Below are 72,089 nucleotides of genomic sequence, written 5' to 3' on the forward strand. Positions count from 1 at the left end.
GTGGCATCAATATGGTACCAGTTGCACTAGTTATCAGTGTATTTCTGGGCCCAATTCAAAGTACTGGTTTGACTGTTAAAGCCCTAAATGGTTTAGGACCATTTCAGACCAGATTATTTAAGGACCAGCTATACCCATAGCAACCTCTCCATGTGTTAAGTTTATCCACGGAGACTCCCAGGTAAGTGCGTATAGGATTGCAGCCTAATTTGCTTTTTTAGCAATCCCTTTTTAATCTTAAATCGTAGGGATCTCTAGTTTATGTTGAATAAAGTCAGCGCTTCAAAGTGCAATCGTATGCATGTCTACTCAGAAATAAGTGTCACTGAGTGCAATTGAACTTACTCAGATGCATAGCTATAACTATAGCTATGCACTATAACATAACGATAGGTATGTATAGGACTGCAGTCTTAAGTTACCATTATGCTTATCATTGTTGGAAATGTGCTACGCATCACTTACAGGCATGAGTTTTAATGTTGTGGGTCTTTTCAAGTTCTAAAAGGCAGTCAAAAAGAGATTATGTTTCTACACAGACCCAAACCTAAGGATAAGTAAGCTAAGACATCAATAGAAGGAAAGCTAAAGTAGAAGATCTGAAGGTAATATATTTCTATGGCCATGAGACATCATTTATGTTGTAGTCTATAGGGATTTTTTAAACTCAATTTTGGAGTCACTTTGACCTGATATCATAGTAGGGCTTAGCAGTTATTTAGATACACACCAGTTTTGGTAGAAGGAAATGGGAATTAATCTCTACACTGCTATATTTTGTGCTTCCACTTTCATGTACATTAAATACATTTCATGCCTTTTTGCTTGTGATTATCCCTGGAAGCACACTGGAAAGAACAAGAAATGATTACTAGTTTTGCGCTACAGTAATGGAGTGATAGGAGATCTTCTACAAGCACATTAAATGTCCTGACACCCATATAATCATTCTTATTTTCTTAACTTGCCTGAAATGTAAATGAAAGAATGTATATCATAAAACTTTTGCTATATTTCTCTTTTGTCTTCTTCTTCTGGTGATGCGTAAGTGGTGATCCTTTACAACATGGGTCCTTTCCACCACACTACTATTGTAAGGAGCGCTGAACTAATGTTGGAGGACCCTGTTGACGTGGCTTCTTCCTACAACAGCATAATCTCTGTAGTAAACTAGGACAGCACTGGCATGAGAAGGAACTACATCATTGACATGAGTTTGGTGTAAATTTGCCAACTTATCAGATCAAACAAACATTACCATTTTCTTTAAATCTGTCCACTGGGCTCTTCCTTGTCAAGCAAGAATGCTGAGCTTTGCTTCCTACCTCTGCTATGGGACCTGCTCCAGGCCCCACTCAGATAGCAGAATATTTTATTTCAAGAGTTGAAATGGCAGAAGTTTTTAAATTCAATTTTGGAGACACTTTGACTTGATATCATAGTAAGGCTAAGCAGTTATTTAGATACACACCCATTTGAATTGAAGGCTTGGGGCCAGGTTATCTGAAGGATCGCCTCCTCCCATAGGTGCCTGCCCAGACCCTAAGATCATCCTCAGCAGTCCTTCTCCTTGAGCCCCTGCCAAAGGAAGTGAGGCAGGTGGCTACCAGGAAGAGGGCCTTTTCTGCTATGGCACCCAGGCTGTGGAATGAGTTCCCTAGAGAGGTTCGCCTGGCATCTATGTTCTTTTTCTAGTGCCAGGTGAAGACCTTCTTATTCTCCCAGTATTTTAGCTTCCCAGTCTTTTTATTGGTGTTTTAAATCTGTATTTTAAATCTCTGCATTGCTGCTAGGTTTTATTCTGGTTGTACTGTTATATTGTGGTTTTTAAGCTTTCATATTTTATATCGTTTTATGCTGTGCTTTGTGGTTTTAATTTTTGTGAACCGCCCAGAGAGCTGTGGCTATTTGGGTGGTAGAGAAATGGAAAGAATGAATGAATGAATGAATGAATAAATAAATAAGAAGTCTAAAGTAGGGTTGTCAACAGTGGAAAGAGGAATAACAACAATTAAAATGGCCATATTTGTTTGATCTGATTAGTCCCATAGTAGAGGCAGGAAGTAATTCTCAGCATGGCATGGGAAGGACACATGATGCATTGACTCCCAACTTTCTAACGTAACAACAGAAGGGGCATATTTTTTTTTAAAATGCAAAACTGCATATGCTCAGAGTATTGTTTTAAAATCAGGATTGGCAAGCAGTTATTGTTCCAACACAGGGGTATCGAACCTCTTTCAGCCCCATCACCAAATACCATTTCATAGAAGCTCCTGGGATCCTTATTCCAGAGGTGGGTTGGGTTGAAGGAAAAATAGGCAGTCTGATGGCAAAAGGGGCATGCCCAAAACAACTCAAATAATGACATATTTTATCTCAAAGCTCTTACTGCCACTAAAACTTAGGAGAGGGATTTCAACTGTTTTGAATGGGGGGGGGGACTGCATAAAGTCAGGAAATCACCAAACAATTGGTGGGAAGGGAAAGGGGGTGAGACCAGGAGAAATGTGTGTGGACATCTGGGGAACCCTGGAAGCCTGGATTGGGACCCCAGGAGGCAGGCCTATAGTCAGGGGGGCTGGGGGGCTGCCCCCTAAAATTTCTCTGTGCCCCCTCAATATTTTTTGCAAACAAATAATTAAAAAAAAAAACAGTTTACAGTTTTGTCTTTAAAAGGCCTGCAAACCAGATGAACTACCCCCTACTTTTTTGGTAGCCCCTCCAGAACTTTTAGGCTGGCTACAGGCTTGCTAGGAGGGCTGTATTTGGTCTCTGGCCAGAGGTTTTAACGTAATGGGAATGCAGAAGCAGTTTTAAAGCATGGAAAGGTAGTTGAGGGGGGTGGGGAAGGCAGGGAAATGGAAGTGATATGCTGCCTTCACAACTGAAGTAAAGGTGTCCCCATAAGACCATTAAGTCCAGTGTCTAAAACTATCTAGCTGTACCACTGATACCACTATGTTAAATGGGAGTTGCTCTCCTGATCTGTAGGCAACAGTTTGTAGCCTCAGCCTCACACAAGTGCCATGTGCTAGCTCAGATAAGTTCTTGAAGTTGTTTTTTTAAAAATGTTTTAACAGCTGGCCCTTATGCCCTATCCCAAATAGGTTTTGAACTCTCCTCAATCTCCAAAGCAGTGTGCCATTTGGAGGTTGGTGGGTATGCGGATGTAGGGATGGCGGAGAAATCCTCCATAGACCCCAATGAGGCCAGATTCAATAGAATCCCCGAAGTCCATGGAGGATCGGATCTCTTACCTCCGCCTTCCCGCGAAGTCCTCACCGACTGGATCCTGCCTGCCGCCGGCTCCGAAGCCCCAGCGATACGGCCACCATTGCCATATCGCTGGACTGATGGACTGCGGATGCAAACGGCATCCGCTATGCCATTTGCGTCCCTGCTCTTTGACGTGATAGGCTATGTAAATCTTTACATAGCCTATTGCATGAAAAAACAGGGATGCAAATGGCATATTGTTCCTTCGCGCGATAGGCTACGTAAAGATTTATGTAGCCTGGCATGGGCTGGTCCATGAAGTCACGAAGAGCCGGAAGTGACTGAATGAATAAACAACAACAACAATCACATCAAAGAGCATGGACGTGAATGGAGTCTGCTATGCCAGACACCATTTGCGTCCACAGTACGTCAGTCCAGCCAGTGATACAGCAATGGCGGCTGTATCGCTGGGGCTTCGGAGCCGGCTGGCGGCTCCGCAGAATTGCCATGGAGTGGAGCCAGCCAGTGAGGATTCTGGGGGGAGGGATGAATTGCCTCCCCCCCACGGCCCCCCCCAGAACGGTAGGTAAGTAATTCATACATCCCTATGTGTATGTCAGTTGTAGGGTCAGCAGATACATTTCCACATACATGTATCAGGTAAGACATACTTTTTCTGAGAAAGGAAGAAAATAAATGAATAGGCCTAACATAATATTTGATTCCATACCATTGGAAACAAGCCAATAGCAACTTCTGCATCTAACAGGAGCTGCACTGGAGCACTTCTGCACATCTCTAATTTGTGTTAATTGTAGGGATGTACGAAAGTCACTTACCTTTTCGCAGCTTGGCTTTGCGGTGGGGGGAGGTGCTTCGCTTTTCCCCCTGAAGTTCAGGCGAAGCGGGGGAGGCTTCCCGCCTCGCCCGGCCAAAATTCAGGCTGGGGGGGAGGCTTCCCGCCTCGCCCGGCTGAAATTCAGGCCGGGGAGAAGCGCCCCGTCTCCCCGGCCGTGAAACAAAAAGTAAAAAAAAAGAAAAAAGACCCCATAATAGGCTACATGATGATTTACGTAGCTTATCATGGCTAGATTTCCAAAGTCAGCCGTGATAGGCTACGTAAATCGTCACGTAGCCTATCACGGGTGACTTTGAAAGAAAAAAAAAAGCGCGTACGCAAATGGCGGCTCCCATGGGGACTGCCATTTTCGTTCCTTATTTTGGCACGTCTAGTCTACATAAAGATTTATGTAGACTACGGCGAAAATAAGGGCAACGCAAATGGCGGCGCCCGTGGGCCGCCGCCATTTGCGTACGCGCTTTTTTTTTTCCAAAGTCACCCGTGATAGGCTACGTGACGATTTACGTAGCCTATCATGGCTGACTTTGGAAATCTAGCCGTGATAGGCTATGTAAATCGTTACGTAGCCTATGCACAGGTGTGGTGTGTTTTTTTTTTTACTTTAGGTTTTTTTTTTTGCAATGATGGCGGCGGCAGCCGGTCGGGAGACCGGCCGCCGCCCCCGCCCGCGACAAACCGCCGCTGAACCGCCTCTGGGACCCGCCGCCAGGACGGACATTCGCCAAAGGTAAGTCCCATCCCGGGGGGAGGCGGGGGGGGCGGAGAATTTCACCGCCGATTTTGGGGGGCCGAATGCGTTGGCGCTTGGCCCCCTGAAGATTCGGGGAGAAATTCTCCGCCATCCCTAGTTAATTGTATTTATTGTGATCTCTCACGTAGTTTTCTCGCCCCCCCTCCCTTGCACGTGCACATGCGCACACACACACACATACTCTTTCTCCTTCTATTTCTATTTTAGGTCGATCCTACTTAACTGTGTAGCATGGTCCAAAATGGCTGTGTGTGTGTGTGTGTGTATACATACATTCATATAAAAATTATTTCATTTCTATACTGTCCAATAGCTGAAGCTCTCTATATATCTTGATTCTGAAATTTGCTATTCATAGGGGTGTTGGAGAATTCCGCCATGGACTCCAGTGAGGCCAGATTCTTTAGAATCCAACCCCCCGGAGTCTGTGGCGGAACGGGGCAATCCCCCCGCCACCCCATGGAATCCCCTCGGGAAGGAGCCTACCTGGCGGCGGATGCAGCAGATGCGGTGGTGGTGGATGCGGCAGCAGCAGATGCAGTGGCTCTTCTTCCAGGTGTTGCCGGGCTGCTGTGGCCAAAAATGGTGGCCATTTTAGCGGATGCCATTTGTGTCCCTGCCTTTTGCCGTGATAGGCTATGTAAATACTTATGTAGCCTATCACGGCTTGGCAGGGACAAAAATGGCGGCCGGTGTAGTGGCCGCCATTTTCGGCCGCAGCAACCCAGCAGCGGCCAGAATCCGGCTGCGGCTGGAGGCTCTGCAGAGTCACCACAGAGCGGAGCTGGCTGGGGAGGATTCCGGGGGGAGGGATGGAGCGTCTACCCCCCACTGTGGATGCCCCTGAACGGAGCCAGGCAAGGAATCGTACATCCCTAGCTATTCATCCGCTACATAGCTATGAATCACTTTTTATGAAAGTACATCTCTAGATCATTAGAGTATATTCTAGCTCTTCTTATTGGCTGTTTTCCAGTTTTTTTCCAGTGTCTCCAGCTATAATGGGACAATCTATGAGACAATGTTTCATTCAATGTTGTTATCATTTTAAAAAATGAGATTAATGGTCTTTCTATTTGTTATCAGTGAGGAAATGAGATATTTTACTTAGAACAGAGGAAAAAGAGAGTATTAATTATTTAAAAGGAAGTCCAATAAATATTATGGGACACTCCACGGCATATAACACAGAGCACAAGCACGATATTCTTTGACTCATACCAATTACATCACCATTTACTTTAAAACTTTCCAGTTGTGTCACATTCTGATTGAAGCCAGACCTCTTACAATCTGATTATAGTTAGTTCCTGGCCTGTTATCTTTTTTAAAGTATTAAAAGTTTAACTTTAAGTCCTTCCAACAGTTTTGTTAATATTTTTTCTGTTAAGAACAGAATGAGTAGACTCCAATGGCGGTTGTAGGATGGCCTTTGATCTAGCCTCTGCTAAAGGAAGAGAAGTAGGCAATTTGCATCAGCTCTCCATCCCAAACAATGTTTCAGGACTGCAACCAAGATGTGATAATGTAGGCATTTAAAGCCTCTGGATATGCCAGCTCCCACAGACCAAGCCTTTTCAACATATATGAGCCATTAGTCAACCAAAAAAGTCAACTGAGGTAAGCTTATTACATGAAACCTGTTATATGGATATCTCGTATTTAAAAAATGATGGCATGTCCAGAAAAGAATTCTCAATTCTAGGGGAAACAAAATCCTTGGTAGACACAGGCCCAACCTACACTCACAGTTCGTCACGCTTCCAAAGAGTTTCCACCCCCCTCTATGCACATGACGTTCATGATGTATCATTTCTGAGCTAAAAATATTCTTTGACCACCTGTTATTGTATTCATTTCCCTGAAATACTGTAATATACAAGTAGATTTCCATTCAGGCAGTAAAATGTTTCACTTTGGGTACTGGATATAGGCGTGGTGTGCTCCTAACCCTGTCCTTATAAGGTTGATCTCATATTTCCCTACTAGCCAATCACAGCTCTCAACATTCTTCGGGCAGCTTCTAGCATTGGTAGCTCACTTCCCTGTGTGGTAGGGATGTCAGAGAATTCCGCCACGGACTCCAGTGAGGCCGGATTCTTTAGAATCCGTGGTGGAACGGCCTCCCCCACCCCGCCACCCTGCAGAATCCCCCTGGGACATAAAGTACCTGGCGGAGGATCCTGTGACTCTGGCAGCAGCAGAGGCTCCGGCTGGTCTCCCAGCCACTGTCAGGCTGCTGCAGCCACAAATGGCGGCTGCTACGACAGCTGCCATTTGCGGCCACAGCAGCCCAGCAGCAGCCGGAACTCCAGCTGCAGCTGGCCCCAGCCGGTGGCTCCGCAGAGGTGCTGTGGAGTGGAACCGGCCGGGGAGGATTCTGGGGGGAGGGACGGAGTGCCTCCCTCCCACTGCAGATTGACTGGCACGGAGCTAGGTAGGGATTTTGTACATCCCTACTGTGTGGTCACCCATAGTTCTCTACGAGCTAATTTTTTTAAATATAGTACTTTATTCTCTGTGGATCTTCAAAGAATCAGAGAGTGTCTAGGGACAACCTAACTTCATTCCAGGCAGGCAGCATGGGATCCCAGTTGCACAGACACACGCACACACAGAGAAACACACGCGCACACACAGAGAAACACACGCGCGCACACACACACACACACACACATGAAAAGGGAAGGCAACAGCTTAAAATGCAGCCATGTACAGATTCTAATCTTCATATCATGCCAAAAATACAGCACATGGAAGGAGCAATCTCTCTGAAGCTTCAAAGTTTCAGAGAGTCAAGCTGACAGGAAAAAAAAGGTTGCTTGGAAAAGGTCTTGGGATCTCGATCCATATTTCCTTGCTCCGTTGTCATCCAAATGCTACTACTACACTGCTAAAACATGGAGTGGATCTACAGATGTGTTTAAATCCATTCCGTCTCTGTTTTGTGGCTTGTTAGGCATCTTTAATCTGGTCCATGTTTTGCAAATGCTGCTTGCAAACTCCAGGAGGCGCATTTGCCTGTGCCTGCTCTTTTCAAGGAGGGAGGGAAATCCCATTGAAAGCAAATTCCCTTCAAGGATTCTTTCTGATTTGGAGGTGACAGAGACTGCCTTTCCCACCTGAAAAAGGAAACCCCCTGCCCCCATTTAAGCACATAACTAGGGGTGTACAAAACCCCACTTACCTGGCTCTGCTGGGGTCCACAGGTGGGGGGAGGTGATCCGTTCCTCCCCCCCAGAATCCTGCCCGGCCGGCTCTGCTCTGTGGCCAGTCCACAGAGTCGCCGGCTGGGCTGATCCGCAGTGGGGCCACCACCCACTGCTGGGCTGCCGCGGATGCAAATGGCGTAGGGGACACCATTTGCATCCCTGCTTTAGCTGTGATAGGCTACGTAAATATCTACATAGCCTATCACGGGCAAGCTTAGGGACACAAATGGCGGCCTCAGCAGCTCAGCAGTGGCTGGAGCCACCGCCGCTGCATCCGCCACCAGGTAGGCCCATCCTGGGGGGATTCCATGGGGTGGCAGGGGGGGAGGCTGTTCCGCCATGGACTCTGGACTCACTGGAGTCCGTGGTGGAATTCTCTGACATCACTACACAGACAGAACTCATCTTTGTCCAAGTATGCACACTAAGATTCCCAGATCTGCTGCTTCACCTCAAATGGGGTTTAAAATCAAGAGGAACCTTGCCCTGGATACCTGCTTTTGCACCATGGCTGTGCCCATGAGTGGCACATAGGGATGTCAGAGAATTCTGCCACGGATCTCGGGAAGGCCGAATGCCAGCGCATTCGGCCCCCCGAAAACGGTGGCGGAACGGTTTGCCCCCCCGCCCCCCCGGGACAGGACTTACCTTGGGCAGATCTTCCTGGTGGCATCAGCTCCGGCGGTGGCTCCAGCAGCGGTTCAGCGGCAGTGGCTGCGGCTGCGGCGGCCAGTCTTCCGACCGGCTGCCGCCGCCGCCATTTCCAGTTAAAAAACAAAACAAAACATGATAGGCTACATAAAGATTTACGTAGCCCATCACAGCTAGATTTTTAAAAAACACCGTGATAGGCTACATAAATGTTTACATAGCCTATCATGGCTGATTTAAAAGGAAAAAAAAATGCGCGTACGCAAATGGTGGCGCCCATGGGCGCCACCATTTGCATTCCTTATTTTGGCACATCTTAGTCTACGTAAACATTTACGTAGACTAAGACGGTGAAAATAAGGGGAATGCAAATAGCGTAGCGTGTTTTTAGCGTGTTTTTTTTTAAAATCAGCCGTGATAGGCTACGTAAACATTTACGTAGCCTATCACGGCTGACTGCAGGGACGCAAACGGCAGCGGCTACGGCCACCGCCATTTGCATCCCTGCTAGCCAGCGGCTGGATGTCCGGCCGCTGGTGGAGCCGGCCAGCGGCTCCGCAAAATCCCTGCGGAGCGGAGCTGGCCGGCCAGGATTCTGGGGGAGGAGGAACAGAGCGCCTCCTCCCCCGGCGAGGATTCCGGGGGGAGGGATGGAGCACCTCCCCCCCAACCATTAGTATAATCCCCGAAAGGTAAGTGATTTTCGTACATCCCTAGTGGCACATCTGTGATTTTCCTGGTTCAGTCCATGGAGGCAGATGTGCTCTGTGATATGATGGTGTTTGGGGGTATGTGTCTTGTAAAAATAATGAGGATCCCTGCCTCAGATCCCTGCTTTGGGGCTGCGGCTGCACACATGGTGATTTGGGGGCTCTCCCCTTTAAAAATGATATGAAATAATGAGGATCCCTTTTTGATTTCATGGATCCCTGTTTTACTTTCTTCCCAATGTGTTTACTCAGTGTGCTTACAGCCAATGTGTCAACTCAGAACTAAGCATTGCTGTGTTCAGTGGGATCTCTGAGAAACCTTGTGGAATTCACCACTTAAGCCTGTGCATGTCTACTCAAAAGTAAGTCCTATCGATTTCAATGAGAGTTACTCTCAGGTAAGTGTGTATTAGATTGAAGGCAAGAATGCTATCAATGGGTCTTTTTCCTCTCTGCAGGCAACCTCCCAGCAAACAACCTTTCTGGAATGCCCATGAAAGGATATGGAATTCCAGGAACTGCACCTTCTCAGCCACCTTGGCCAGAGTAACCCAAAGCAGAAGCAATATGGTCCAGTTTCATTCCAGAGAGGCTTCACTGGGTTCCACGTACAGAGGCTCATGCGCATATGCACACACACGCGCACACACACAGAAAATAAGGAAGACTGACAGCTAAAAATACAGCCAGCCATATACAGATTCTGATCTTCGTATCATGCAAAAAAATAATAATACAGCACACGAAAGGAGCAGTCTCTCCGAAGCACTGAAGTTTCGGAGAGTTAAGCTGGCAGGAAAAAAATTCAATGGGCTAGGTGCCGAAACAGTTAATGCTGAGGTCCTTAGAACAAGTAGGGAGGGAGAGAGGGCGGGGAATTGGGAGAACCAGTAAAAAGAGACTGTTCCCCTTCTGTGATCCTTCCACTTCTACGGCATTGAAGACTCTCCTATTGAACAGTATGAATCAAGGTTACAATTTCAAGGAAGTACTGAAACAGGGAAAAGGACTGAGTGTGAATTATCACATTTTAATACAATTAGATTAACAGCGGTATTCTACTGGCTTCGTTGGGATTAAGTGCTAAGTCTAGATTGCCCCACAGTAATAATTGTTTACCCAGAGATCCACAAATTGTGTCCAGCCTTGGAATCCAACCATTATTTCTACTAGCTAGTAGAAATATATTCCTCCCATCAAGCAATTGCATTCTCACCTCACACACAAAGCGTTAAAGAGAAGAGTTTATAGGACAGGTGATGTGGCTTCCCTCCTCAGCAGGCCTGAGTTTCTGCACTGTACACAGTTAAAGGGCACAGTCTGCCTCACCAAGAAAATCCAGCCCTGGTTTGTCCAGCACTTCTTCTTCATAAAGATGCTTAGGGATGGGGGAGAATTCCGCCACAGACCCCAATGAGGCCAGATCCCAAAAATCCGGCCCCATTGGGGCCCGTGGTGGAACGGAGCACTCACTTCTGCCTGCCCCCGGAATCTGTGCGGGTCAGCTCCCTTGTAGTGTTGATCCTGAGGAGCCAGCCGCCGGCTCCACTTTGCTGGCAATACGGCCAGCCACCATTGCCGTGCAGTATAGCTAGGGTAGGATAAGTGAGTCTCTGGATGTAAATGGCATAGTGGGCGCCATTTGCAGCCTTAAAGCTGGTATATTAGTTTAAATGCAGCCATTTACGGCTGCATTTAGGCTAATCTATGAGCTTTACAGACGTAAATGGCGCCCACTACGTCATTTGCATCCCTGTTTTCCCCCACGATAGGCTACGCAAATATTTGCAAAGCCTATCGCATGAACAGGGATGCACGCAAATGGCATAGTGGACAGCATTTGCATCCCTATTCATGGGATAGGCTACACAAATATCTGCGTAGCCTATCGTGTCAAAAAACAAGGAAGCAAATGGCGTAGTGGATCGCCTCCCCCCCTTCAGACTACCCGCCGGACCCAGAGGTGAGGGATTCATACATCCTTAAAGATGCTGCAACTCTCCCATGCCTGAGGCACCCACCAGCACGTGTGCCAGACAGACGCATCTCTTCATTTTCAGTTGCATGTGTGCTTTGTTGCATTTGGGGTTGTTTGAATCAGCAAAACTCCAGCTCACCAACATTCTCTGAATTCCATCTTATTTAGGGATGTCAGAGAATTCCGCCACTGACTCCAGTGAGGCCGGATTCCTTAGAATTCCGCCCACCACCCCACAGAATCCCCCGGGACAGAGCTCATCTGGCGGCGGATGCGGCGGCAGCGGGGGCGGCAGATGCAGCGGCGGATGTGGCAGTGGATGTGGCAGCGGAGGCTCCGGCTGGTCTCCCGGCCGCCGCCGGGTTGCTGTGGCCACAAATGGTGGCCGTCGTAGCGGCCGCCATTTGCGTGGCTCCTTTCTCCATGATAGGCTACGTAAATACTAGGGATGGCAGAGAATTCTGCCACGGATCTTGGTGAGGCTGAATACCAGTGCATTCAGCCCCCCAAACTCCATGGCGGAACGGCCTGCTATCCCCCCACCCCCTCGTGGATCCCCCCCGGGATGAGACTCACCTGGGGCTGCCGCCGCCGCCGCCATTTCCACTCTTGTAAAAAAAAAAAAAGATGTGATAGGCTACGTAAAGATTTACGTAGCCTATCATGACTAGGTTTAAAGAAAAAAACACAACGTGATAGGCTACGTAAATCTTTATGTAGCCTATCATGGCTGGGTGGGTTAAAAAAAAAAAAGCATACACAAACGGCGGCGGCTACGGCCGCCGCCATTTGCATTCCTTATTTTTGGCCATCTTAGTCTACGTAAATATTTATGTAGACTATGATGGCGAGAATAAAGGGGAACGCAAATAGCATAGCAGGCGCTATTTCCGTACCTTTTAAATTCCCCATTTTAGCCTATGTAAATATTTACGTAGGCTGAAACGGGGAATCAAAAAGGGATGCAAATAGCGCCCGCTACGCTATTTGCATTCCCCTTTATTTTCGCCGTCATAGTCTATGTAAATATTTCTGTAGATTAAGAGGGCAAAAATAAGGAACACAAATGGCGGCAGCCGTAGCCGCCGCCATTTGCGTATGCGGTTTTTGGTTTTTTGGTTTTACCCAGAGCCCTCCGCAGCCGGAAATCCGGCTACGGACTGCTCTGGCCTGGCTGGGCCTGGCCAGCTGCTCTGTGGAACTGCCACAGAGCACAGCCGGCCACGGAGGATTCCAGGGGGGAGGAATGGAGCACCTCCCCCCCATTGAGGATTCCGGGGGGAGGGACGGAACGCCTCCCCCCCACCATCAACATAATCCATGAAAGGTAAGTGACTTTCGTACATCCCTAGTAAAATACTTACGTAGCCTATCATGGCAAAAACAGCCACGCAAATGGCATAGCGACTGCCGTTTACAGCCACAGCAGCCCGGTCACAGCCAGAATTCCGGCTGCGGCTGGCCCTGGCTGGGGGCTCCGCAGAGTTGCCATGGAGCGGACCCAGCCAGGGAGGAATCTCCCCCTGCCCGATGCCCCAGAACGGATGGATGAGTACATTTCATACATCCCTAATCTTGTTCTGATTCGAGTTTGCCTCAGATTGTGAGTTGTTTTTTTTTTTTACTTTTTGCATGAAAACCCATGTATATTTCTGTGCATATTTTTCCAAATGTACACATCGATCATGTGCATTTCTGAAATGTATGAATTTTTGAAATGTATGCATTTTGAAATGTACACATTTTTGAAATGTATGCATTCTTTTCCAGTGATTTAGGGCACAATCCTAGGGGATATGTAGCCGCCTCCAAATAGGGATGTACAAATCCCCTTACTTTGAGTGTCTGCAGGGGGGGGGGTCTGCAGGGAGGAGGCAATCCGTTCCTCCCCCCTGGAATCCTTGCTGGCTGGCTCCGCTCCGCAGATAGTCCGTGGAACCGCTGGCCGGCTCTGTTCAGCAAGCAATACAGCCACTAGGGGGAAGGTCAGTTATCCAGGAACTGACTTCCGAGTGCAGGATCTGAGGTCAGTTCCTGGAAACTGACATATCCTATGGCCATCTAGCTGCTGCTGACTAGTGGCCATAGGACTGCTCCCTCAAGAATATTCATGCACTTTTTAAAATGTATGTATTCTGAATAGGGATGTACGAAAGTCACTTATCTTTTCGCGGATTCTGTTCATGGTGTGGGGGGGAGGCGTTCTGTCCCTCCCACCGGAATCCTCAATGGGGGAGGAGGTAATCCGATCCTTCCCCCCGGAATCCTCGATGGCCGGCTGTGCTCTGCGGCGGCTCCGCGGAGCAGCTGGCCAGGCCCAGGCCAGGGCCATCCACAGCCAGATTTCCAGCCATGGAGGGCTCTGGGTAAAAACAAAACAAAAACGTGTACGCAAATGGCGGCGGCTACGGCCACTGCCATTTGCATTCCTTATTTTTCGCCGTCTTAGTCTACGTCAATATTTACGTAGACTAAGACGAAGAAAAGAAAGGGGAACGCAAATAGCGTACTGGGCGCTATTTGCGTTCCCCTTTCTTGTCTTCGTCTTAGTCTACGTAAATATTTATGTAGACTAAGACGGCAAAAAATAAGGAACGCAAATGACAGCGGCCGTAGCCACCGCCATTTGCGTATGCATTTTTTTTTTACCCAGACATGATAGGCTTCGTAAGTCTTTATGTAGCCTATCACGATTATGGGGGGGGGGGGGGAGAAAAAAACACAGACTGCAAATGGCAGCAGCGGCAGTCGGTCGGAAGACCAGCTGCCGCCGCCACCACGGCCACCACCGTTGAAGCTGCTGCTGGAGCCGCCACTGGAGCCGCCGCCGTCCAAAACATCCGCCCCAGGTAAGTCTCGTCCTGGGGGGAACCGCGGGGGGTGGGGGGGTGACAGGCCGTTCTGCGATGGATTTCGGGGGGCCGAAAGCACTGGCATTCGGCCTTACCGAGATCTGTCGCGGAATTATCTGACATCCCTAATTCTGAAATGTGCGTGTGCTGAGGAATGCATTTTTTGTTTTGGTCTACGAATCACGTTGCCAGCTCGGAAATGTACGGACTTTGACCACAGATTGCATCAAGTCTGTGTTCAGTCTGGAAGGTGTGAACTGGGTAAAATCCTGGTCAAAAACAAACTGAAATAGATTTCTCATACATCCCTGGTTGTAGAGGACAAGTCTGAGGAAACAAATGGAGGCTGAGGAAGGGAGAAGGACTCTGCTGAAATGGAGAGGCAAGGGAGAGCAGCAGGAAGGGAGATGCATGGAAGGAAGTGATTAAAAGGGGGTTCAAAGTGGCACAGCCAGCTCCACTCGGTCAATCAATTGGAGGACCACAGGATTGATGGCACAGTGGCAGAGGCTGATCTACGCAAATAATTAGGTCCCCTTAACCAAGAGACTTCACAGCTTGGCAAAACAAACAACACTTAATTAACTGATTGACCTTCCAGTTTTACCGAACCCTCCCTCCTAGTCTGGTCTCCTTCTCTACCAAGGCCCTCTCTTCTTCAGACCTCGGAACCAGCTGAGTTTACCAGCTCAAGAAGAAAAATGGCATCAGTTCTATTGTTTGTCTGTTTGTTTTGGAAGGCAATATACCAAAGCTCCTTCTTCTTGGACACTGTTCTCCAATTGTGATCAGCAGAATTACATTCATGGACACTGTGGTGACTGTTGCCACCATATTTGAGGACTGCTGTTTTCCCCCCAAACAAGCTTAGTCCACAAAATGTGTGGATTATTTCACTTATGAAAACTGCAGAGCCAGCATTTAGTCCACCCACAAATTGTAGATCTTTTTTCAGTCTCCACAGAGCACAGTAACAATGTGTCAAGGTCTTATGTTGATTCCCGGTGTTGTTAACCCGGAGGGCTATCTCCATGGCAGCTTTCTCCACATGCCTTAATATTTCAGTCCACTGTATTAACCTTCCTTTTGTGTATTCGCTTGTCTTCCCAGATATTATACATAATTCTGTAAAGTAATTATTTTTTAAGTTGGCATATGTACGTGTGTGTGTTTTTTAAACTTAAATAAAAAGGTGTGTAGGGTAAAGGAAAAAGGAGGATTAGAATGTAGGTTGACTGGGGAAATGTGAATATGTATTCAAGAGGACAGAGGATGAAAAGGAAGGCCACTGAAAGTTCAATTAAAATGTCAACCCAGTGTGCGGCTGCTGTAAAAAAGGCAAATTTCATGTTGGGCATAATTATAAAAGGAGTTGAAAATAAAACTAATTGCCAATATCTTGCTGCCCTTATACAAATCTATGATGGGACCACACTTGGAATACTGTCTACAGTTCTCATCACTGCACCTGAAAAAGGATATTGTAGAGTTGGAAAAGGTGCAGAAATGATCAAGGGCTGGAACAACACCCCTGTGCGAAAAGGTTACAACATCTGCAATTGTTTAGCTTAGAAAAACGGCAAATACAGAGAAATATGATAGAGGTGTACAAAATTATGCATGATGTGGAGAAACTGAATAGGGATACATTTTTTCCCTCTCTCATAATACTAGAATGAGGGGTCCTCCCATGAAGGTGGTTGGTGGGGGATTCAAGACAGATAAAATGAAATACTTCTTCACATCACACATAGTTAAAATATGAAATTCGCTACAACAAGCGAATGATGGCCACCAACTTGGATGGTTTTAAAAAAGAGACAAGACACATTCACAGAGGAGAAGGCTGTCAATGCTACTAGTCCTGATGGCTATATATCACCTTGGAGGAAATATGCCTCTGTATACCAGTTGTTGGGATTCATGAGCAGGAGGGTGCTATATATGCTATTGCACTCATGTCCTCCTACCTGAGGCTTCCCACAGGCACCTAGTTGGCCACTGCGTGAACAGAATCCTGAACTAGATAGACCTTTGGCCTGATCCAGCAACGCTCTTCTTATGTTCTTACTGAGGGCTACAAGGAAAGGAAAGCGGAGTGGCTAGTGAATACTATAATTTATAAATTTCATCATCTGCCTAGTTTGGAGCAACAGCTAATTTCATTCTGATAGTTCAGAATCCTAAATAATAATCTAGGATATGTACGTGTGTGTGTGTGTATATATATATATATATATATATGTCAAAGTGCATTTTTGGAGGAAAACATATTGCCTGAATTTCAACTCAGAAGAAAAGCATGCAATAAACAATAGGCAGTGAAGGTGGATGAGAGATCACCCAGGTATGCCACAAGGCAATGTCGGTATGAAGGTTTATCCATTGTATTCTGGAGCAAAGAACAGGCCTGGGTTTGGTAGAATGTGATAAACTCCAAGCGATTCAGCAGAGTGCTGAACAGCAGTAAAAAAGCAAACCAAATTACAGGAAGCATACAGCAGTGACAAGCATTAATAGTGCCATTATCTCAAGATAATGCTGCACTGATAAAATATTTTACCATAGCCAGGGTCATTATTTCCTGGGGAGAGATGGGGCTCGATATGCAACAGTCTATCACAAAATCTCAAGGGAAGCTACACAAGATTTCTTGATGTATGAAATGCATGAGCTCTGCCACTATAACTGAAGGGAATATAATTTAGAGGGCATTATTCCACTGCAGTGAAAAAAGGCGAGGCAGGTTGCTCACTTCAGGATTGCAGCAGTCTCGATCACTTCTGTTTTATCTGATGATATATTACAGATACATCTATTATGGAAGAAGCAGGCAGGCAAAGACACATCTACACAGCTACTGGGGAAAATGTAAATATGTATATGAGAGGACAGAGGATGAAAAGGAAAGTTACCACTGCTGAGGTTATGTAAGAGTTGTTTTGTATGAAAGAGCCAGGAGAGGGAGGCTGTCAAAATTGCACCTGTTCCTGGATCAGCTGAGAATTGCCTCTTCTTCTGCCTCCTCTCCATGTTCAAAGGAACAAAGCATTCCCTGTGTGTGGGAGGGTTTTTCTTTCCCCGAGTTCAATAATTTAGCATTCATTCTTTCTGCTCTGTTGCCGTGGGACTTTTTATGTGGTCCATTTTTATAAGGAATCCTTGAACGGACATGGATCCCTCCATACAATTAAATTGCCCTTAGGATGTGATGGGATATACTACATCCAAATTAATTAGAGCTGTTTGCAAATGGCCTCTCAGAATTTTCCACCCTATATGGGGGCAGAGAAATTGGGAGAACAAATTAACTCCCTTTCTCCAGAGGGAGGAGAAATTCTGTAACGGTTTCTCATGGGTAGGGCTCCCCATTGGCAGGGGTGTAACACAACTTTTTTCTTTTTTCCTAAAGGTTTTTGTTTTTTGTGCTACCACTGCAAGTGGCAACAGCATCAACTGTACTGGCAACCTAGCCACCATTTTCCATCCCCCACAATGCAGGTAGCATCAGTGTTGTATCCAGTTCCAGGGAAAAGTGAAGTTAGTGCTGTGCCAAAATCTGTCCTCCATTTCCTGAAAGTTTTCTTTTCTTCTTCCTTTCTTAAAGAGGTTTCCATTTATTTATTTATTTATTGCATAATTCTCAGGGCATTTTATAGCTTATTTTGAATTCATTTTGGTGGTGTTTTTGAGCTTAATCACTGTGAGGTGGCCGAGGGTGCTGCATGTGCCTTTTCTTTCTGTTACACATTTCTCCATTGCTCTGCAGTCTCCCAGGCTGCCAGTGCTTCCTGATTTGGAAAAGCCCTATGGGATGAATGACCGGATGTCTTCCATTGGGCTTTAATTGAAGTGTGGGAAGCCAAGGAAGCTACAGGCTGCTGGAGAGATGATTGCACGATGAAAGAAAGGGCACTTGCGCACACTCCTTGACTACCTCATAACAAGTAAGGTAAGCATAAGAACCCCAAACCCAACCCATGACAATTTCTCCAAATTTTTCTTCTCCTCTGAATTTCTTTTCAAAAACAACTTCTTTGCTATCGAATTGAATGAGAATGGTCGAAAAAGTGTGGGAGAATATTTTGGCAAAACACTAAAATTCATACATACGTATTAGGGATGTGGACGAGTTCATAATTATCTGGTTTGGAATATCCACTTAATAACACTTGGTCCTTCTCTCCCCCAACTATCCCCAGGCAGTAATAATTCCATCAGGCTGAAGAGGGAGAGGTGGGAAACAAGACCAGTCCTTCAGCTCTGATGAGATTAGGGATGGCGGAGAATTCTGCCACGGATTTCAGTGAGGCCGAATACACTGGCATTTGGCCCCCCAAAATCCATGGCAGAACGGCCTCCCACCCCTCTGCCACCCAGCGGAATCTCCCCCGGGACAAAGCTTACCAGGGGCGGATGTTCCGGAGGTGGTGGCTCCAGCGGTGGCTCCGGCAGTGGCAGCAGAAGCTGGTCTCTTGGCTGGCTGCTGCGGCTGCCATAGTGGCCGCCATTTGCGTCCTGCCAGGCTGCCATGATAGGCTATGTAAGTATTTATGTAGCCTATCATGGCAAAGAGCAGGGGTGCAAATGGCTGCCGCTACGCCATTTGCGCCGCTGCTCTTTCTGTGATAGGCTATGTAAGTATTTAGGTAGCCTATCACGGTAAAGGCAGCCACGCAAATGGCAGCCACTATGCCATTTGCGTAGCTGCCTTTACCGTGATAGGCTACGTAAATACTTACGTAGCCTATCACGGCAGCCTGGCAGGATGCAAATGGCGGCCACTACGGCGGCTGCCATTTGCGGCTGCAGCAGACGGCCGTGGCCGGAACTCTGGCAGTGGATGGCCCTGGCCGGCGGCTCTGTGGAGATGCCGCGGAGCAGAGCCGGCCCAGGGAGGATTCCGGGGAGAGGGACGGAGCGCCTCCCCCCCACCGCGAATCAAAGCTGCAAAAAGGTAAGCGACTTTCGTACATCCCTAGCTGAGAGACCAGCTACATTCAGTTTTTGTCTGAATGGAGCCAATTCCAAACTGAGTAAAGGAGTGTAAATTGATCATGAATACAGACTTACAGATGTATGTGAAATGGGATGGTGCAGAAGTCTGAGGAGGGGGTAGAGTCTGATGGACTGCCCCCTGTCCAGACACACAGACGCCTCTCTCCAGGCTGTGGGGGGTGGGCTTGCTTGCCCATTTGGCAACTGGTGGGAAGTGCTGTGAAGCTGCCCATCCCTTTACAGAGCTGCGATTGTGCACACAATTGTGTGGCTCAGTGACTTCTGCATATGTAAAGCTGCATTTATGAGTGCCTTAAAGGGGCAATGACTTGAGAAGAGCCCCTTATGCCTGTAATCTTGAGTCATTGCCCCTTTAAGGCTGCCATAGACTCAACTTTACAAACTTTTGCAGAAGTAACCCAAACTCTGATTTCTGCACACAACTGTATCTCGGTAAGATGGCCGATTGATGCCCTTGCAGTGCTTCTCAGGCGATCACTGAGCTGTCCTACAGCTCCCACAGTGCAGCTTGTGCAGGTGGGCAGTGAGGACGGCTCATCGACCGCCAGAAGGGAGCAGACAAGGGTGAGTCCATGCATCCCTATATGTGATACAGAAGATCTATATATGGTACACAAAATGGAAAAGACTCTTTGCTAGTTCTTCTCAAAGATTGCAATTACTCCAAAGTATCTGAATTAGGTCATATTAGAATTCATTTAGCAGCACAGCTGCAGGTTTTTCCTGCCCTACAAAACTTTGAGAAATAATGATTATCTATCCAGGGTACGTTTTTTGGCACTAAACTAAGACCTAAACCATTAACATAGCTTGAGTGTTTGGACTGAAAGAATGGCAAATGCATCTCTTTGAAATCAATTTGCAGTAATCAACTACTAAACACTTCAGTACCTTGCTCAGCTGTCTGACTTGTTAATACGTTTATAATTTGTTAATGTGGCAGAGCAAATGCGCCTTCACAACAATAAGTGATTTCTCAGGAAATAGGCTTATAAGAAAAAGGCAGACTAACACAGCAATCCTAGACTTGTCTACTCAGAATTAAGTCCCATTGAGGTCAATGGGGCTTACTCCTAAGGAAGTGGGTATACGATTGCAAGGTTATTTAATATTTTGCAATTATCTTCTTTTGCTTTACAGTTGTCAGCCTTAACCCAATTGCTTCAGGTCCCAGGCCTGAAGCCCCAGGGCTGCTCATGTAAAAGGTTCAGATCATTTGAAGAGAGGCTTCAATTTTCTTTGAAGCTAGAATCTGAGTTGTGAAGCTGAAATCTGAGCTTCAAGCTAATTCTGCAATCTCTGATCCAAAAAAACTGAGCAAATAAATTGTGTATGTTCTGGAAAGTATTGTTTTTTCTAATATTGAAATGGGGAGGGGACTCAAAACAGACAATGAGGACTGAGAATTATCAGTGGACTTGGCGGACTGGTTGTTGGGCAAAAGAACAAAGGAAAAAAAACATGGGAGGAGGAAGAATGGAATGGAGCATCCCAGAAGAGGAAAAGACTGGCTGGCTGGCTGGCTGGCTGGCTGGCTGGCACCTTGAACCAGGTGTACTCCAGACTGCAACAGGCCCCACTTCTTTAAAATAACAATTTAGGGTGCAATGCTATGCATGTTTAGACATAAAAAAGGCCTACAATGCCTACGATGCCCAACTCCTTGGAGATGTAGGTCTTTTTCCTGTCTAAACATGCATAGGGTTGGACCTTTACTTGCTTTAAAGCAATGTATTACCTGTTTTATGTTTTTAGCAATTTGCTGCTCAAATTCTTTCCCCTTCCCTTGCCTTTTTGTCACTTTACACTTGTATTGCTCTAGTTCTTGCTTCTTTTTGTGCTATTCTTTTTACTTTCCCATATTGACAAGACTTGCACTTCTTAATGAAAGACATCCTACCTTTATAGCATCCTTGGCTCTGCTCATTAACTACACTGACATCCTCTTGGACTTGTTTATACCTTTCCTAATTTGTGGTGCACACATTATCTCAGTGTCTATTTTAATGTGATTTTTAAGTGACTTCTGAGCACGCTGAAGGCATTTGACCCTCCTTATCCTTCCTTTCAACTTTCTTTTAGATAGTCATTCATCCCCCTTTTGAGATTAAATGAGACAATACTGGACTTTCTGCACAACTCTGCACTTACACACGTATTGAATTTTCTAACAATGTGGTAACTGTTCCTATTACATTTTGAAGGGCACCACTTAGGGAAGTGAGGTTAGGAGGATCCTTGCTACACACACCAAGGCCATAGTGCATGCAGTAACACACAGTGTTGGTCTATTTGGAGTTTGCCTGTTATATTCTGGGATGAGGAGAGGAAAACAGTTTTTAGTATGGGTACGATTTTCTTTTCTTTTATAGCTAGGTAGAATTAGAAAAGATGAAGAACAAAGGGGTGACAAAGCACTCTTTTTCTTTAGCAAAAGTTTGCAATGCATTTTTTTAAAAAATGTGTCATTTTACATGCTCTGGAGCAGAGCCAGAGAGTGGTAAGGGTAGATCCTTGGACGTGATGCAACTTCACAGATCAGGAAGAAACTAATTAAGTTGCATGAGATGAAAACAATCCAAGAGGAAGGGTTCTTGGCGGGAGACTGGCAATATGAAACTGGAACATTTGTAGATCTTGGTGCATACAGATACAAATGGGGCGGGGGCAGGGGGAAGCCTGTTTCATCTCAACACCACATCATAATACTGTTTTGATCTGTTTCTGATCAGTAGCAGTAGGTTGCAATCTCATACTGCCCCTATACAAATCTATGGTGTGACCACACTTGGAATGCTGTGTACTGTTCTGGTCACCACATCTAAAAAAAATATATTGTAGAGCTGGAAAAGGTGCAGAAAAGGGCAATTAAAATGATCAAGGGGCTGGAGCATCTCCCCTATGAGAGGAGGTTACAACACCTGGGTTTGTTCAGCTTGGAAAAAAGGAGGGTAAGGGGAGACAAGACAGAGGTCTACAAAATTATGCATGGTGTGGAGAATGTGGATAGGCAGACATTTTTCACCCTCTCTCAAAATACTAGAACCCGGGGTCATCCTATGAAGCTGATTGGTGGGAGATTCAGGACAGATAAAAGGAAGTACTTCTTCACACAGCGCATAGCTAAAACTATGGAATTCACTACCACAGGATGTAGTGATGGCCACCAATTTGGATGGCTTTAAAAGGGGGTTGGACAAATTCCTGGAGGAAAGGGCTATCAATGGCTACTAGTCCTGATGGCTATGTGCTACTTCCAGTATCAGAGACAGTAAACCTATATACACCAGTTGCTGGGGAACATGGGCAGGAGGGTGCTGTTGCACTCATGTCCTGCTTGTGGGTTTCCTGTCAACAGCTGGTTGGCCACTGTGTAAACAGAATGCTGGACCCTTGGTCTGATCCAGCGTGGCTCCTCTTACGTTCTTATGTTAGCTATGTTGAGCATCAGGTTATACTTTTGACTGAAATGTGCCTTTCAAATGTTAAATATTGATTTTCAGAACTAACTAGTCCTTTAAGAACCCATACTTTAAAACTCACTGTCTAAAACAATTGAATGGTTTTATTCTTTACCTTCCTTCTTCCTTTTCCCATAAAACATCCTTTCTTTTTCTTTTCTTTTTTCTTTTGCTTATGGCAACAAGTAAATTTCCCCACTCAGTCATGAAGCCGTCAAAGAGGCAAATCTCCAAGGTTTAGCTTTTGTGTGTGAGATTTTTCACACAGCTCTAAATCTAATTATCTGTGTATACTATTGTCTGAGATTCTCAAGGTATTGCTTATTGAAACTGACCTGCTAGGCATCCCAGGCCTTAAGAATGAATGAATAAATAAGTTTGCTGAATGCTGCTGAATATATGATAATGTAATTAGTATTCTTGCTAACTGAACTGAAAATGTGGTGCAGTTCCTCCAGAGACAATCATACTCTTCTTTAAATGTTTTTCATAGGATATATATGAGCTCAGTGAAAAGATCAATTTAAATTAATGTACCATTATAGTGTAAGTTAGTGGCTACATCTGATTTGGGTAGGAACTGTACAATTTTATTTTATGTTACAGGCAAATTTGGTTTGAAAATAGATGTGAACATTTTTATAGAATTTTCAAAGCCAATATGATAATTGAGTTATTGAGTATAATTCATTTACAACCATATATATTTCTTACATAATTTGTTCAGAAAGTGCAACATGAGCCATGTTCTGAACATAAAGCAATTCTGTTGTGAAAGGTAAAAATCAAAACAAAATTGACTGTTTCCATTGTGTGTGTGTGTGTGTGTGTGTGTGTGTAAGTCTTTGAATATTTAAGATTGTAATATTTATTAAAGATAAAGGAAGTAATTCCATATTGTATTATATCCTCTGTTGCTACTACTATAAAGCAAAGTGACTTTAAACCTCTGAAAAGTGCATGAATCAGAGATCCAAGCTTATTAGGAGAGAGAGGGAGAGAAAATGCTTACCCAGAAGCCAAAAAACCTTTCTAACTATGATGTTCACCATTATCTGCATATAAAGCAAATGATTCTCTCCCATAGCTTTGTTGACAACATCACAAGATGAGTTGCTGTTAAGAATGAAGAGGCAAAATAAAACAGCAAAGACACAGCATGCTCCTGCATGGAAGTACAGATAGAAGGGAAAATGTCAACTTAGACTAACAGCCCCAGAGTACACTTGACTGCTGAGGAGACTGTTAATGTTGATTTAGATTACTGTTATCCTGTAGCTGTAAGAGATGCAGGTGTAGTGCCTACTTGCACAAACAGGAACTTTACTGACAAAAATACAGCTTCATACAGACAATCCTATGGTAATGCTTTAATGGAAGCAATGCAAACAGTTGACATTCCTGAGGCTCAAGGGACATCCTAAGGATTGCAGTTGTGGCAATCCATATAGCTCTGCCCCACTTGTAAATCAAATGACTAGGAAGCCCTTTGATTCCCACAATTTCAGGGACTTTATGCCTGCGATGGGACTTCTATGACAACTCTCTGGATCTCAAGCAAGCCTTGCTCCCTGACTCTGGGACCATTTTTTTTTGTTTTTTTGAGAAAGAAGTTCACACAAAAAATTGTATGGGTTTTGGGGTGCATTTCTTGTTGTACACAATTTTGCCTGATATACACATTTTTGCAAGTAATTTTCCTAATCTATTTGCATTCATGTAAGCATTTTGTGTGCACTTTTCTTTGTGCACCTTTTGGTGCACTTTTTCTTTGTGAGCAACCTGAAATTTTGTAAGCAAAACCTGTGAAATTAGGTAAGTTCTCATTAAAAGGTGAACTGAACAAATTTCTTCCCCATTCCTGGTCCCTCTCCCGCTCACTCATCCCTGTCATGGCCCTGGCTTCAGGCAACAGCTATGGCTTGGAGGCAGAGGAGGATGATCCAGTTGAGTCTGTGACCACCATAATCCATAACAACCACGTTCCAGCCACTGAACCCAAGGATGACAGGTAAACCTGACACCCCTAAGCCAGGACCCTCACAAATTCACCTCCTAGCCTGATTCTTCTGAGGAGCCAAGAACCTCCTGCTCCACTGCACCTGCTCAGTGGTGGAGTTAGCATGCCAGGAAAACAGCCACTGAGAGGCATAGAAGTGCTTGCTTCCAGACCAGGGAGTTGTCCTTGTATGAAGCCACACTCCTCAGACAGGAGGGGGTAGAACCTAGAAGAGGGAGTTTGGACTGAAGGAGTTATAAGACCTCAGTCTCCAGCTTTTGTTAGAGCAAGTTGCTCTCTTGGAGCCTTCCAAGGTGTTGCATACCCTTGGTGCCCCACCCTGCCTAGCGGGCTTCATAGTCAGCTCAGGACATCACACATCCCCAGAAAGCCCTCCTTGCCAGACTCTGAAACATACTCCTCTTGCTTCCTCTTATTTCTTGAAAGCAGACACATAGAACCATAGGGTTGGAAGGGGCCTACAAGACCATCGGGTCCAACCCCCTGCTCAGTGCAGGAAGCCTGATTCCCAGGCGGTCCCCCGTCCAAGTACTAACCAGGACTGACCCTGCTTAGCTGCTGAGATCAGATGAGATCAGGCATATGCAGCAGTGTGAGCAGTGGCATTGAGAGAGGGAGGTTTTCTCCCTCTCCCTGGCTATCTTTGATGCTCTGGCATGCTGCTGCTCCAGTTTCTGCTACTGCTACCACTGCTCATACCACCACACCTATCTGCTTTTAAAAGAAAGGGGAGAGTGAGCATGTTTCAGGAGCTGAGGGGTGGGATGGATAATTTTTATGAGCCCCTTGGATTGGATTTTTCCAGATTATTTCTCTTGATGAATGATTCAGTCAGAGGCAAATGTCTGAGGGCCTGCCCATCCCTAGTACATGTTTGAAACACACAAGCCATCATTTGGTACTTTGGTACTATAGACCATGTTTCACAGGCCAGTGGTGATGTGTGAAGGGGAGAGGATGGGTACACTTTCTTTCTGCCACTGTTGACGTGGCAAAAGGAGGAGAGAGGGCCAGAGCCTTGTGCTTTCCTATGGGTGCGGCAGAAGAGGGACTGGCAGAGCTAGAGAAAACAATGTAATATGACAATTGGGGAGTAGCAAACACATCCCAGGATAGCCATAGGTCAATGAGATCATCACCAGCCCCACTGGGTACTCTTGATCACTACCTACAGCCCCTGCGTTGTTTATCCCAACCCTCTTCCGATCCTTCACCAGTGGCCAGTAGGGGTGTGTGAGGCTATTGTTTCAATTCATTTTTGACCAGAATTTTCCCAGTTCAAACTTCCCAAAATTGAACTCAGACCCAAACTGTGGCTGAATTTTATTCATTTCCAAGTTTGCGATGTGATTAGTGGAACAAAAAACAATGCGTTTGAAAACTGCACACATTTGAAAGATGCATATGAAAAAGTGTGTCCTTTTCAAAAATGTGCACCATCGATGCATACATTTGAGAAGATATGAACAAAAATATGTGCAAATTTTCATGCAGAAAAAAGGCTCACAATCTGATATGGACATGTGTCAGGATGGGCTTCGAGGTGGAATTCAGAGAACTTCAACAAGCTTCGGTTTTGCTGATTCACACGTCCATAGTGCCCAGTACCAGGTAATACTCAGGTTCCTTTTTACCTCAGTTACTGCTTAGCAGTGACTGTTGAGTGGTACATCAATTGCCCTCCTTCTGCACACAATACAGCATCACAAAACTGTCAATGCCTTGTTGATTTCTGAAATATTTTCCTTGTGTGGTGGGCTATTATTCCTGCCTCTGTGTGTGTGAGTGAGTGCGTGGGTGAGCGCTTATCTATCTCCTTCGGACATAGCCTAGTGCTCAGATCCTGATTCCTGGACGATTGTCCCAATTTTCCTACCTAAAGGAGCAACACCTATAAATATTCAGGCTCAGTGGAGAATTGGACTTCCTTTTCTCTGTAAAAATTCTGTAGGTTTTGATTGTTTTATGGTGGAATTTTATTTTATTTTATTTTTGCCTGCACAGTTGGCTTTGGATTTTTCAATGCTTTATAGACCCTTGTCTTTTTATTAGTTCAGTGTTCCCTGTTGATTTTATGTTTTATATACCTGCTGTCACCACCAGCATCTCGCTGTAAACAAGAATGTTGTATCTCAGTGGGTTATTTTCTGTTAATGACTTGTGATACAGTATATAAATAAACCTGAGAGGAGTCTGCAGGTGCAGTTTCTTAGAAATATTGCAATATTACTGGGGGTAATGTTCGCAAGTTGTTTCAAACTTTGCTATACTCTCCTTTGTAAAAGAAAGCTAGATTGCATTTCAACAGAAGTAATGAAATAACAAAAACAGCCAAGTTCAATTTGATATCAGTTCCAAGATGTCTATGGAAGGCCAGGCTTTGCACTAGGCAAGGGTGGTCAGAAGTTAGATCAGGATCTACTGGTAGATCTCTGGGTGCTCTGCAGTATATCAGCAATGGTTTATGACTGCCAATAGCAACAACACAATGACAAAATTAGGCTGCTGAAATGAAAACCATTTGGGATCACCAGGAGTGGACTTTTGTGTGAAAAGACTGTGAACTCAATTGAGTTCTGGTACTTAAAGCAAATTCCTGGGCTCAGAAACAATTCTAAGTGTACGTCTTCTCTATCTGGCTCTGGTTGGTGGATCTTTGGGTTCTAGTAAAAAGCAAGGTAGATTCAACAAGCTGGAAGTCTGCACACACCTGCACTAGGTAACCCTATGTAGCTTACTTAAGAATGCAGGAGGTGAAGGAACGATGGGGAAAGACAATGAAATTGCAGCATGGTTAGCAGATGCAACAGAAGAAGGAGCTCCTGTTTCTTCCGTAATTGTGTAGAAGGGGAGTTTTGTCAGCTTCAACTTCCCATCTTATTGTGCTGGAGAGTGGGAAAAACCAAGATTCTCTCCTTTACATAACTGGTAATTGCACAGGAGCAGTGCTGAAAGAGGGAAGAAGGTGTTCTGAAGACATTTTTGCATCCTTGAAATGTGCTCCCCATTCTGGCAACATTTTGCAGGGGCTACTCAAAGAAGCACAAAAAACATTTGTAGGGGATATCTGGAATTTTGATAAATGCTGGAGTTTATCCTCATCAACGTAGGTTATATTTTTAAAAATCCAGATGTTCATACACATTAGCACACAGCAACAATGTTGAAAAAAATAGCATGCGTGATGCAGCTCTGTTTGCTCTCACTATTGCCACTGCATAGCCAAGTCTGATTGGCTACATGATCCATGATGACATTGCCACATTCACTACATGATTCCTGATTGGCTAGGATCATGCCATGGAAAAGCCCTTTCATGTAAATAAAAAAGGCCAAAGCTGCAGTATTCTGGGGAACAATGGCTGTCAACAGGTGTGGTGCCAGTGTGTTGGACTGGGAGATCCAGGTTCTAGTCCCCATTTGGCCATGGAAGCTCACTGGGTGACTCTGGGCCAGTCACAGACTCTCATCCCCACCCTGCCTCACAGGGCTATTTTTGTGAGGAAAAAATGGAGAGGAGGAGGATTGTGTATGCCGCCTTGGGTTCCTTAAGAAGGAAAAAAGGCAGCATATAAATCTAATAAATAAATAAAATAAACAAGTACACCCCCCATACATGAAAGAGTGTCTGACAGTCCCCCCCCCCTTTACCCTTAAAAGTGACAACTTTTGCATTGAAACAGAAGTACATATGTGCTCAACACACACAAATGAGAAACAGTGGTCAATGAGAAGAACAAAACAAGGGCTTTACAAGTTCTCATATTATAGTTGTTGTCCAGGTGGACCACTGAATCTGCCAGGACTCAGAGCCTCAAGACATTCACAGTTCTAATTCTTGTAATTCTGTCTCTTGGACAAATTTTCATGTTGCTTTTTGGATAATGTAGTCTGATTTTCTTTCATACCTAGATTTGGCTAAGTATCAAGGGGATGAAGCAATTCTTTGCAGATGTGCATGTTAATATTGTTATGCATCTTGGGAATTGTAGGCAGCAGTGGAAATGCAACAATAAACACACCACCAATAGCCCAGTGATATCACTTTATTCCCATGGTTTTCAACTTTGCCAGGATTCCTTGGGTTCTGCAGGAGCTTATAGGGATGGGGGTTCCTCCATGACAAGATTCATAATAATGAACAAACTTGGCTGAAGGGTAGTGTTCTTACCACTACTCATCTTCCCTGAAATAAGCAGCTTCAAGGGAGGATGTCCCACCCTAACAGTCCTGACCAATCCCCTATCATGTGTCCCAGAATCCTCTATAACATGGAGGGATTCCATGGCACATGGTCAGAGTTTACTCAGCAGAAAAGTCAAGATGGAAAGTGTTTCCTGAAGTCAGAAAGATTCAGAACCACATACTTACCCATTACACTTATACCCCACTCTTCCTCTGAGGCATTCAGAGTAATTTACATGTGGTTCTCAGGCAATCTTTCATCCAGGACACTGACAGGGCCAGACCTGCTGCTATTAAGCAAAGCTGGATGTGCCTAGGGATGGCGGAAAATTTCTCCCCGAAACTTCGGGGGGCCGAACGCCAACGTGTTCGGCCCCCCGAACAAGTTTCGGGGAGAAATCCTCTGCACCCCCCCGCACCCCCCCCCCCCGGGAAGGGACTTACCTTCGCCGAATGTCCCTCCCGGCGGCGGGTCCGGCCGGCGGTTCGGCGGGTGTTCGAGCGGGGCGGGAGCGGCAGCCGGTCTTTCGACCGGCTGCCGCCACTGCCATTGCAATAAAAGAAAAAAAACAAACGCCCCCGTGATAGGCTACGTGATGATTAACGTAGCCTATCACGGCTAGATTTGCAAAGTCAGCCGTGATAGGCTACGTAGATCATCACGTAGCCTATCACGGGTGACTTTAAAAAAAAAAAAAAAGTGCGTATGGATAATGGCGGCCCCCATAGGGAGCTGCCATTCCCATTCCTTATTTGGTCGCTGTAGTCTACGTAAAGATTTACGTAGACTACGGCGAAAATAAGGGCAACGCTATTTGCGTGGCCCTTATTTTCGCCGTAGTCTACGTAAACATTTATGTAGACTACAGCGACTAAATAAGGAACGCGAATGGTGGCTCCCTATGGGGGCCACCATTAGCGTACGTGCTTTTTTTTTTTTAAGCCACCCGTGATAGGCTATGTGACGATTAACGTAGCCTATCACAGCTGACTTTGCAGATCTAGCCGTGATAGGCTATGTTAATCGTCACGTAGCCTATCACGGGGGCGTTTTTTTTTTTAAAAAAAAAACAATGGAGTTCGCGGCCGGGCGAGGCGGGAAGCCTCCTCCCCAGCCTGAATTTCGGCCGGGCGAGGCGGGAAGCCTCCCCCCCGGCCTGAATTTCGGCCGGGGCGAGGCGGGAAGCCTCCCCCCCGGCCTGAACTTCGCGGGGGGAGCAGCAAAGCGCCTCCCCCCCACCGCGAACAAGCTTCGACGAAAGGTAAGTGCCTTTCGTCCACCCCTAGATGTGCCATGTGCCTTCAGACTATTCTGTTCGATTCTCAGCAACTGATCTCAACACTGAATGTCTCTAGCTTTCTTGAAGTTTGGAAATTGCCATGCTGCTAGTGTAACTGTCAGGGTTGTATCTGAGCCCATAGAGTCCCAAAGCAGCTCTGATTCTGAGGAAGAGAGCCAACTCATGGGGGAGGAACTTTCCCAGACTTCAGAGATGCAGCTGGAGGGGGAGCCCCCCCTTCTCACATCCCTGGGAGTGACAGTGAACAAGGCGTGGAAAGGGAAGGACAATCTGAACTTTTAGACGCGAGGCACAGACGCAGGCACAAGTGAGAGATTGCAGGGGCTGAGCTTTGCTGCTCAGCCAGATTGGTTTGACATCAACAGCTGCGCCCAGAAGCATCACGGGTTGCTTCCCACCCCTTAAGTTCAGAGAATTGCTGCCCTTTTCCCAAATGGAGATCAACTGATGTAGTTTCCCTTTGAACCCCTAGATGGCTGTCCCTTTGTATAGGGATGTACGAAAATCACTTACCTTTCGGGGATTATGCTGATGGTGGGGGGGAGGTGCTCCATCCCTCGCCCCGGAATCCTGGATGGGGGGGGAGGCGCTCCGTTTCTCCCCCCCCCCGGAATCCTGGCCGGCTGGCTGTGCTCCGCAGCAAGTCTGCGGAGCTGCCGGCCAGCTCCACCAGCAGCCAGACATCCGGCCGCTGGCTAGCAGGGACACAAATGGCCGCCGTTTGCGTCCCTGCAGTCAGCTGTTATAGGCTACGTAAACGTTTACGTAGCCTATCATGGCTGATTTAAAAAACAAAACAAAATGTGCATACGCAAATGGCGGCGGCCATGACCACCGCCATTTGCGTTCTTTATTTTGGCACGTCTTAGTCTATGTAAATATTTACGTAGACTAAGACGGCGAAAATAAGGGGAACGCAAATAGCGTAGCATCTACGCTATTTGCGTTCCCCTTATTTTCGCCGTCTTAGTCTACATAAATGTTTATGTAGACTAAGACTTGCCAAAATAAGGAACGCAAATGGTGGTGGCCATGGCCGCTGCCATTTGCGTACGCGCGTTGTTGTTTTTTGAAGTCAGCCGTGATAGGCTACATAAACATTTACGTAGCCTATCATGGTGGTTTTTTAAAATCTAGCCATGATAAGCTACGTAAATCTTTACGTAGCCTATCACTTTTTTTGTTTTGTTTTGTTTTTTAACCTGGAAATGGTGGCGGCGGCAGCTGGTGGGAAGACCGGCCGCCGCCGCACCAATGCTGGAGCCTCCGCCGGAGCTGCCGCCACCGCCACCGCCACCACCACCGCCAGGAAGATCTGCCCAAGGTAAGTCCCATCCCTGGGGGGGCGGGGGGGCGAGCCGTTCCGCCACCGATTTCGGTGGGCCGAATGCGCTGGCATTCGGCCTCCCCAAGATCCATGGCAGAACTTTCGTACATCCCTACCTTTGTAGTTCTCTGAGTCTCTAGCAATTAGCATCTGTATGCCTCATTAGGATAAATGGAATTAAAGCCTTGGAAAGCAGCCCTTTTGTCTGAGTGCTGATTTGGCTATTGGAGTATTCAGTAGGCAAAAGGGGAATCCTGACAGTAACTGCACTTCTCACTTCAGTAATACAGGTTGACTATATGTGCTATTTTAAAATTAGCCTCTACCACCACTAGAAAAATGTGAAAAGAAAGATGGATAGTCTTCAAGCTTTGATAAGAGTGCATACAGGTATGGAACTGATTTCAGTATTAGCAGAAGACTGAAATCACTACTTTGGATAGAGGAAAATGCAGTGGCAATCTTAAACCTGCTAACACATGCACAGCCTACTCGCAGTTGCGTGTGGGAGGGTGTATTGAAGTTTGTGCATGCAGTGTATAGGTGGAAGCCTTGTGCTGTTTCCACTGTTTTCTGGACTGGGATAGTGTGTATATATTTTGAATACATGCCATAGTCAGGAATGCTCTTCTGTCCCAGTGTGTCCCCTCCTATCTAGTCTAATAGAAATTGGTCACAAATCCACAGAACAATTCTGCAGCTGCCATATCGATCCACAAAATATATTTTTCGAATCTGCTAAGGCCTTTTTGGTGGTGGCACCACAGCTGTGCAATCCCCTCCCCAGATAGACTTGCTCGGCACCTACATTGTGGTCTTTTCAATGCCAGGTGATGATGACCTCCCTCCCCGCCTCAACCCAGATTTTTAGTTCATCGGTTTTGTTTTTAAATGTGTGCTATTGTGTTTTGTGTTTTTTATTGAAGGCCGTGGTGGCTTAGTGGTTAAGACGCTGAACTGCAGACCGGAAGGTCGGCAGGACAGCAGTTCGAGACCCGAGTGCTGTGTGACGGAGTGAGCTCCCAGCTTCAGTCCCAGCTTCTGCCAATCTAGCAGTTCGAAAGCAAGAAATTGCAAGTAGATAAATAGGTACCACTTCGGCGGGAAAGGTAACAGCGTTCCATGCACCTCGGTGTTCAGTCATGCCGGCCACATGACCACGGAAGCGTCTTCGGACAGCACTGGCTCTTCAGCTTAGAAATGGAGATAAGCACCACACCCTAGAGTCGGACACGACTGGTTGGGGACACCTTTACCTTTTTATTGTGTTTTTAGAACTTTCCCTGCTGGTGGTTTTATTCTGTTTTAAATAATGTTATGGTTTTATTCTGTTTTATGTTTTATCATGTTGTATTTTAGGGTTTTAGTATTTGTGAACTGCCCAGAGAACTTTGGCTATTGGGCAGTATAGAAATGTAATTAAATAGATAGGTGAATAGTCAACATCTGGATGAAGCAAACTTTGGAAGCATGCCCAAACAGCAGACCATGCCAAGGCCCGTACGTAATTAAACAAACATATGCCAGAGTGAAAAATGAAGGAATGTCCATTTAATAATATAATAATAGAAACCTCTATATTTAAAAAACAACAACAACACAACATCCTGCTGTCTTAGACAAGAACATCTTAAAAGTTAATGAACCATGATAGACTTACCATTTCTCATTTCTGTTTGCCCATCCATCAAAATATTCATTCTTTGTTTGGGCAAATAAAGGGTCTGAAATTAATCAGATCTCCTTTTGACTCCTGTTTCTTTTAGATAATGTCCTACTGTTTTATACAAATTAAATGTCATCAGGATACCTCTAAAAATGTCATCATCCTAGCAATAATAGTAACAGAAATGGAAAACCAGATGGCACTTTCACAAAGACTATTCAACCGAACTGCTGATTTTAGGTACTGTTTAAGGACAGTTGGGGCCGATGCAGTTAACCCCATTCATTTTTTGAACATTGTGTTGAGTACCTGTTTAGAAAGGTGATTAATATTTTTAAATGACAGCAACTTTGAATTACTTACACAATGGCTTTTCCTTCCCATTCTTTTTGTGGGAAAACATGGGTCAGCTATTTGGACTTAGGTGGTTTGGGTTTGAGTCTCTAATTGGCTACGAAACTGACAGGTTGAAAAGGGATGAAAAGAATATGATTTGCCCATCTCATAGGGTTCCTGTGAGGGCTAGAATAGAATGATCCCTTGTATGCCAACCTTGTCTCCTTGGAAAAATGTGGGGATTACGGATGTAGGAGAGATTTACAACTGATCAAAATGACACCTGATTTCTATGAATCCATCCAGTGGAATCCACAGAGGACCAGCTTTTCAGTCATCTGGATTCTGTGGACTTGCTGACCTTAAAAAAAACCTCCTGTAATTATATGCAACTTTGGTCATAGAAAACTATGAAAGTTGCATCAAAATACGGTAATGTCCATGCCATTTTATTTTATTTTATTTTATTTTATTTTGTTAAACACAGGTTTTGTGCACCTCTGATCTCTCTTCAGCCTCTGCAGTGTAGCAATCTTTGTTCTGTGCACTCTGCTCATTGATTTTACACTGACCTAAGAAAAGTCCGCAAAATGTTCTGTGCCAGTGAAAGGTCCATAAATCCTGGAAGGGTCTTTTTGGGGGGGCATACTTTTCTGGAATGGGATGAGGGGGAGAATCCACATTCATCAATGAGCAGAAACAGAGCAGGTGATGCCTGACAATCCGCAAAACACAAATGGAGCAGATTGTACAAGATCCTTACATCCCTCATTGGGATACAAGTGTGATGACTACAGTTGTGTGTAGCAGCTGCCATATAGGCCAGGAGTGGGCAGCTGCATGAGGTCCAGGGGCCATTTTTGCCCTCCTAACCCTCCGCCTGTAGGCTGCACCCCCTTGGAGACCAGAAAAAAAGGGCATCTGTAATGGCTACGGACTGACAAAGGAGTCACACTTAGTTTGCAAGCCTTTGGTGCTCTGTAGCAGCTACAGAGTGATAAAAGGGTCCTGGAGGAAAAGGCTATCAATGGCTACTAGTCTTGATGGCTATGTGCTACTTCCAGTACCAGAGGCAGTGAGCCTAGGTACACCAGTTGCTGGGAACATGAGTGGGAGGGTGCTGCACTCACGCCCTGCTTGTGGATTCCTGGTCAACAGCTGGGTGACCGCGCTGTGTGAACAGAATGCTGGACTAGATGGACCCTTGGTCTGATCCAGCATGGCTCTTCTTATGTTCTTATGTTCTTAAAATTAACTTGCAGAAAGGGTAATTTTGACCCTTTGGGCACTCCATGGCTGCTACAGATTCTGTTCTTTTTATTATTTCTTTTAGCTGAATGTATCTATCTATAAATAAATAGATCTGCAAGCCACATGCACTGCAAGGGGCTGCAGCGGGAAGGGGCGCATGTGGCCTGCAGGTGGCGTATCAACCCCCCCCCGATATAGATAGATAACCATACTGGGTTTTTTTCCCCCTACTGTAAACTCACATTTAGATTTGCTCACATCTGTTCCTGCGCATGGTGGCACATGAATGGTTTGCCACACAGAGTAAAACTCACCATGTATGAGCGACGTCGGCCACACATCTGTTCTTCATTTGCATCAGCCACATTCACTGCAATGCATAATTAGATCAGGGGGACCAGATGAAGTTCGGGACAATGAGCACGATGCCCTATATATAAGTAAAGGAGTATATTTTTCTTAAAATCCTCTTTTCTGCTCCATGTGAAAAGCTCTGAATTGGCTATGGAGCCTGTTATACGTCTCTCACAGGATGAACTTATCTGCAGAAAGCCTGGATATGTCTTTCTGAGCAGAAGACGCAGCAAGTGGTGACAGGGGAGCATCAGTTGTATACTTCCTAGTAGTTCCCCGGCACTGCTGCTCATCAGACGAGCCCTGCAGGCAGCATTTGGAAGGGATAGGGTCATGTTTGCACCTGTGGCTTACAGTGCAATCCCATGCATGTCTACTCAGATGTAAGTCCGAACTCAGTAGGACTCACTCCCAGGTATCTGTGTGGAGGATTGCATACACAATCCTGTTACACAGGAAGACATCTGTGGTGGCTGGTGGTGTTAGCATTGGCCATTTGAACCACCTGTTCAGAAGCTGTCTGAAAGGTTATTTATTTATTTATTTATTTATTTAGAAGCTGCTCCATATCTAGAACAGATTTTGGAGCAGTGAACACAAAAAATAAAACAATAAAAGAATAAAAAGATTAAAACACCACATTAAAATTATACTTGTTTAAAAAACACAATGCCAATAAAAACCATAACTGGTCAGTTAAGGAATGCCTCCTGGAACAGTGCTGTTTTCAGGAGGCGCTGGAAACAATGAAATGTTGGTTGTTGGTTCCCTCCAGGGGAAGGGAGTTCCAAAGAAAGGGGGCCACCATGCTGAAGGCTGTTCTCCTGGTGGATGAACTCCAGTTGGGCCATAGGTCCATGTGGAATCACCAAGAGCAAGCCCTTCAATGACCCCAATGATCAGGCACTGGTTATCCTCAGCAGGAAAACATAGGTGGATGGATGTAGAGAAAAAGGTATGTAAACCACAGGATGAAAACTCATGAAATGGAAAGGACAGGAGTAGGTCTGTGACATTTCTATGCAAAGCAAAATGTAAATAAGATAAAGGCAGAGTGATCCATTCACAACACCCATCACTAGTGCTGGAACTGTCTTTCTTGTCTTGCTATTCTGAATTTAACAATTAAAGATGGACCGTTATTTACTGTGATGAGCAGGATAACCTCAGTATCAATGGAGTCTGTATCCAATAGAGCAGGGGTGTATAGCCTGTGGCCCTTGGCCACTTCCTGTGTAGCCCTTGAAGGTGGCATGACCTGAGTTATTTTTGGTGTGTGCATGTGGGGGGGGGGGCTGTTCTTTGGCTTCCAAGAACACTGGTTTCCTCCAGCTAGTAGCAGTGGAGAAACAGCAATCTTGGTGGTGTTTGCAGGGGGATGAGAGACACTTTACCTCCATCTCCCAGTGGTGATCGCTAGATCCCAGCAGGCAGGCAGGGGAGATGTGCGGGTGTAATGTGTGCGCGCATGTGTGGATGCATGGGTATGCAGCCACTAGCCCCCCAGCCAACACCAGATATGACCCTCAGGGCCAAAATGTTTGTGCACCACTGCAATAGAATCAAGTCTGTCAATTAGCTACATTGATGGTATTTGTCAAGAATGGGTTAATAGAGTAAAGCTTTTTGAGGGCCATTGGGATAGTCACGTATACCACAGCACCTGGAGGTTGATGGGTTTTGGCCGTTTTTCAGCCTGGCAGCTCAAGGTCATGAGTTGCACTGCCTAATTGGGAAAGTGATAGCAGCCGTGCCTGGTGGGAAGCTGCAACTAGGGATGGAGGAGAATTCCGCCACGGATTTCAGTGAGGCCGAATGCACTGGCATTCGGCCCCCCGAAATCCGTGGCTGAACGCCCCCCCCCCGCAGATTCCCTCCGGGACGAGGCTTACCTGGGGCGGATGTTCCGGATGGCGGCAGCTCTGACGGCAGCTCCGGTGGCAGGTCCAGCAGCGGCAGCGGCTGGTCTTTCGACCGGCTGCCGTGGCGACCATTTATATCCTGGTCTTTGCCGTGATAGGCTACGTAAGTCTTTACTTAAGTAAGTCTTTTTTACTTACGTAAAAAATATTTACGTAGGCTAAAACAGCTAAAAAAAGGAATGCAAATAGCGCTCACTATGCTATTTGCGTTCCCCTTTTTTTGCTGTAATAGTCTATGTAAATATTTACATAGACTAAAATGGCAAAAAATAAGGAATGCAAATGGTGGCCGCCATAGCCGCCGCCATTTGCATATGCCTTTAAAAAAAAAAAAATTGCCCAGCCGTGATAGGCTACGTAAAGACTTATGTAGCCTTTCATGGCTGCCTGGCTGGATGCAAATGGCGGCTGCTACGGCGGCCACCATTTGCATCCACACCAGACAGTCCGTGGCTGGAAATCTGGCTGCAGATGGCCCTGGCCGGCTGCTCCACGGAGCCGCCACAGAGCAGAGCTGGCCGGGCAGGGTTCCGGGGGGGAGGACCGGGTCGCCTCCCCCCGTGTTGAGGATTCCGGGGGGGAGGGATGGAGCACCCCCCCACCACGAACAGAATCTGTGAACAGGTAAGTCACTTACCTAGCTGCAACCTCCTTGGGAGGGTGGTGGGATGGGGTGACTTGAGACTGAATTTGGATTGTGTGCTCCAAATCCACCTGGAGTTGCTAGGGCTAGACAATAAAAGGAGAGCAAAGGAAGGGGCGGGTGTCTCTTCTGGCCCTGACGGTACTGGGGTGTGCTGCTGGTTGATGGCTATCCTGAGAGGCCCATACTTTGGTATGAATAGGATAGACTAGCTAGCTTTATTGTTTTACTCTTGGGAGTGTGCGCCTTGAGGTTTGGCATTTTTGGTTTTGTTTAGAGTTTTGTACTTGTTTGACTTTGCTTCTAATTTTCTGTACAACCTACCTCCTCTCCCCTATTCCTTTCCCTTTGCCCTTTCCCTTTTTAATAAACTTTTATCCAACCTTCAGTTGGTGTGGTCTATCTGAATAACTTCAGTGCTAAATACAGTGCCTATTGGCCTGGGTGAGAGCTACTGGGTTGCCTTGGGGAAATTTGTGGCTGAGTTAGGCCTGTCCTACCTTGCAGGGTTGTTGGGGTGAAACCAACAAACCTTCACAGTATTAAATTCTATTCATTTCATCTGGACTCATCTGGGGCTTGGTTTATCTTATCTTGTATATATAAAACATATTCTTCATAAAAATGTGGCAGATCTATAACAAGGTCCAAAATGGCTCATTGTTATTTTGGCTTCAGACTCTACAGGTCACAGAGAGCAGAAAAGGTGCACTAAAAAAAGAAGCAGGGGCACAAATCAAAGCTCAAGGAGTTATTGATGGTCCAGCTAGTGCAGCCACAATCTGCATTTCAATGCTACAAGGGAGAAGTCTGGATCACAGAAGACCTTTGGGGACCTGCAACGGTGAGTCCAAGCCAGCTGCAAGTAAACTTCAGGGAAGACCATTCCCCCTCCAGCCATCTTCCAGGACTTGTGTGTCCAATGGAAAACTAAACAGGCCTCCCAGGGGAGGACATTCCAAATTGTAGAAGCCACGGCTCTGTTATATGCACTCATCTGCCATACCCTGGACCTTGAGTTCCTTTTTGCCACTTGTGAGTGGAGTTTTGCTCCCACTTGTGGGAGAGGGAAGTGACTTCAGTGGAGCAAGAGACTTTCCCTGCGGTCTCTTGCTCCACTGAAAATTCACTCAGGAGGGTTAGGGGACCCTCCAGATCAGGGAGGACTATGGGAGGAGGAAGGAACCAGCAAAAATTGCTTCTCGCTCTCCTGCCAGCAGGATCACTGGATTGGAAGTCTTCCATGAATGGAGGAAGTACTTCCCTTCATGCAAGGTACACTTAGGATCCAAGCCAGGTTCTCCAGTATTGATTTGAGAGCAAGGCAGATTTATATGGGAGGAGGAGCTCTTAAAGACATCCAGTCCCAGAAGGTTTACTTTTAAGTCATTCATTTAATAATTCATTTAGAGTTTTTGATTATTCATTTATTGTTTTAATAATTTTCTATTATTGCTGTCAGTGCTCCAGCATCAGAGTATTTAGGGCAGGATCCAGGAACAGATAACAACATCACAGCTAATGCTGTTGCACAAATGGCTAGATGTGAGAAGAACTAGAGATCCAGGAGAACTGCACAGTTAAGGCTGCTATCCTGTGCATATTTAGACAGGAAAACTCCAACTGGGAGTTGTAGGACTTTTTCCCTGTCTGAACATACATAGGATTGTGACCTAGGTTGTTTTACAAAGGAATTGTTAGGTTTCTCCACTTGATCTTAATGAGTGGGCAGACTGGTATGGGAGGAGATGACCCCTCAGTTATCCTGGACCGAAGCCATTGAGGGCTTTGAAGGTGATCATGAACACTTTGAACTGCACCCAGAACAGATTGGCAACCTGTGCAGGTATTGCAGGATAGGTGTAATATGGGCCCATGGGCAAACACCCACTAATATCCTTGCTGGCATATTCTGGAACAACTTAAATTTCTGAAGACTCCCTCAAAGTAGTTCCATATAAAGTGCAGTGCAGTAATCCCATCTAGATATATCTAGGGATGTACGAAACTCACGTTTTCGCAGAATCTTTCGCGGTGGGCAGGGAGGCGCTCCATCCCTCCCCCCGGAATCCTCAACGGGGGGGAGGCGATCTGGTCCTCCCCCCCCCCGGAATCCTCGATGGCCAGCAGATTCGGCGGTGGCTCCGGTGGCGGCTCTGGCAGCGGCTGGTCTCCTGGCCAGCCGCGGCTGGGCTGCTGCCGCCGCGATTGCCATCCTTGCAGCCGTGATCGGCTACGTAAGAATTTACGTAGCCTATCATGGCTGGGTAAAACAAAAAACAAAAAAAACCCCAGTGTACGCAAATGGCGGTGGCTACGGCGGCCACCATTTGCGTTCCCTGTTTTTCGCCGATTTATCTTACATAAATATTTATGTAAGATAAAACGGCGAAAAAAAGGGGAACACAAATAGTGTAGTGGGCGCTATTTGCATTTCTTTATTTTTTGCCGTTCTAGCTAGGGATGTCAGAGAATTCTGCGACAGATCTCGGTGAGGCCGAATGCCAGTGCATTTGGCCCCCCAAAATCCATCACGCAACGAAGCCCCCGCCTCCCCAACCCATGAAAGGTGCGCGGGATGAAGTCCCCACCGCCCCCACCCCACGAAAGGCGTGTGAAATGGAGCACTTACCTGCTCCCATCCGCGCTGCTTTGCAAATGGTGGCCGTCCTGCGGCCGCCATTCGCTTCCTCCTCTTTAAGCCGTGATAGGCTATGTAAGTATTTACGTAGCCTATCATGGGGGGGGGGAACCCCCAGTGTACGCAAATGGTGTCTACCACCATTTGCGTACGCTGGGGTTTTTCCCCCTTCCGTGATAGGCTATGTAAATATTTACGTAGCTCTATCACGGCTCAATACAGGGATGCAAATGGCGGTGGCTACGACAGCTGCCATTTGCATCCCTGCAGGGCTGCCCAGCGGCCGGATGTCCATCTGCGGGCGGCCGGAGCCGGCTGGCAGCTCCGCAGCTTGGCCGTGGAGTGGAGCTGGCCAGGCAGGATTCCAGGGGGAGGGATGGAGTGCCTCCCCCCCACCGTGGATGCCCCTCAGCAGAGCAAGGTAAGGGATTCGTACTCCCTAGTTCTAGCCTACGTAAATATTTATGTAGGCTAGAATTGCAAAAAATAAAGGAACGCAAATAACGCCCACTACGCTATTTGCATTCCCCTTGTTTTCACCATTTTATCTTACATAAATATTTACGTAAAATAAATCGGAGAAAAATAGGGAACGCAAATGGTGGCCGCCATAGCCGCTGCCATTTGCGTACGCTGGGTTGTTGTTGTTGTTTCACCCATCTGTGATAGGCCACGTAAATTCTTACATAGCCTATCACAACTGCAACGATGGCAATGGCGGCGGCAGCAGCCAGCCAGGAGACCCGCCATCGGAGCAGCCACCGCTGGAACCGCCGCCGCCACCGGAAACACAGCATCTGCCCCAGGTAAGTACCGTCCCGGGGGGATTTTGCGGGGGGTGGGGGGGCAGGAGGCCATTCCGCCACGGATTCCAAGGCCAGATTCTAAAGAATCCGGTCTCACTGGAATCCGTGGCGGAATTCTCTGCCATCCCTAGATATATCTCAGGAATGGGTTACCTTTTCTAGGTCAGACTTCCTCACAAACAAGGGCAGCCAATGCACTGGCCTAAAGTGGTCAAAGGCACTCCTGGCTTCTGCTGGCACCCAAGCAGGGGCGTTGCTAGGTTCTTAAAAGATCCAGGGCTAGGGATGTACGAGAGTCACTTACCTGGTCTCGCAGCTTGCTTCGCGGTGGGGGGGAGGCACTTCGCTGCTCCCTCTGAAATTCAGGCCGGGAAGAAGCGCCCCGTCTCCCGGCCGCGAACTTTAAAAAAAAAAAGGAATGCAAATTAAGGAATGCAAATGGCGGAGAATCTTCGGGAGGCCGAGTGCTGATGCATTCAGCCCCCCAAAAGTGTTGGGGAAATTCTCCGCCGGCCCTCCACCCCCCCCCGGGATGGGACTTACCTTCGGCGAATGTCCCTCTTGGCGGTGGGTCCCGGCGGCGTTTCGGTGGCGTTTTGGTGGGGGCGGGGGCGGGGGCGGGGGCGGCGGACGGTCTCCCGACCGGCTGCTGCCGCCACCATTGCAAAATAAAAAAGTAAAAAAAACCAAAAAAAACACCCGCGATAGGCTACGTGATGATTTACGTAGCCTATCATGGCTAGATTTCCAAAGTCAGCCATGATAGGCTATGTAAATCATCACGTAGCCTATCACGGGTGACTTTGGGGAAAAAAAAGCACGTATGCAAATGGCGGCGGCCCATGGGCGCCGCCATTTGCGTTCCTTATTTTGGCACGTCTAGTCTACGTAAAGATTTACGTAGACTACGGCGAAAATAAGGGAACGCTATTTGCGTTGCCCTTATTTTCGCCGTAGTCTACGTAAATCTTTACGTAGACTACCCGGGCCCAAATAAGGAACGCAAATGGCGGCGCCCATAGGCCGCCGCCATTTGCGTACTTGCTTCTTCTTTTTTTTCCAAAGTCACCTGTGATAGGCTACGTGACGATTTACGTAGCCTATCACGGCTGACTTTGGAAATCTAGCCATGATAGGCTACGCAAATCATTACGTAGCCTATCACGTGTGTGTGTGTGTTTACTTTTTTTTTCATGGCTGGGGAGATGGGGTGCTCCTCCCCGTCCTAAATTTCGCTGGCGAGGGATGGGGCGTCTCCCCTCCCGGCCTGAATTTCGGCCGGGCGAGGCGTGGCGCCTCCCCCCCTTGCCTGAACTTCGGGGGGAGAACCGAAGTGCCTCCCCCCCACCGTGAAGCAAGCTGCGGGACAAGGTAAGTCCGTTTCGTCCATCCCTAGTGTACGCGCTTTTTTTTTTCTTTCAAAGTCACCTGTGATAGGCTACGTAACGATTTACGTAGCCTATCATGGCTGACTATGGAAATCTAGCCATGATAGGCTACGTAAATCATTACGTAGCCTATCACGTGTGTATGTGTGTGTGTTTTACATTTACTTTGTAATGGCGGTGGCAGCAGCCGGTCGGAAGACCGGCCGCCACCCCTGCCCCTGCTGAAACGCCGCCAAGCCCTGCTGCCGAGAGGGACATTCGCATGAGGTAAGTCCCATCCCGGAGGGGTGGCGGGGGCGTGGCGGAGAATTTCACCACCAATTTCGGGGGGCCGAATGCGTTGGCGTTCGGCCTCCCCGAGATTCGTGGAGAAATTCTCCGCCATCCCTATCATTTCGCCAATGTTAGCAGCAGGGGAACATGGGTGGGAAGGTGCTATTGCACTACTGTTCTGCCTGTAGGTTTCTTATGGACATCTGGTTGGCCACTGTGTGAACAGAATGCTGGACTAGATGGACCTTTGTCTGATGCAGTGGCTCTTCTTATGTTCTTAAATATAGAGTGCCTCTGAGGATGTGCAGAATGTTTTTCTTTCACCATTGAGCACTTACATTCTCCCCCTAGCAATTCTATTCCCCTCCATGCAACCATCCCTCCTCATCATACCATCCTCCAACACCACTTCATAAAAACAGATGTCTTGTTTTGTGCAACTCCGCTCTACCTCCTCCTTGTTATGCACAAGCTCTCACTGTATCTTCCCCCGTGTAACTTCATTTGTGCCAAGACTTCACCAGGATTCAGCCAATGAGTCTGCTTTCAAAACTAGGGCTAAGTTATGGAGAAACTCTGAGCATGCACTAAGTGCCTTTCCCTCACTACTGAAGCTAGATTTCATGCAAAAACAAAAACAAAAAAAACCCCAACCCCCCAAATGACAAAATATTAGGGATGCACAAAAGTCACTTACCTGGTCTCGCAGCTTGCTTCACGGTGGGGGGGATGCGCTTCGCTGCTCCCCCTGAAGTTCAGGCCGGGGGGGAGGCTTCCCTTCTCGCCCGGCCGAAATTCAGGCTGGGGGGGAGGCTTCCCGCCTTGCCCGGCTGAAATTCAGGCCGGGGAGAAGCGCCCCGTCTCCCCAGCCGCAAACTTCAAAAGAAAAAAAAAACGCCCCTATGATAGGCTATGTAACAATTAACGTAGCCTATCACGGCTAGATCTGCAAAGTCAGCCATGATACGCTACATTAATCATCATGTAGCCTATCACGGGTGACTTCGGGAAAAAAAAAAAAGCGCGTACGCAAATGGCGGCCCCCATAGGGAGCTGCCATTCGCGTTCCTTATTTGATCCCTGTAGTCTATGTAAAGATTTACGTAGACTACGGCGAAAATAAGGGCAACGCTATTTGCCGGTCGAAAGACCGGCTGCCGCCCCCGCCCCTGACGAAGACCTGCCGAACCGCCGCCGGGACCCGCCGCCGGGAGGGATATTCGTGAAAGGTAAGGCCGGGGGGGTGGGGGGGTGGAGAATTTCTCCCCGAACAACCTTCGGAGGACCGAATGCATTGGCACTTGGCCCCCCGATGTTTCGGGGAGAAATTCTCCCCCATCCCTACAAAATATGCATAGGACTAGGGATGTATGAATGCCACTTACCAGTCCGCTGCCTGGGTCCACGGGGGGGGGAGGCGATCTGTCCCTCCTCCCCCGAATCATCCCCAGCCCACTCCATTCCGTGGCAAGGCCGCAGAGCCGCTGGCCAGGGCCAGCCGCAGCCAGACTTCTGGCTGAGGCCAGCTGCTGCGGCCGCAAATGGCAGCTGTCATAGCAGATGGCATTTGCGCCCCTGCTCTTTGCCGTGATAGACTATGTAAATATTTATGTAGCCTATCACGTCCTAATGCAGGGACGCAAATTGCAGCCATAGCGTCCCAACAGCGGCCGGAAGACAACCCGGAGCTGCCGCCAGGTAGGTTTGTTCTGGGGGATTTCGGGGGGTGGGGGGGGCGTAGTCTGGTCTGCCATGGACTCTGGGGGGGGCAGATTCTTTAGAATTCTTTAGAATCCGGCCTCACTGGAGTCCGTGGCGGAATTCTCCAGGGGTGTACGAAACCCCACTTACCTGACTCCACTGGGTTCCACAGGTGGGGGGAGGAGATCCGTTCCTTTCCCCGCGGAATCCTGCCCGGCCCGCTCCGCTCCATGGCCAGGCCGCAGAGCCATCAGCTGGGCCAACCCACAGCAGGGCCTCCAGCTGCTGCCGGACTGGTGTGGACACAAATGGCATCCTGCGTAGAGGACTCCATTTGCGTCCCTACGCAAGCCTGTAATAGGCTACGTAAATATTTACGTAGCCTATCACGGCTAAAGCAGGGACACAAATGGCGTCCCCTACGGCATTTGCATTCCCGCTTTAGCCGTGATAGGCTACGTAAATATATACGTAGCCTATCATGGGCCGGCCTATTTGCGGCTGCAGCAGCCTGGCAGTGGCTGGAGCTGCCACTGCCAGAGCCAGAGCCGCAGCCAGGTAGGCTTCGTTTTGCGGGGCTTTCGCGGGGTGGTGGGGTGGGGGGCTCTGTTCCACCACGGATTCCAGCGGGCCGAATTCACTGGAATTCAGCCCCCCTGGGATCCGTGGTGGAATTCCCTAACATCCCTAGACTTCTCCAACAACCCTACATAGGACTAAGCTGAAAGGGTAGTCAATTCATTCAACAGAATTGGGTAAGCACTGTATTAAGTCTGCAGTACCATGCTCACAACTCAAGACTTATTTCTGAGTAAACATGCAGAACATCAAGGTGCAAACCTCCCTGCAAAAGTAACTTGTGCTGGAATCCTATGCACACTTTCCTGAGGGTAAGCCTCATTAAACATAATGGGACATCTCAGTAGGCATACATAAGATTGTATAAATTAGCAATATTTATCTTCCCTCTGCTTAAAAATACCCCCGCAAAACTCCTATTTTTATTAAAGCTTTCTGTTCAGAGGAACACAGGAAGCTGCCTTGTATTGAGTCAGACCCTGGGTCCTTCTAGCGCAGTATTGTTGACACTGACTGGCAGCAGCGGCTCTCCAGGGTTTCAGGCAGGACTCTTTCCTAGCCCTAACTGGAGATGCTGGGGATTGAACCCGGGACCTTCTGCATGCCAAGCATGTGCTCCACCACTGAGCTACAGCCCTTCCTATTGCGGGATAATGGCAACTGACAAACAAAGGAGCCCCAAATTTGTTTCTCTACAACCATGTGAGCCCACTCTTCTCAAAGGCTTGAGTGAGGAGAAGGAGAAAAACCAACCCTCTTGTCTGTTCATATGAAGTCAAATACAGTTCAGAACTTCTCTTGCTCATGGAAGATAATTTTCTTTAAGAATTCCCCAAGATATGCTCTGGGTGGAATAAAGAAGAGAAAGAAAGAAAGGATAGGGTAGGGAAGAAGAAAAGAAGAATGGTGATTGGAAATGTGTGCAGTGTAGGGATGTACGAAAGTCACTTACCTTTTCGTGGATTGTGTTTGTGGTAGGGGGGGAGGCGCTCCATCCCTCCCCCTGGAATCCTTGATGGAGGGGGAGGTGATCCGGTCCTCCCTCCCGGAATCCTGCCTGGCCGGCTCTGCTCTGCGGTGGCTCCACGGAGCAGCCAGCCAGCCAGGGTCATCCGGAGCTGGATTTCCGGCCGTGGACCGGCTGGTGCAGAAGCAAATGGCGGCCGCCATAGCGGCCGCCATTTGCGTCCAGGCAGGCAGCCAGCTGTGATAGGCTACGTAAATCTTTACGTAGCCTATCACGGCTGGGCAAAACAAAACAAAACAAAACAAATGGCGTAAGCAAATGGTGGCAGCTACAGTGGCTGCCATTTGCGTTCCCTATTTTTCACCATTCTAGCCTACGTAAATATTTACATAGGCAATTATGGCGGAAAAAAAGGGAACCGCAAATAGCGTAGTGGGCGCTATTTGTGTTTCTTTTTTTTCGCCATAAAAGCCTATGTAAATATTTATGTAGAACAAAACAGCGAAAAAAAAGAACGCAAATAGCGCCCACTATGCTATTTCTTTAGAATCCGGCCTCACTGGAGTCCATGATGGAATTCTCTGCCATCCCTAGTGCAGTGGGGGGGGGGGTAGAGAGAATTCCCTAAGCCAAGTGGTTCCTTTCAGAGAGGTAGTACTTCAGAGGAATTTAGGAGGATGTGGAGGGTTTGTAAGGATTGCACATACTTAAATGAACTTTCTGAGGTGAGGTGGCTGAGGGCCTTTTTTAGCTTTTTTAAAACTGTAGAACCTATTTAAAAGCCCCAGCAGTTTCTCGATCATGATGCCACATAGTCCTACCCCCCCTTTGGGATTATTTGAGTCCTACAGCTATTTAGGAGAAATTAAAGTGGAGGGGGAGAAAGAAGTTTGTGGCGACTGATTGGATCCTTTGCTGTACTGAAGCTACTAAACTTCTGCAGAAACCAAAGGTTCCAGTTTGGGTCAGTAAAACCAGATGCTATGTGAAATACCAGTATTTCACATGGAGCTCTTTCTTCTCTTCCTTCTCCCTCTTCAAAATGCCATTGCAGACAAGTTCACAACAGTGGGCATGTAAGAGCAGAAAAGAAAAGTAGGGGGAGAGAGGTTTTTTGCACCTCAAAAAAACCCTACACCAGAGATTAGGGATAATGACCTCCTAATAGTTACCTTAAACACCTTTTGATTAGGATACCTAATCCCCTTCATGACTTGACAGTTTTTACTTTTTGTTTTAGACTTTGAGAAAAGGAAACTTTATGCATGGCTAGTGCAAAAGCCACTGGACCTAACTGTGTGAAATTTGGTAGGTTCAGTCAGCTCCACAGAGCCTGCTAGGTTCAAAAATTCCATGAACTTATGTGGAAGTGCAAAAAAATTATAGCTCTTTACTTTGACAGATTTTCTTAGAAAAAGTTAGGGATGGCGGAGAATTTCTCCACGAATCTTCGGGAGGCCGAATGCCAACGCATTCGACCCCCCGAAATTAGTGGAGAAACAGTCCGGCACCCCCCCGGGATGGGACTTACCTTTGGCGAATGTCCCTGGCGCTGGCGGCTCCTGGCGGAGGTTCGGCGGCGGTTTGGCGGCAGTACGGCGGCGGCGGGTCTTCCGACCGGCTGCCGCCGCTGCCATTTCCAAGTAAAAAAAAAAAAAACCTCAAGCAAACGTGATAGGCTACATAAAGATTTATGTAGCCTATCACGGCTAGATTTGAAAAAAACACTGTGATAGGCTACGTAAATCCTTATGTAGACTATCATGGCTGACTTTGAAAAAAAAAAAGTGCGTACACAAATGGCGGCGCCCATGGGCGCCGCCATTTGCGTATGTGCTTTTTTTTTTTTTAAGTCAGCCATGATAGGCTACGTAAGGATTTTTGTAGCCTATCACGGTTGACTGCAGGGACGCAAACGGCGGCGGCTACAGCCGCTGCCATTTGCGTCCCGGCCGGCAAGGAGGATTCGCGGCCGGAGGGATGGGGCGCCTCCACCCCGGCCAGAATTTTGGCCGGAGGGACGGGGCGCCTCTCCCCTGGCCAGAATTTTGGTGGGGAGGGATGGGGCGCCTCCCCCCCACCAAGAATTTCAGGGGGAGGAACGGCGCGCCTCCCCCCCACCGCGAAGCAAGCTGCGGGACCAGGTAAGGGACTTTCGTCCATCCCTAGAAAAAGTGAATTTTACCTGTGGCTAGCACAAAAACCACTAGACCTAACTATCTGAACTTTGGCAGGCTCAGTCATCTCTATAGGGGCTGCCAAGTCCCCAAATTCCATGCATGTATATGAAAGCACGAATAAAATATAGCTCTTTGCTTTGACACATTTTCTTGAAAATTGCAAACTGCACCTGTGACTAGCACAAAAGTCACTGGACATAACTGCCTACAATTTGGTAGGTTCCATCAGCTCCATGGGGGTTGCCAACTTTCCAAATTCCATACACTTATGTGGAAGAACAAAGAAATTATAGCTCTTTGCTTTGACACATTTTCTTGAAAAAGCAAATTTTACCTGTGGCTAGCCCAAAAGCCCATAGGCCTAACTAGTGATGTACGAAAGTCACTTACCTTTTAGCAAAAGTGATTTGAGGGGGGGGAGGTGCTCCATCCCTCCCCCTGAAGTTCTGGCCAGGGGGGGCGGCCTCCATCCCTCCCCCCCAAAATTCTGGCCGGCCGGCTCCACTCCGCAGGTATTCTGCGGAGCCACCGGCCGGCTCCGCCAGCGGCTGGACATCCAGCCACTGGCTAGCAGGGACGCAAATGGCGGCAGCCATAGCCGCCGCCATTTGCATCCCTGCAGTCAGCCGTGATAGGCTATGTAAATGTTTACGTAGCCTATGATGGCTGATTTAAAAGAAAAAAAAGCACGTATGCAAATGGCGGCACCCATGGGTGCCGCCATTTGCGTTCCTTATTTTGGCACGTCTTAGTCTACGTAAACATTTACGTAGACTAAGACGGCGAAAATAAGGGGAACGCAAATAGCGTAGATGCTACGCTATTTGCATTCCCCTTATTTTCTCTGTATTAGTCTACGTAAATGTTTACGTAGACTAAAACGTGCCAAAATAAGGAACGCAAATGGCAGCTCCCATAGGCGCCGCCATTTGCGTACGCGCGTGTGTTTTTTTCTTTTAAATCAGCCGTGATAGGCTACGTAAACATTTACGTAGCCTATCACGGTGTTTTTTAAAAATCTAGCTGTGATAGGCTACGTAAATCTTTACGTAGCCTATCACGTTTTTTTGTTTTGTTTTGTTTTTAACTGGAAATGGCGGCGGCGGCAGCCAGTCGGAACACTGGCCGCCGCCAGGAAGATCCGCCCAAGGTAAGTCCTGTCCCAGGAGGGCGGGGTGGCAGACCATTCCGCCACCAGTTTCGGGGGCCGAATGCGCTGGCATTCGGCCTCCCCGAGATTCGTGGCGAAATTCTCTGACATCCCTAGGCCTAACTGTCTGAAATTTGGGAAGCTCAGTCAGCTCTATGGAAGCTGCTGGGTTGCCAAAGTTCATGCATGTATGTGGAAGAACAAAGGAATTATAGCTCTTTTCTTTGACAGATTTTCTTGAAAATAGCAAATTTTACCTGTGACTAGCACAAAAGCCACTGGACCTAACTGCCTGAAATTTGGCAGAATCAATCAGCTCCATAGGGGATTCTAAGCCTCTAAATTTCATGAATTTATCTTACAAACTAAAAACGTTATGGCTTTTTTTGTTTTCCAATGCAAGTCAATGGAAATATGAAAAAAGGGCAATTAGGACAGCTCAAAAGATTCAGGACACAGCTCAAAAACCCAGGTAGGCCCATCCCTAACGATGCCCATGCACTTGAGAATTGTGGTGCAAACCCAAATCCAGGAGCAGCCCCAGACTGAGAACCTGGTTCTTCAAGGGTAGTACTACCCCATCTAAAACAGACTGGATCCCTTTGCCAGAGTCCATCTTCTTCCTGACTAGGAGTACTTCTATCTTGTGTGGATAAAATGTCATTGCATTAGCCCTCATCTAGACCATTAACAGTCTTTATGCTTCTTGGATAACTCCGAATCTTCCATGTGTCAAGCAAATGCATATATGTGAACCATCCAGAGAGCTTTGGCTATTGGGCAACCTAGAAATGTAATAAAGAAATAAATGTAGATTAGACCTCTTTGCTGCCATGCAGGGCCCATGCTGATGCCCAGAGGCATTGATAATTGTCTCTGGGCCTCTTATGTTTTTCTTTTCCCATTTCCAGCACTAGTTTTTACCTGGGCAGCAGGATATTCTGCAGAAATCCACTCTCTGGAACCAGCTGAGAAATATTCCTCTGTGTGTGTGTGTGTGTGTGTATGAGAGACAGAGAGAGAGACCTAGTAAAGAATCAGTTGAAGTGATATTTGATGGTAGCCACTTATGCATTCCCAACAAAGAGGAAATGCATCACTGGAAAAGAGGACAGAAGAGGATAACATTTGCCTAGGCTCATTTATAAGTACCTGTTCAAATTTAGAAATCATTACTATAATGTAAATAGAAATGCAATGCTTCTCAGCTAGGGATGTACGAAAGTTACTTACAGTTTCGTGAATCTGCTTTGCGGTGTGGGGGGGGAGGTGCTCCATCCCTCCCCCTGGAGTCCTGCCCGGCCAGCTGAGCTCTGTGGGGATTCCGCAGAGCCGCTGGCCGGCTCCGTCAGCAGCCGGACATCTGGCCGCTAGGTAGCAGGGATGCAAATGGCGGCTGCCATAGCCGCCGCCGTTTGCGTCCTTGTATTCAACCATGATAGGCTACGTAAAGACTTACATAGCCTATCACGTCTGGGTTAAAAACAAAAAACGCGTATGCAAATGCCGGCTATGGCGGCCGCCATTTGCGTTCCTTATTTTTTGCCGTCTTAGTGTACGTAAATATTTACGTAGACTATTACGGCGAAAATAAAGGGGAACACAAATAGCGTACTGGGCACTATTTGCGTTCCCCTTTATTTTCGCCATAAATGCCCTACCCGGTGCCAGCTTGTCTGGCTGAAAGGGGGGGCCATTGCAGGCTGGTGGGGTGATAAGATGTATGGGCCTCTGATTGGTGCACCCCAGTCGCACCACCAGTCAGGGAGGAGCGGGCCGAGTTGTCTTAAACTCGACCCCCCTCCATATCTCAGCTCTTTGGCGCAACACAGCTATTGAGAACTAAAGACTCGCCTGGATTTGACGAGGGATTCTCGCCTGCTGGAGACCGGCTTCGTCATTGTCTTTCCAGCCACCTGGACTCAGCGTGCTTCTGCGCGCCAAAGCTTCTCTTCATGCGCGGCTATCGAGTTGCCGACACTCGCGGCGGGTCTCGTGCGCTCCGGCGCCGCTCCCTCTGGGACGGCGCCTGTTGGCCGTCAGGAGAGCCAACGTTACTGGTGATATCGTTTCCACCCCCCCTTCCCTCCCTCCCTGCCGGCTCCATTCCTTGAGCGCCCACCGCAGCCCCGGTTTGGCCGGCGGCGCAGCGGCTGCGCTCGAGCACGTGATCCCTCTTCTTCGCGTGCCTGGGTGAGGCGCCTTACTCCTTCCCGGGGGTCTGGGTGGGGCGGCGCGCACCCGCCCGCCTGCCCCCTCAGCCTTTGTTCACCCCCCCAATCACCTCGGTCACCCGCCCGCCCCCTCGTTCCTTTGCCTGCCTGCCTGCCCGCCCACTCAATCGCCCTCCCCATCGTTCCTTTGCCCGCCCGCCCGCCCACTCGCTCACTCACTCACCCACCCGCACGGTCTCTCAATTGCCCACCCCTTTTTTGTTGGCCAGCTGGCCGGCTGGCTGGCCGGCTCCTGGCCTGTCTGCCGGCCGGCGTATTGGTCTGCCGGGCTTGCCTTCCGCCGGCCTCCACTGGCCGTGGCCTGTCGCTTACCTCGCTGGGCCTTGGGGGCTGGTGACGGTGAGGTGCGGCGCGCGTTGAGTGTGGCTCCCGTGTTCACCAGCTCCGGCTGTCCCAGCAGCTGCGTGCCTGCCTCCCCCCCCCCAGCTCGACAGTTTAGGCTGCCTGGTGGGGAGGGGAGTCTGGCGGCAGGGCCAGGGACTAGGTGTTTCCCCCTCAGTGCCTTGCTATTCTCCTGTTGGCATCTCCCCCCCAAAAAATAAATAAATAAATACATAAATTTAATTACTTAAACTATTGAAGCAGCCGCGGCTGCCTCTTTGGCACCTCCTGAGCTAGGGCGCCTTCAGCTGAGGGTGCCCGGGCTCAAGCGCGTTTCCTTCAAAAAAAAAAACAAAACTTTGCTGCACCTCTTAAGCTTTAATCTCTTGGTCTGGAACGCGTATCCACTGATTGTGAAGATTGTGTGATAGCTGCCTGTTGCCCGGCGTGCCCACTTGCTTACTTCAGTCGGTAGCAGCTAAGCTTAACTTACCTTTTGCATCATGCCTCCCAAGAAGGGCCAAGGTGGTAAGAAAGGTAAAGGGAGGGCCCCTCCCCCCCTCCCCCCCTCTCCAAAAGACCGCTGCCAAGGCCTGATTCTGAGTCTGATGAGGACTCAGACCCGGTATTGTCATCAATTCTTTCTCATTTGGAAGCTGCTGAGCGTTCCTCGGGGATACCTCTCCCTCCCCCAGCCAGGCCCCAAAAACCCTCAGCGGTCCAACCTAAGTGAACGCGGCAGCAGACCCAACGCTCGTTGCTTCTTTCTATTTCAGCTCGTCTAGATGCTATTGAGGCATCCACCTCCTCTTCCTCGGCTCTTCCAGAAGGCGCACCACCTTCAGTGGAGCTCCTCCCTTCTGTGGCCTCATCTTCCCTGGGCACACAAGCAGCAACGTCGGTTTTTCCAGCTAGGGATCAGAACACACCTACGATTGATACAGGTGAGACTGCTTTGGCACCTCAATTCGCATGGCCAGGCATGGGACAAATCACCTCATGGGGTTGGTTGCCATGGTTTACTCTTCAGGGTGGCCCAGTTCCCCCTCTCTCACTTCCTTCAGTTACTTCAGCCTCCCCAGTTAGTACTCCCCAGCCGGTTGCCTCGGCCTCAATTCTCAGCTCAACTGCTCCGGTGGCTAGCCCACCTAATTCAGTGGGGCCTGGCGCTTCATTCCCCTTAGCAGGAGATGCCACCACGTCGGCTCCGCCACTGCTCCAGCCTCATCCAATTAACGTTGCCTCTGCCAGTGTTTGGCAGGGGCCCGCCGGTTCTTTTCAGAACCCCCTGGCTTCCCTATCTCCTCCTCTCCTAGCCCCACAGTTGTCCGCGATTGACACATGCGCCAACCTGAGTAGAGGATCTATGCCCACTGGTGCTACTTCCTCCCCTATTGGTTTTCACTTAACCATTGCCACCAGAGAAAAAATTCTGCAGGGTGAATTTACTGATGTCTTTGCCCTGCTTTTTCGTGAGCCCGAACCCAGTGATAAAGATAGGTCCCGAGACTGAGATCCTGAGCGGAGCAAAGCCCGCAAAGTGCCTCGCACATGGGCGAACTGGTTGCCAGGTTTTTTAATTTATGCTGGCATCCTCCAACAGAGATTCCCTGAGAGGGCTTGGGTTCTCACCAAATACCTTGACATAATATACAGGGCTTACACCAAATATGAAGGGAGTGCATGGCTGGCCTACGATGAAGCCTTTCGTAGGAGGGCCGCCATTGATCCCTCCATGCGCTGGGATCTGAAGGACCAGGACCTTTGGCTCCAATTCATGACCCCTTCTAGGCAAGGCATCGGCGACAGGTCCGACAGTGGCCACATCCTGGCCAAGCTGTCGCCCGCAATAGCTGTCCAGGGGTTCAACACCGCTGGCTGTGCTGGGAGTTCAGCTCCAAAGGTTCCTGTTCCCGAAACCCATGCTGCTTCCGGCACGAGTGCTCTCTTTGTGGCGGTCAACACTCCTGCTCCTCCTGCCCGAGAGCCAGAGGTTGGAGAGGTTCCCCAAGGGATGGCCGTGGTGGCAGAAAACATGGCGGTGGGCACCCTCCCCCTCACAAAGGGCCCCAGCCCAGTTAAGATTCTTTTGCTCCTTCAACTTCTAAGGCATTACCCAAATCGTCGGGCAGCAATCTACTTGGAACGCGGCTTTACACTGGGTTTCAGGATCCCCTTTATGGGTCTGCAAAGGCCGTATTTGACCGGTAACCACCGGTCTGTTCTTAGCATGCGGCGCTTAGTGCAAGACAAAATTAACAAAGAAGTTCAATCAGGTCGGGTCATCGGCCCCTTTCCCTCGCCCCCGCTACCCAACCTGAGGATTTCCCCTTTGGGAATTATCCCCAAGAAATCGCTCGGTGAGTTCAGGTTAATTCATGACCTCTCTTTCCCCAAAGGTCAGTCTGTTAACGATGAAATCCTAGATTCCCTATGCTCCGTGTGTTACACTTCCTTCGACACTGAGGTAGCCATGATAAGAGCCCTGGGCCGCGGGGCATTGATAGGCAAATGTGATATCAAATCCGCTTTTCTCATTTTGCCTATCAATCCTCTGGACTTTGATTTGCTGGGATTTTCCTTCCAGGACAAATTTTACATCGACCGCGCCCTCCCTATGAGATGCTCCATTTCTTGTGCCATGTTTGAAACATTTAGTACCTTTCTGGAATGGGCCATACGGGATAAGACGGGCTGCGGCGATGTGGTTCATTATTTGGATGACTTCTTGTTTGTTGGACCCGGGGACGGCAGTCAATGCTCTGACCTGATTAAGGCATTCATATCCCTGTACTCAGATTTAGGTGTCCCTTTGGCACACGAGAAGACAGAAGGCCCAGCTGTTACTTTGATGTTCTTAGGGATAGAGCTCGATACCCTCGCACAGTGTTCTCGTCTACCTCTTGATAAATTGCTGGTACTTAGGAATAAGATCCAATCCATCTTGCACCTTCGTAAAGTCTCCCTTAGAGCCCTCCAAGAGTTCGTTGGCCATTTGAACTTCGCTTGTAGGGTAGTGGCCCCCGGCCGCGCATTCCTGCGACGGCTCAGCTGGGCAATGCGGGGTCTTCGACTACCGCATCATCGCACCAGAGTCACCTCCGCTATGCGCATGGACCTGTGAGTATGGCTTAAATTTTTGAGAGACTTTAACGGCATCTCCTTTTGGAGGCGTGAGTTCCTTCTACGAGCCGACATGCAGATCCATTCGGATGCGGCTGGCACCTTTGGCTTTGGGCTAATTTGACGAAACCAGTGGTGCTGGGGCCAGTGGCCAGAGAGCTGGGCTGCCGGCAGTATCTGTCGTGACCTCACCTTCCTGGAATTCTTCCCCATTTACGTGGCTGTACATATTTGGGCAGAATTGATGGCCAACTCTGTCGCTCTCTTTTGGAGTGACAATTTGGCGGTAGTGCACGTCATTAATACTTTATCCTCCAGAAACCAAAGGGTTATGGAGTTAGTTAGAGCATTTACCCTCCAATGCCTACGCCACAACATATGGTTCCGTGCCCGCCACGTGCCGGGTCTGAGGAACCCTGTAGCCGATGCTTTGTCACGAAACCAGATCGACCGGTTCCGTGCGTTGGCTCCGTGGGCATGTCCGCTGCCAGACCCCATGCCAGATGAACTGTGGGAGATTGGCGCTCTCAAGTCGAACACGCTATCCTGAATTCTATAGCCCCCAGCACTAGAGCTGCCTACGAGAAAGCAGGTAGGGAGTTTAGCGCCTTCAGGTGTGGACTGCAGTTGCAGGATGTGTGGCCCTTACCTGTGGACCACTTGTTACAATTCTGTGTACATCTGCATAATAAGTAGGGTTGGCGGAGAATTTCTCCCTGAAACTTCGGGGGGCCGAGCGCCGACGTGTTCGGCCCCCCGAACAAGTTTCGGGGAGAAATCCTCCGAACCCCCCCACCCTCCGCACCCCCCACGGGACGGGACTTACCTTCACCGAATGTCCCTCCCAGTGGCTGGTCCGGCCGGCGGTTTGGCGGGTGTTCGAGCGAGGCGGGAGCGGCAGCCGGTCTTTCGACCGGCTGCCGCCGCCACCATTGCAATGAAAGGAAAAAAAAAACCGCCCCCTGATAGGCTACGTGACGATTCACATAGCCTATCACAGCTAGATTTGCAAAGTCAGCCGTGATAGGCTACGTCAATCGTCACGTAGCCTATCACGGGTGACTTTAAAAAAAAAAAGTGTGTACGGATAATGGCGGCCCCCATAGGGAGCCGCCATTCCCCTTCCTTATTTGGTCGCTGTAGTCTACATAAATGTTTATTTGCATTGCCCTTATTTTCGCCGTAGTCTACGTAAACATTTACGTAGACTACAACGACTAAATAAGGAACGCGAATGGCGGCTCCCTATGGGGGCCGCCATTAGCGTACGTGCTTTTTTTTTTTTTTTAGGTCACCCGTGATAGGCTACGTGACGATTAACGTAGCCTATCACGGCTGACTTTGCAGATCTAGCCGTGATAGGCTACGTGAATCGTCACGTAGCCTATCAGGGGGCGTTTGTTTTTTTTTAAAAAAACTTTCGCGTTCGCGGCCGGGCAAGGCGGGAAGCCTCCTCCCCGGCCTGAACTTCGCGGGGGGACCAGCGAAGCGCCTCCCCCCCACCGCGAACGTCCTTCGAGGACAGGTAAGTGACTTTCGTCCACCCCTAATATTAAGGGACTATCTGCTAGGACCATTTCGAGGAAGCTCGCCTCTTTGGCCTTCTGGGCCAAAGTGCGAGGGGTGGAGGACTCCACCTCAGATTTCCGAATCAGGAAGGCTGTGCAAGGCTGGGCACAGATGTCTCCCACCCCGCCAGACTCCAGACATCCTTTGTCGCCAGTTATTCTTATAGGGCTTCGGGCATTGTGGCCCTCCATTTGCTCTTCTCCATACGCAGCCTCCCTCTTTCACGCTGCAGCCTTAACAGCCTTTTTTGGGGCCCTTAGGATTTCAGAACTGGTCTGGGCATCCAAATCCGACACCACCGGGAGGGCCTTGAGGTATTCCGATATCCTGATCCATTCTAACCTGATTCACATCCATATTGGACGTTCAAAAACTGATTAGTCAGGCAAGGGAACATTGGTGACCCTTAACCAGGCCCAGGCTGACGAGTTATGCCCTGTCAGGGCCTTGCAGGCTTTCTTTGAGCATCGCGGGGCAAAGGAGGGTCCCCTATTTTGCCATGCTGACGGTTCACCACTGACAAAGTTCCAATTTTGGGCAGTCACCAAGTTAGCCTTGACCACACTGGGTCTGGGGCATTATCGTTTTGGGACTCACTCATTCCGTATTGGGGCGGCCTCTACGGCAGCTGCCATAGGCTTTTCTTCCAAGCAAGTGAAGGCGGTAGGGAGATGGCGCTCCAGGGCCTTCCACTCTTACATTCGCAAGTTGCCTGATGCTTCATGATGATTCTCTTCGCCTTCCCCAATGTTTTATTTAGATGGGATTTGACCGACGCCAGTACAGGTGCTCATTTGTGGGCACAGTATGGTTTTTTGGGCTGCCCGCAGAGCTTCTACGTCAGCCTTCAGATCCCGGCTGCAGTTTCCCCAACAGGTGGCAATACAATGGCTCGGCCGACGGGGTATGCGTTGGGACAGTCTTCTTCCCACACTCTTTCAACGAGGTTTGGTCAGTTTCCCTCCGCAGGTCCTGGTGCTGCACCTAGGAGGGAACGACCTGGGCTACAAGCCTGGAAAGGTCTTGATTGAGCAAGCATTGGCTGATCTGCGGACGATCCAACATCGTTGGCCGGGGGTGACCATATTATGGTCCTCAATGCTCCCAAGAATCATGTGGAGGGCGCAGAGCAATGCAGCCATGGAACGGGCCCGGTGCAAGGTGAACAGAGAATTGGCATGTGGGTTGTCAGAGCACACCTTGACGGTTATATCAACCACCAAGGAATCCATCAGACTAGGAGGGAGCTTTACAGGCAGGACAGAGTCCACCTGTCAGACATAGGCAACAACTTATTTTTGGCCGATCTGCAAAGGGGCCTGCGGGAAGTTCTTCTGCGCAGGTGGGGGGAGTTTCACAAGCAATAGGCTTGTGACTCCTGTGGAGGCTAGGACGGGCAAAACAGGAAAGGGAGTAGGGATGGTGTGCACGCAGAGGCACCTTATGGTGACAGGTGACGTCTGAGGCCCCCCGAACGGGTTATGCGGCTCGGCGGGGGGATAAGGGTTGCCTGTGGGACCAACCCTACTCACTCACCCAGGTGTTTTGCAGCACCGGGTTGGGGGTGACACCGGAAGGGCTACCTCCCCCAGAAGGGTCAGTCCGGAGGGATGGCGAGATCACCGCCACCCCTCAGGCTGGGTGTGTTTTCGCCCTAGAAGTGTCAGCTAGATGCTGACACAGTTAGATGCCCGTCCTAGTTACCCCTTTGCAAATATTTCAATAAATGTGGCCCAGTTTTCAATCCAAGCTTGTTGCCTGCGTCTTCTTTGACCCATCTCCGCTCGCAATAGTCTACGTAAATATTTACGTAGACTAAGACGGCGAAAAATAAGGAACGCAAATGGCGGCTGCCGTAACCGCCGCCATTTGCGTACGCGTTTTTTTTTTTTTAACCCAGACGTGATAGGCTACGTAAGTCTTTACGTAGCCTATCACGTCTATGTAAAAAAAAAAGAAAAAAAAAGACCAGACTGCAAATGGCAGCGGCGGCAGCCGGTCAGAAGACCCGCCACTGCCACCATCCAGAACATCTGCGCCAGGTAAGTCTCATCCCGGAGGGATCCGCAGGGGGGTGGCAGGCCGTTCCGCCACGGATTTTGGGGGGCTGAATGCCAGTGCATTCAGCCTCACTGAAATCCGTGGCGGAATTCTCCGCCGTCCCTGTTCTCAACATAACGGGGAAGACTGTGATCAGGGAGATGTGTGCCTGCTCAGCCTACTGTCCAGGTGCTGACTTTTGGTGGATAACAGCAAGGCCTCTGCTCTCCCTCCTCATGGCTTTTTTATTTGGTTGGTTGGTTGGTTGGTTGGTTGGGTTCTTGTTTGTGTCTTTAAAATGGACCTGGATCAGACAATCCTTCTAACAGAGGACACTTTCAAATAGAGTCCTCTAATAACCCTTCAACCTGTCTCCTTTAAAGTGGGGCTCATGGCCTTCCTAGCGATATTGTCTACAATGTGTAGAACAGAATTTCTCTCTGACAACAATATTTTGAGAGGATAGGTTCACCCTTTACCTAAATTGAGTTTAATTAAATATTAGAGTTTTAGATAGACAGACAGACAGACACCTTGGTGCATCAATTTATCTGATGAGCGATCCCATCTTCAGAATGGCAATCTAGTAACACATTTTAGTTATAATTCTGGTATAAAAATAGGTCTCAACCAGAATGCATTGACTTAAGCCTGTAACAGGCAATGGAGCTTTCTTTGTGATAAACAGACACTAAAGCAAAGCCTTGGCAATCTCCTATATTATTTAAGGAAGCCATGATCAAAGGGAAGAGGGTACAAAGAACTTGCAGCCTCATATATTCTGCACTGATGCAGAGATATTGTCATCCATGGTGAATACAATTACTACCAAGGAGTGCTGGAGAGATGCTGTTAAACCTCACATTTATAAATCTCTGCTGAAGGTTAGAAGCAGAGGAGTAAAGAAAGAAGCCAAACAACATCTAGGCTCCTGTGACAATTTATGGGGGTATATAATTATATCACTCTCTCTTTTTTTTTTCTAGCTTAGTGATTCTTTCTCAGTACTTTACTCCTGATGTAACCATTGAACATGAAGTCAATTCCCCTATAATTACTCTGCAGTTTTATGAGTGTTAGGTGCTGATTTTTGATGCAGTGTGCTCACTCTGCATTTGTACTGAGAATATCTTATCTGTTTCCAGCATAATGTTGTGCTTTGTTTTCCCTGCAACTTGGGGGGGAAACTTTCCATTACCCACCTCTGTGTTACTGTAGGTTCAGTTTTGCCCAGTTTTGCCCAAGGCTCACTTATTTTCACTGAAAGCAATGGAGCAGCACAGGATGGTACTTGGCACTGGACACCCCTCCCCTCACGCCCATCCCCCAGTGGGGTAGTACTTGCCATGTGTCTTTGTACAAGTCCACATAGATAGAAACTAGGACTGTGCAGGACCCACCAATTCACCCTGGAGACTGCTTCGGGGCTTCCGAGGCAGGCCTGATCCACTTGGGGGGAAACAGAAGGCCCCCAAGCTGCTTCGGCCTCCAGAGTCAAAGCAGGATTTGGATGGCCAAATCCCACTTCACACACACACACGGACATCCCCACCATGCCACATGAGCCCCCAGCTCCTTCTCTGGTCCTTCAGGATGCACACCAGCAGCCATCTTGTTCCATGGAATCACTGCTGCTGCCATGCTGCCACCACCACCAGCTCCTTACCTGGGTGCACCAGCAGCCATCTTCTTGTTGCAGGGAGTTGCCAAGGCAACTCCCTGTATATCCAGAAACGGATCCTGTGCAAATGGCAGGCCTCAAGTATGCTACAGTAATGTTGTGGGGCTGATGGCTGCTATTTGCGCAGGATCTAATTCTGGAAATACAGGGAGTCACCATTTTAAAAATGGTGACTGGCTGGAATGTTGTTTGCATTTTACTTTAATTGCACTGTAGTTTTTAATTGATAAAGGAGATAAATGTTACTGCAAATAAACTGAGAACTGAAGACCATGGAGTCTGCTGGGAAAATTGGCTGCAGGGCTAATTTTGGTCTAATTGAGCATTAATACTTCTGCTTATAATAGAACCCACGGTAAGAATTGTGTCTGACTGATGCTCTCTGCATGTGATGTGTGTCTGTGTTTGATAAGCATAAATTGCATAGCACTACCATAAAATTATTTACTTTTATCAAATCCTACTTACCTCCCCAGGCGATATGAATTATGATGTAGCCCTGATTACTTAATCTACAAACCCAGAAATCTTTAAGCAGAGATTCACATTCTAGTGTATGTGGAAATATTCCTGCCACAATTAAAATCTTGAAAACCTGGTCCTTGGGAAAATATTTGTGTTGAGTGATGAATTACAGAAAATTATATTTTTCACCTGTTGGCTTCATTAAAAGACCTATTAGTGTATATTGACTATATTGGCACTGGTTGATTTAAAAGAGTAAACTGGACAATATTAAGGGCACAATCCTATGTATGTTTCTACAGAGAAAAGTTCTATGACTCCCAGCATCCCCCAGTCAGCATGGGTGGCTGGGGCATACTGGGAGTTGTTGTTGTTGTTATTATTATTATTATTATTATCATCATGTAAACATGTATGGGCTCGCCCCCTAAGGCACTTTGGACAGAAATTAGGGTTCTGTTAGTATGAAGATGTCCACTTACATCTTTTAAGGCTACAGACCTTTACACGCTTATCTGGGAGTAAGTGCCATTGAACTCAATGGAACTTACTTCTGAATAGACACGGATAGCGTTCCATCATAAATTTTCCTTCTTTAGAGATATAGACTACCAGGGCATGATCCAGCCAGAGTTGAGCACTTCTAAGTCCAGGTGAATTCAGTGGGGGAATTGAAGGAGGTGCTTAAGTGTCCCCTAATTAAATAAATGGGATTTAAAAGTGCTTACCTCTGACTGGATCATGTCACAAATTGACAATATTTGCTGTGGGTTACTCTGAGACGTATGAGAGAAGTGCAACCTTCTTAAAAATCATAGCACTGCAGCGCCATGAAAAGTTGCAATCCCCGAAGTTGTCCCTTCTAATACTTTGTAAAGATAAGAACCTGTCTTTTTCACTCCTGCTCTGCTGCCAAAGAAGACCAGCATGCCTCAGTTTTGTCTCCACACTGTCATCTTGCCTTCCGCATCTCCATTTTGTCTGAAAGCTGGCAAAAGTGAATAAAGAAAGACAGAATGCATTTGACCCCCTTCCATAGAGATGAAAAAGAGCGTATCCTAGCCCTCTTATACACTGGCTTGGGAGCTCTTGGAGATGCGCTAAAGCCAAATTGCCTCCATTTGTTTGTTAAATGTATATCCTACCTTTCCACCAAAAATGTCATTCAGGGGAGTTAACAGAAGTAAAATAGAGATAAAAACAGAATCTCAGTTAAAACAAAAACAAATCAATTTAAACCAGCACTAAAAAGAAAGATAACATGGTACCACTTATCATAACTTGGCTTTAGAGAGCCCTTAGTTCTTGTGCGATTTAGGAATTAGTACCAAAGCACACCTACCTGGTCAAGCATTCCTTATTCATAAATACTTATTCCTTTTGTGCACCTGGAAATCTTCTTTCCAATTGCCACCCTAGAGCTTCATTACCTTCTGTTTTTTCTGAAACTAGTCTTAAACTTCTGAACTCAGTGTGATTTCAGGACATCAGTCTTGCTGGCATATATCTCAGCCTGACTGACTCTTGGAACTCCCTGCTTTGGGTACCTGGTAAGGCCTTGCCATCTTTGAGGAATGCCTACTCTTCCTGCCTTCTTTTGGATTCACCCTGAGGCTGAGGATCCTCTCTCCCTCACCCGCTTCAGTGTGTTTTTTCAGACGTATTCTCAGCAAGGATAGGTAAACAATCACAATATCTTGTCCAACTTCCTTTCTGTTTGATTTATTCTCTGCCTCTCTAGCTTTCCAGCTTCTACCACCTCAACCCCATTCCTTTCCTCCCAAATACACAAGTAGCACTGCTCAGCCACTCTTGGCACAGTGCTGCCTCAACCCCATCTTTCTATATCACTCCCCCTCCCTCTAAGGTGAGGGACAATCCTTCAGTAATTCACTTTATAGTTTTATAGTTTGCCTTTTTATTTTACTTTCTTAATAAACCTCCTTTTGCTGGAAAGAAAATTCTGGCTTCTTCTCTATTACTACCTCCTCAGGACCTTATGAGGGCATTCCACTACGTACCTAGATTAAAGTTCCTAAACACATACTGCTCTCATGTATATTTTGGTAAATGTGCTCATTCCTGGGTCTATTTTGCTGGACTGACAGCAGCCTGTCCTCTGGCAGAATAGAACCAGGACCACTGAGGGGAAATGTTTCCCTAGCACGAGAGCTAAATTCGCAATAGGTATTTGTATTCTGGGATAATTCCCTGAATACAAAATATAGATTGAATATGTGACTTTTGAGCATTAATTAAGTGAAAGTCAACTAACTGCCATCCTAACTAGAAAATCAGCATCTTGTGGCACTTCTATTAACCATGCTTCTCTGTGCACTTACATGATTGAAACTAGGAATGTCTTTCTTTATCATAGCATTTGCAGTGCCCTGATGCTCTGTTTTAGAGTGAAGATCATGCACAAAAGTGCTCATGTGGAATAAAACATGCAGTATAATCCTATCCATTTTTACTCAGAAATAAGTCCCACTGTGTTCAATGGAGCTTACTCCCAAATATGTGTGCACAGAATCAGTCTTACACTGCAGTACTATAGATGTCTACTTAAAACTATGTCCCACTGAATTCAGTGAGACTCACCCTCAGAAAACTGGGAATAGGATTGCAGCCTTAATGTTTTTCAGACCTACATGAGCAATGCCTCTAATGAAAGATGTATTGATTAGCATTTTATGTGTGACTTTATCTTGAATTATCTCTGTTTAAAGTTCAAAAATTGCTTACTGGGTTTCCCACCTTAGCCATACCTCAGAAATGATTCCGCTTATATTATATCTGTTAATGAATACGTTAACTTTGCAGCAAAAGGAAAAGCTAATACCTGAGAAATTGGGGGTGCTATCCTCTTTCACAACAGAAGCTATGTGACTTTAATAGCTAAAAGATGTAGAAAGGTGATGTTTAATTAGCATGCATCTGCATGCTGAGAACAACTGCACCTGTTGAATCATAGCCTGCCAAATCAATCTTACAGCTATTTAGTGTTGGGAAGAAGAAAATATGGCTATCTAAGACCAACTCTACATTGCTATATATGCTATACGTAACCTTAGTTAAAGTTCATGCTGTGGTTGGCAGAGAATATTAAACTAAGAGGGCATGAACATATGTTAGCGATGCCAGTGAAAACACCTCTAGGCTCTAACTATAAAGATTTTCCTCCAAAGGAAAGACTAGTATTTTGAATCCAAAATAAGCCAAATAAAATAACACATGAACAACTCCTCTGATGCTGTCTTCTGACACATTTTCAGTTTGATTATGCTTTTCTTAAAATGTGATGGTCAAAACTGAACAAGGTATTTCCACCTGAAGGTGCCCAACCGGTGTTAGTATGACAGGCAGGTTCTGGACATGTTGAACTTGGAGAAAAGACTAAAGGGAGTGGGGAATCAATCATAGCAACTTTCAAATATCAGATGGCTGGTCCAAAACTTGAACACTCCCTCCTTCTCACCAGAGTTCAGTAAGTACCTTAGCCATCCATCCAGTACCTTTCAATATGGCATTGGAACAAATTGTAATGGTAAAATCATACATTAGGATTTAGTAAATGTGAATGAAGTAAATCTTCTTCACAATGTTGCAAAGATTTAGATTAGCATGCCCAGTATACATATATCTTATGCAAAGTGAGCATTACCATTTCCATAACTGAATAATTTTATTGATTATCTATTGGTTGAGCTATGCAAATGTCCACTCGCAGCAACTCAACAGAATGTTTTTATGACAACAGGCAGTATCCAGTGCTGCCTGTCTGTGAGCAGAGCCCACTACTGCTTCCATTTCACAACCATCCAGCCCCTCCAATTCCCTTCTGTAAGTGTTGCCCACCATTGCAGAATGGAGATTCAGGGCTTCAGGGGGCAAGCCCCCAAATGAGTGCAAGGGCCCATTTCTGGACCAGACAAGTTGGCAGAGCTTCCTTATGTAAGCTCTGCCAGCCTGCCCCATCTCAGAAAGTGCTAAATCTCCACTCCACAAACTGTGGCTGCCACTTGTGGAGGAGAATAAGTGGGATTGGCCACTCGCAGGGGGTCTCCAGTAGATACTGCCCAATATTAATTAGTAGTTACAACTGTAGGCTACACACTGCATAAGAAAAAGAAGAAACGTTCCTCCTGTGCAAGCACCGAGTCATTGCTGACTCCTAGAGGGACGCCGCTTTCGCTGGTGTTTTCATGGCAGACCGTAGCGGGGTGGTTTGCCATTGCCTTCCCCAGTTGTGACTACCTTTCCCCCAGCAAGCTGGATACTCATTTCACCAACCTCAGAAGGATGGAAGGCTGAGTTGACCTGAGCCAGCTACCTGGGACCCAGTTTCCGCTGGGATCGAACTCAGGTCGTGGGGAGAGTTTCAGTTGCAACACTACCACTCTGCGCCACATGAGGCTCATATATTCACCAAAATCTATTTGAAATGTGGATTTCGCTTGTAGTGTTGTTGAGTGGCTCAACAACACTACAAGCAAGAAGGATCTTGGAATTTTTGTAGATCACAAGTTGAATATGAATCAACAATGTGATGTGGCTGCAAAAAAGGCAAATGCTATTTGGGGCTGCATTCATAGAAGCATAGCTTCCAGATCCCAGGATGTACTAGTTCCCCTCTACTCAGCACTGGTTAGGCCTCATCTGGAGTACTGTGTCCAGTTCTGGGCACCACACTTTGAGAAGGATGCAGACAAGCTGGAGAGGGTTCAGAGGAGGGCAACACAGATGATCAGGGGACTGGAAACAAAGCCCTATGAAGAGAGACTGAAAGAACTGGGCATGTTTCGCCTTGAGAAGAGAAGACTGAGGGGAGATATGATAGCGCTCTTCAAGTACTTGAAAGGTTGTCACAGAGAGGAAGGCCAGGATCTCTTCTCGATCATCCCAGAATGCAGGACACGGAATAATGGCCTCAAGTTACAGGAAGCCAGATTCTGGCTGAACATCAAGAGAAACTTCCTGACTGCTACAGCAATATGACAATGGAACCAATTCCCTAGGGAGGTAGTGGGTTCTCCCACACTGGAGGCATTCAAGATGAGGCTGGACAGCCATCTGTCGGGGATGCTCTGACTTGGATTCCTGCATTGAGCAGGGGGTTGGACTCAATGGTCTTGTAGGCCCCTTCCAACCCTGCTATTCTATGATTCTATGTAAGTATTTATGTAAGTATTTACATAATTTACCTTAGTACATAATATATAGCGTATTGTCCCCCATTCCATTCAACATTTCCTCAGCAGAAGCTTACATATTTTCTTATGAAATCATTAGGGATGGGTAGGGGTGTACGAACCACACTCACTGTTCCAGTTCAGGGAGTCCATGGTGGGGGGGGAGGCGCTCCATCCCTCCCCCCAGAATCCTCCCCCGCCGGCTCTGCTCTAGAGATGGCAGAGAATTCCGCCACGGATTTCAGTGAGGCCGAATGCACTGGCATTCGGCCCCCCGAAACCCATGGCAGAACAGCCTCCCACCCCCCGCCACCCCGCAGAATCTCCCCGGAATGAAACTTACCTGGGGCGGAGGTGGTGGCGGCGGCGGCAGCAGTTGCTGGTCTTTTGGCTGGCTGCTGCAGCCGCAAATGGCGGCCACCGTAGCAGCTGCCATTTGTGTCCTTCCAGGCTGCCGTGATAGGCTACCTAAGTATTTACGTAGCCTATCATGGTAAAGGCAGCCACACAAATGGCCGGAACTCCAGCTGTGGATGGCCCTGGCTGGTGGCTCTGTGGAGCCACCGCAGAGCAGAGCCGGCCAGGGAGGATTCTGGGGGGAGGGACTGCCTGCCCCCCACTGCGAATCACACCTGCGAAAAGGTAAGTGACTTTTATATATCCCTACTCTGCTCTGCGGTGAGTCCGAGGAGCCACTGGCTGGGCCCATCCGCAACTGGACTTCTGTCCGCTGCCGGTCTGTGGCCACAAATATTTATGTAGCCTATCACAGCTAAAGCAGGGACACAAATGGCGTCTGCTACACCGGACACCATTTGCGGCCGCAGACTGGGGCAGTGGATGGAACTGGACCGCTGGCGGCAGGTAGGGTCCGTCCGGGGAGAATTTTGCAGGGTGGTGGAGGGGAGTCATCCATTTCACCACGGACTCCAGGGGGCTGGATTCTAAAGAATCTGGTCTCATTGGAGTCCGTGGCGGAATTCTTCGCCATCACTAGGGATGGAAGAGAAATCCTCTGTGGACTCCAAGGAGCCTGGATTCCAAAGAATCCGGCCTCTGGAATCCGCAGCAGAGCAGCTCCACTTACCTCTGGCTCCAGAGGATTTTGCGCGGAGTGGCTCCCTTCTCCTTAGACCAGGCGATACGCTAATGGCAGCTGCCATTAGCCTATCACTGGGAGAAATACAGACATAAATAGTGTATTGGATGCTACTTGCGGCTGTAAAGCCCAGACTTTGACCTAATTGCAGCCGTTTAGTGCTTTACAGCCACAAGTGGTGTATAATACGCTATTTACGTCTGTATTTCTCCCAGCGATAGGCTAATGGCAACCGCTATTGGCGTATCACCTGGTCTAGGGAGCCGTGCTCCCTAGACCAGGTGAGAGTGCTGAGGGGTGGCTGCACTGAGGCCCCTCTTCCCCGTGCTGGCCTTTGACAGCCGGCGCGTGGATAGGGATGGCAGAGAATTCCGCCATGGATCTCGGGGAGGCCGAATGCCAGTGCATTCAGCCCCCCGAAATCTGTGGTGGAATGGCCTGCCCCCCCGCCCCCCCCATGGATCCCCCCAGGACGAAACTTACCTGGGGCTGGTCTTCCGACCGGCTGCCGCCACCGCCATTTGCAGTTTTGTTTTGTTTTTACACAGACGTGACAGGCTACGTAAGTTTTTACATAGCCTAAAATGTCTGGGTAAAAAAAAAAAAAAAAAGGCATACACAAATGGCGGCAGCTATGGCCGGCTGCTGCCATTTGCGTACGCTTTTTTTTTTTTTTTACCCAGACATTTTAGGCTATGTAAAAACTTACGTAGCCTGTCACGTCTGTGTAAAAACATGGCCGCCGCCATTTGCATTCCTTATTTTGGGCCGTCTTGCTCTACGTAAATAATTACGTAGAGTAAGACGGCGAAAATAAGGGGAACGCAAATAGCGTCCGCTACGCTATTTGCATTCCCCTTATTTTCGCCGTCATAGTCTATGTAAATATTTACGTAGATTAAGATGGCCAAAAAGAAGGAACGCAAATGTGGTTTATGTACGCAGGGTTTTTTTGTTTTTTGTTTTTACCCAGAGCCCTCCACGGCCGGAAATGTGGCTGCGGACAGCTCGGGCCTGGCTGGGCCTGGCCAGCTGCTCCGCATAGCTGCCACGGAGCACAGCCGGCCGCGGAGGATTCCGGGGGGGAGGAACGGAGCACCTCCCCCCTGGCCAGGATTCCGGGGGGAGGGACGGAACGCCTCCCCCCCCACCATCAGCATAATCCGTGAAACGTAAGTGATTTTCGTACATCCCTAGCATGGAAAAGGGACGGCAAGAGCACCCCCCTCCAGTGCTCTCGCCCTGAGAAGGACAGGGAGAGAGCACTACGGGGGCTGTGCCAAGGCCCCTCTTCCCTGCGCTGGCCTTTGCCAGCCCACGCATGGAAGAGGGACGGTGACAGCCAACGATAGGGTAATGGCAGCTGCTATTACCATTTTGCCTGGTAGAGGGAGCCGGAGTACTGCTCCGCGGAATCCCCTTGGAGCGGAGCCTGTTCGGAGGATTCTGGGGGGGGGGATCGCCTCCCCCACCTGTGTGGATTCCCTACCGGATTGGAAGGTGGGGAATCCGTACATCCCTAGAATTTATATGCGTAAATTTCGGGAAAGTGGAAAAATCATCTGGAAGTTCACGGACTCTGTGCAGCCTGAGGGGGTCGCTCTGCAGCGGATTCCACAGGTCGGATTCTTAGAAATCCGAGCTCATTTTAGTCCAGATCGAATTTCTCCAGCATCCCTATGCAGAAATCCCCAGGTTCACTCCCTAACACTTCCAATTAAATGGATATTAGCAGTGGAGGCTGGTGGCTCCGATGTCAGTGGGGCAGTGAATCCACTTCTGGTTTCAGTCAGAACCACTCAGAACTCTAAAGGAGCTATCCAGTATTTTCTATATTTCAGTTAAAGTTGGAATTTCCATCCTGCTTTTTCTTTTGTAAGCGAGTGTAGATTGTAGTCATTTTATGTGACGGAACATGTGTAGTAGGCTGATTAAACATGTGCTTGGTTGATAAATTGGACCAATGACTGTTATCAAACCGTTACCAGATTTGATTTGTGCACCTTACACAGTAATGAAAAACAACAGCTTTTGGGCTAAACACAACATGGAAGAAAAAGTGATGCATCCACTAGAGAGTAAAATGGCACTGATTTGTTTCCTTAATGTGGGAGTAGTGTGTAGGTAGCATCTGTGCCTAAGGAAAAAATATTTTCTCTTTCAGGAATTAGAGCAAAGCCAGTTTTGCTGACACTCATTTGAAGACCTAGACATGTCAAACTTCAACATGACCCTCATGGTACAATTAGGGATTATGGATTGTGTCAAATCTGTTCTGTGTTCTGTGGATTGTCAGGTGATTTTCATTCCATCATCTGCCTAGGGATGTACGAAACACCTACCTGGCTTCACGCCGGGCAATCCGCTGTGGGGGGGAGGCGCTCCATCCCTCCCCCCGGAATCCTTGACAGGGGGGAGGCACTCCGTCCCTCCCCCCGGAATCCTGCCTGGCCGGCTCCGCTCTGTGGCCAAGCTGTGGAGCCGCCGGCCAGCTCTGGCCGCCCGCAGCCGAACATCCGGCCACTGGGCAGCCTTGCAGGGATGCAAATGGTAGCTGTCGTAGCCACTGCGCCATTTGCATCCCTGCATTAGCCGTGATAGGCTATGTAGGTATTTACGTAGCCTATCACGGCTATGAAGAGGAGGAAGTGAATGGCAGCCGCAGGACAGCCGCCATTCACAAAGCAGCGCGGATGGGAGCAGGTAAGTGCTCCGTTTGGTGCACCTTTTGTGGGGTGGGGGGCGGGGGCTTTGTTCTGCAATGGATTTCGGGGGGCCAAATGCACTGGCATTCGGCCTCACCGAGATCCGTCGCGGAATTCTCTGACATCCCTACATCTGCCCAACAACAACATCCAATTGTTTTGTTTCAAATTTGAGCAAATTCACATTCGCACAAATGCTCACATGCAAAAATTTGCAAATTCCCCCCAAATGCACATTTTCATGCTTTAGCCTAGCAGGGGAATGTGCATTTTTGGCTGTATTTTTTATTTTGTGTCTTTTTCTACAACACAATTTCTGCAAAACTCGGCACGGTTGGAAAAATGTAGGGCTGTGCCTGAACCCCCTGCTTCACTTTGGATGCTGCTTTGGACCATCTGAATCAGCCCCCCTTTGACTCTGACCCATTCAGACCCCCTCCGCTTCAACTCAAATCTGGATCCAAAGGGAGATTCGGAGATTCGGATAACTCGGCTTGGGTGTTCTCCCATTGACTTGCATGGGAAAACACAAATGGCCATCAGTTTTTCAGTTTTCATGATAAATACAGGCCTCTCTGCTCTCATGGAGGGGATCCCACCTGCCAAATTTCAGACCGTTCGGCCCAGGACTTTTTGTGCTACGTGCCACTGAAATCTGATTCTTTCCACTAAAATTCTCAAAGCAAAGAGCTCTGCCTCTCAGCCCTGTGCCGCCTCCTCCTTGTCCTGTCTGCTTGGATGTCAAGGACCACTAGCCATCTCCTGCTTCTAAGGAGGAAACAGCTAGCTAGTGGCTGGGGTGTGCGCCGCACTGCTGGTGGGCTGTCCTTGATGAGGGAGGAGGAGGAGGTGCAGCAAACACCCCAAGCCATCTCCTCCTCGTGAGCAGGAGATGGCTAGCAGCTGGGGTATGTGCGGCACCTCATCTTCCTCCTGCCTGGGTGATTCACAGCACTTTTTGTGTATAAATCTACGTGCGCACACAGACTTATACACAAAAGTGCTGTGAATCACCTAGGGATGTACGGATTCCCCAACGTCCGCCCAGGGGGGGAGGCGATCCATTCCTCCCCCCCCCCCGGAATTCTCCGGAGTGGCTCCACTCCATGAGGATTCCATGGAGCCATCCGGCTTGAGGGCCGCTTACCTGCTGGACCCGTCCCGTTCTCCTCTGTGCCAATCACCATTTTTAAAAAACTTATACGCAAGATTCACAGCTCTAGTTTGCGTATAAGTCTATGGGCACATCCTGCCGATTGCCATTTTTTTTTAAAAAAAAAAAATGGTGATCGGCATGGAGGAGAATAGGGTGGGTCCAGGATTAAACAGCCAGAGCCGTTCCGCACGGAATCCTCCTGAAATGGAAGTAAGTGGGGCCAATCCGCTGCAGATTATGGAGGCTGGATTCTTTGGAATCATTTGAATCCGCAGCAGATTTCTCTAACATCCCTAGAATCACCCATATACTGAAGATTCTAGGGATGTACAAAAGTGACTTACCTTTAACGAAATTTGATTCGAGGTGGGGGGGAGGCGCTCCGTCCCTCCCCCCTGAAATTCTGGCCAGGGGGGGAGGCGCTCCGTCCCTCCCCCCCTGGAATCCTGGCCGGCCGGGTGCGCAAATGGCGGCGGCCGTAGCCTCCGCCGTTTGCGTCCCTGCAGTCAGCCATGATAGGCTACGTAAATGTTTACGTAGCCTATCATGGCTGATTTAAAAGAAAAAAAACGTGTGTATGCAAATGCATTCCTTATTTTGACATGTCTTAGTCTACGTAAACATTTACGTAGACTATGGAGAAAATAAGGAGAACTCAAATAGCGTAGCATCTACGCTATTTGCGTTCCCCTTATTTTCACCTTCTTAGTCTATGTAAATGTTTACATAGACTAAGACATGTCAAAATAAGGAACGCAAATGGCGGCGCCGATGGGCGCCGCCATTTGCATACGCGCGTGTGTGTTTTCCTTTAAATCAGCCGTGATAGGCTATGTAAACATTTACGTAGCCTATCATGGTATTTTTTAAAAATCTAGCTGTGATAGGCTACGTAAATCTTTACGTAGCCTATCACGTTTTTTTGGGGGGGGGTTACTGGAAATGGCGACGGCGGCAGCCAGTTGGAAGACCAGCCGCCGCAGCCACCGCCGAACCGCCGCCGAACCACCACCGAAGCCGCTGCTGCCAGGAGGATTCGCCCAAGGTAAGTCCCATCCCGGGGGGGTGGGGGGGCAGACCATTTTGCCACCTATTT

Source organism: Heloderma suspectum, chromosome 1, assembly GCF_057233095.1.
Source record: "Heloderma suspectum isolate Gila_16-S chromosome 1, 16-S_ref, whole genome shotgun sequence".
Classification (NCBI taxonomy): domain Eukaryota; kingdom Metazoa; phylum Chordata; class Lepidosauria; order Squamata; family Helodermatidae; genus Heloderma; species Heloderma suspectum.